Source organism: Phoca vitulina, unplaced genomic scaffold (genome assembly GCF_004348235.1).
Source record: "Phoca vitulina isolate PV1807 unplaced genomic scaffold, GSC_HSeal_1.0 scaffold40, whole genome shotgun sequence".
Taxonomy (NCBI): domain Eukaryota; kingdom Metazoa; phylum Chordata; class Mammalia; order Carnivora; family Phocidae; genus Phoca; species Phoca vitulina.
In genome coordinates, this window is record NW_022589743.1 from 20,577,224 (window position 1) to 20,648,009 (window position 70,786).

The 70,786-nt window shown below is 49.4% G+C and overlaps 1 protein-coding gene across 2 annotated transcripts; it reads right to left on the minus strand.

Moving 5' to 3' along the window:
* Positions 1–1,026: 1,026 nt before the first annotated feature.
* NOS2 (nitric oxide synthase 2) lies at positions 1,027–37,220 on the minus strand. Of its 2 annotated transcripts, none has more exons than XM_032428797.1 (26): positions 37,111–37,220; positions 29,991–30,075; positions 29,117–29,239; positions 27,694–27,842; positions 24,192–24,354; positions 23,327–23,418; positions 22,234–22,375; positions 22,002–22,141; positions 20,489–20,663; positions 20,294–20,395; positions 16,889–17,083; positions 15,800–15,882; positions 15,275–15,419; positions 14,300–14,404; positions 13,330–13,379; positions 12,758–12,932; positions 11,598–11,730; positions 10,529–10,607; positions 9,543–9,724; positions 7,268–7,431; positions 6,136–6,343; positions 4,287–4,374; positions 3,738–3,859; positions 3,323–3,471; positions 2,218–2,412; positions 1,027–1,623 (listed from the first exon to the last, which is right to left on the minus strand). In XM_032428797.1, exons 1-26 carry the CDS (start codon positions 37,218–37,220, stop codon positions 1,504–1,506), a joined length of 3,474 nt encoding a protein of 1,157 aa, XP_032284688.1. In that variant the 3' UTR covers positions 1,027–1,503. The 2 variants fall into 2 exon arrangements, with proteins under 2 accessions (XP_032284688.1, XP_032284689.1); XM_032428798.1 differs by lacking the exon at positions 37,111–37,220 and adding an exon at positions 32,709–32,842 and having other exon boundaries at positions 1,387–1,623.
* Between the last annotated feature and the right edge of the window lie 33,566 nt (positions 37,221–70,786).

The following is a 70,786-nucleotide window of genomic DNA, read 5'->3' on the forward strand; positions in this document are numbered from 1 at the left end:
CGTGTGAGGTGAGTTCTGTGTGAGGTGCGCCCCCCATGAGGTGTACCCCCTGTGATGTGAGCCGCGTGTGAGGTGCGCCCTGGTGAGGTGAACCCCGTGTGAGGCGACCCCCCCGTGAGGTGTACCCCCGGTGAGGTGGGCACCGTGTGAGGTGAGCCCCGTGTGAGGTGCGCCCCGTATGAGGTGCGTCCCCTGTGAGGTGAGCCCCGGGTGAGTTGCGGCCACCGTGAGGTGCGTCCCCCGTGAGGTGAGCCCCGTGTGAGGTGAGCCCCGTGTGAGGTGCGCCCTGTGTGAGGTGCGCCCCGTGTGAGGTGCGCCCCGTGTGAGGTGCGCCCCATGTGAGGTGAGCCCCGTGTGAGGTGATGAGGCCCCGGTGAGGTGTGCTTCGTGTGAGCCGAGACCCGTGTAAGCTCTGTCCCGGCTGAGGTGAGCCCCGTGTGAAGTTAACCCCGTGTGAGGTGCGCCCCCAGTGAGGTGAGCCCCATGTGAGGTGAGCCCCCAGTGAGGTGATCCCCCGGTGAGGTGTGCTCCGTGTGAGCTGAGACCTGTGTAAGCTGTGTCCTGGGTGAGGTGAGCCCCGTGTGAAGTGAACCCCGTGTGAGGTGTGCCCCGTGTGAGGTGAGCCCCGTGTGAGGTGAGCCCCATGTGAGGTGAATCCCCAGTGAGGTGCGCCCTGTGTGAGGTGAGCCCCATGCGAGGTGAGCCCCGTGTGCGTTGAGCCCCCTGTGAGGTGAGCCCCATGTGAGGTGAACCCCCGGCGAGGTGCGCCCTGTGTGAGGTGCGCCCGTGTAAGACACAGCCAAGGCCCCACAGGCAAGCCTAGCTTCCTCACCCCCCATTACAGGTCTCCAGGTGTGCACAAAATTCCACAGGCCGCCCATACCTGGTGGCCATTTCAAGAAGCAGCATGGCCAAGCTAGTATATCCCTCTGTGGGGGATTTGGGTCCAGGTTGCACCACCCACCAGTCCCCAACTCTGTAGAACAGAGTTGCTTTCCCTACAAACACCCCTGCACACATACAATATGGTTAAAATAAAATGCATTTCATATAAATATCTCCATCAAGGAGTCATACGGGGAAGGCCCAATTGGCCCTTGAGAAAAGACTGGGGTTTGTTTTTTTTTTAAATACAGAGTTATAAATAACTGTACACAGGGCAGCTAAATACAGGGTAGCACGACAGCGCCTCCTCCTGGTCACTCAGAGTGGTGCAGTCAGAAGAATGTTCCATCCTTTTCACCCACCAGCTGGGCCTGGCACTGCCGATTAAGTCTTCAAGGGACCTGGGAAGGCCCAACTTTCCATTATCCGGGAAGGGTGGGCTCACAGGAGACAAGAGGTTCCACTCAGTCCAGGCTGCTACTCGTAGCAGGTCAAGTATCGGGTTTGGTGGGGAAGGAGACATGAGGCTTGGGGATATAATTTCCTTCCATCTCCCCAGGCCCTGTGACCTCAGATAATCGAGAGTTGGCTCCATCAGTAAGTTCTGTGGCAGCAACTTTAACTTCTCCCGTGGGCTGCTGGAACTCTGGGATCGCTGGGCTGCCTTGCTGCCCCATCTTTTTTCACCTCATAGGGAAACACAGAGCCAAAGATATCCTCATGATAGCGCTTCTGGCTCTTTAAGGGAAAACAGAACCAGGGTGTCAGCTCTGCTGATCCAGCCACCTCTCATTCATCAGGTCCAGGCCAGGACGAGCCCTGGGGCTCCCCCAGCTTCCTTATCCCACCTACACTCATGAGCCATCTGCCTTCACAACTGTCATGCTTAGAGTTTAATTGAATCCCACTAGACTAACTCCCATCAGCACCTGCGCTGCCGTGAACTGCCCGAACAGCTCCCCAAGCCTGCCTCGTACCTTTCCCCCAAGATGCTCCAGGAAATGGGGGCTCTGAGATAAATACGTTTGGAAAATGCTGCATACTTTCTCCCAGTCTTGAGGAGTCACGATGCACGGTAGCATGTTAGAGGCTCTGAGGAGTCTTGTCACCAAGCAACGTGTTGCCTTTGTTTAACTGAACAACCAGACCAGGAGAGATGGGCAGGCCTTCTAAGAGCCCATCTAGCTCGGACCTCCGGCCACCTCTAGGCTTCCCTTGAGGTTCAGGCCTATCCTGAGCCTGACTCCCCTAGGCCTGACTTTCCTGGTCCTGGCTCCCCCGCTCTCCTGTGGCCTTGAGCTGCATCCCTAGCCCGCACACCAGCTGCCATACCTTAAGCTGGAAAAAATAGTCCTCCACCTGCTCCTCACTCAGGCTCAGCTTGGCAGCCACCAGAAGCTTCAGGGTATGGGCCACATCCCGGGCCATACGCACGTCCCCACAGACATAAAGGTGGCCATGCTCCTCATGGAGCACGCGGAGCACCTCGCTGGCCAGCCGCTGCTGCAGGATGTCTTGAACATAGACCTGAAACCAGAGGAGATGGTGGGTCCAGGCCCCTGCTGCCGGGGGTGAAGCCTGCAGTCAGGTCTGCTGGCCAGGAGGAGGCAGCGAGGGGCATGATGGGCTGCCCGGCGAGGAACCTCCCAGCCAGAACCTTCTCCCGGGATCAGGCTCAGGATGAAGGGCACTGGCATCCTGCCCAGCTCAGGCCCGGGCTGGGGCTCGAGAGATGAACGTTGGCCACCGCCCCGCCCTCAGGAAGCTGACCATTCAGTGAGGCTCCTGCATTGACTTCGAATTCATCATGCCTCAAAGAGGCATCTGTCAACTCACTTCCCCTGCCCAGGCTCTGAGGCCCACCTGCGTACACCCCAGAACCGGAGCCTCTCCGTGCAGACCGTTCGTGGAACCCCCAGGGTAATTCAGAGCAGGGCACAGAGCGCTGGGCTCCCCAATTACACAGAAGTCTAGGAGCCTCTGCTCTTGTTCCCCACAAGATGCCCAGCAACCCCAGCACTGGACACAAAACACTGGGTCTGGGAGGAGCCCAGATAGAACAAATTCCCAAGGCCTGAGGCGAGCGTCTATCCTGACTCCCCACGTTCATGGGGCTAAGTGCCCCCGAGGGCAGCAGGGACCATCAGCGGGGCGTGGTGGTGCCCGGGCCACGTCGTCCCAGGCAGGTGTGTATCCCAGGCGAGGGCTTTCAGCCAGCTGGGCGCTGGGACTAACCCACCGTGTGACCCTGTTTAGTCCTCAATGTCTCAGGGCCCGTCTCTTCTCCTGGCAGAGTGAATGCATTCCCGTGACGGGTGTGGAACTGTTTTAGAGCTCAGATGCAGGCTCGGAGAGCAAGGGGCTTGTGGGGAGCGGGAGCGCCCACCAGTCTGGGCTTATAATGCTCCCCCACTGCACAGGCAGCTGCCGTATTTACCTTGGGCTGGCCAGGCAGGCGAGAATAGGCTGTGTGCACCTCATGCAGCACCCCATTCTGGGCCATCTCCAACATCTCCTCCCGATACAGGTGGTCCTCATCTGGGCGGCGGCACCCGAACACCAGGGTCACGCGGCCGGCCTGGAGCCCTGCAAGACCCAGTGGGCTGCAGTTACCAGGGTGGCCACCAGAGGGCAAGCTATGGGTCAAGGCCTGCCCTGCCGGACAGACAGCCGACTTGAATTCTCATTTCCTGCCCGCAAATCTAGTATTGTCCCCCCCTTTACAGATGAGGAAACTGAGGCCCAGGGCATTCAGATCATTTGTCCACACAGGCTGAGGCAAATGAGAGAGTGGGCGGTGGCACAATGCCCGGGAGGCCCCAGGGAGATGCCAGGGAACGTCCTAACCGTACCTTTGTGCTTGGTGTCATGGAGCCGCTGCTGCCAGAAACCACGGAAGGGGGCAATGCCTGTGCCAGGCCCGATGAGGATGCAAGGATGGGAGGGGTCCTCGGGGAGCTGGAAATTGCCGGCACTGAAGGGGACAGAGGGAGAGGCTCAGTCCTCAGACACCCTGGGATGGATGCACACGCTGGACAGGGCTGGGGAGCTGGGGGTGCAGTGGGGCGGGGGGGTAGTGCGGTGGGGGTGGAGAAGACAACGAGCTCAAATGTGATTTCCCAAGTCCTGGAGGCTGCTTCATTCCCCTTGTCCAGGCACACCCTCACCTCGTCGTGGGCTCCTTTTGGAAAAAGGCTGAACCTCATTGTACTCTGGGGCCCCCCCATCACTGTCCTCTCTGTCCCTACTGGAGACCTGGCCATGCTCTATTGCCAGGGGATAGAATGGAGAGGCCCAGTGTGACCCCAGCACCTTCTTCAAGGGCCCAGATCCCTCCCTTTCAAACCAGAACTCCCAGGGGCCAGTGGTGCCACAATGGACAGAGTGGAGAGGGTGCTTACCTTCTCAGGAAGCAGGGTACTGGGTCTTGGGGCTTCAGGCTGCTGAGCCATGTGCTACAGACACCATGGTGCGAGGGACCTTGGCCATCTGCAAGGACAACACAGACTTGACCAACATCATCCCCCACCCTCCCCATCCCAGAGGGTGAATTGTCCCAGAGGCTCCCCCCAGACCAATGAGACTCCTGGGAGTGTCCACTCAGGCTCCCTGTGGGCTTTAGGGAGGGGGCAATTCTTCTCCCTGTTCTGCGGTCCACCCTCTATGCAGCCAGAGCTGGGGAAAGCTGAAAGGTGTGTCGAGAGTGGGCCAGCTTCTCCTTCTGCCACTCCAGAAACAGTCTCAGAGAAGGAATGTGTACAAGGTCACTCAGGTAGCAGTAAAATCAGATGACAGCTCAGCTTCCCTGACTCCTACTCTAATGCTCCTTCCAAGAGTTTCCCCAGGGACCCTCCCAGCCCACCACTCAGCTCCGATGGCAGTCAGTGCGCCACCGTCTTCATGAGGTAAAGCCCTTGCTGGTAGGAACTCTGAGTGATGGACAGCCTCCTGAGCACTATGGTCTGCTCTGACACCCTTCCTCCCTGGGGGCCCCTCCTGGGCCTGTGGAAACCCCCACTTGCTCCAGGTTACATTCCCTTCCCAAAGCCCAGCATTTAAAGCTATCCCAACCAACCTGAGAAGTCCCTTTTTCCCTCTGAATGGGATCTGGCTCTCACAAGATGTACCCACCTCCCCTCTCGCTGTCTGAGCACTGAGACTTGACCTGGGAAGATGTTCTCCAGCAGAGCAGGCAGAGTCTGCCCATCGTCTAAAAACTGAATGACCATGCTGTGCATCCAGCTTTGCCAACCCAGGCAATGCTCAGTTACAGAGGGCAGGACAAGGGCACGGTTCATTCAGTGCAGTAGCCAAGTCCAAGTAGACAAGGTTTTGGATCTCCCAGTCTGTGTTAGCCCATCCCCTAACCTCTGCCCTCATAGCACCCCGTGCTTCTTAGCACCCACATCATGACAACTGTCTATTTCGATGAGTCTCTCTTCACTACCCCCTCTAGACGAGAAGCTCCACGAGGTCAGAAGCTACATGTGCCGTGTTTCCATGCCCACCATCGTGGCAAGCATAGAGAGATATGAAAAAACCCATCGCTGAGTGAGTGAGCAATCAAGGCCTCATCAACCCTGCACCCAGGCTAGACTATCAGGTATACTAAGAATCACTGGGCTCCCACTAAGTATTAGGTGCTTTCTCCATGTGATCTCATTACATTGTCCCAGCGGTAGTAGGACCACAGAGTGAAGCAGGATGGACCCAGCAGTCAGACTGCGTGGGTTTGAATCCCAGGTCTCTACTTGCTCACAGTGCAACTCTGGGGCTTAACCTCTTTGTGCCTTAGCTTCCTCACCTGTAAAATGCAAACAGTCCCCATCTCATGGGGTTACCGCTAATACATATATACAGAGGGTTTGCTTGGAACCTGGTTCATAGTAATCTCTGCCACACACCTGCTACTGCTATTAACACTCTGGGAGGTGGGTTTTTTTTTTTTTAAGATTTTATTTATTTATTTATTTGACAGAGAGAGACACAGGGAGAGAGGGAACGCAAGCAGGGGGAGTGGGAGAGGGAGAAGCAGGCTTCCCGCTGAGCAGGGAGCCCGATGCAGCGTTCGATCCCAGGACCCTGGGATCATGACCTGAGCGGAAGGCAGACACTTAACGACTGAGCCACCCAGGCGCCCCTGGGAGGTGGGTTTTTAACTGACAAGGAGACCACAGCTCAGAGATGTTGAACTGCTGCCCAGTAAGTAGCACTGTTGGACTCTGCTCCAAAGCCTCTGCCAAGCCTTACCTCGGGTGCGGTACGTGAGCACAGCCACCGTGAGGTGGACCTCCGTGGGTGTGTGGTCCCTGGAGGAGCTGATGGAGTAGTACCGGGGTTTCAGAATAGGGAGCTGGGAGAGTAGGAAGCCAGCAGACACCCGCAGGGATGGGAACTCCTCTAGCACCTCCAGGAATGTGGGGCTGTTGGTGAACTTCCACTTGTTGTATTCTGAGGGCTGAAAGCCAAGAGCAGTGTGAGTGACTCAGGGCACGTGCTCACACGGAGGCAGGAGGCTGTCACAATCCAGCATTCATTCATTCATTCACACGTTGGTTCCAACCAACACGTCCAAGAGCCAGGCGCTGTCCAGGGTGCTGGAGAGAAAAGGGTGCCTTTCCTGGAAGCACTCAGGCCCGTGAGTAGCATTTATCTAATTCGTGTGCTCAGAACTCCACCGTCAGCCACTGGTGGGCAGGAGTCAAATCTTTATTATAATCTAATTTTGGACAGGGCTTTGGAATTATACAGACCTGGGTTCGAATCTTGACTGGGTGCCCTTACTAGCTGTGGGATCTTGTCCCAATCCCTTAACATTTGTGACGTGAGGACAGCGTCACCTCCCTCATGGGAACATCATGAGAATGAAATGAGAGCATGTGTGCAGAGTTACTACACTGCAGCCACAGGATAACGGCTGGAATCAAGATAATTACTGAGAAAGATGATGGCAATGATGCCACCCAGTGCCTTTTGCAAAAGCACGGGTCTAGAAAGTTGCCGGTGAGTTAATGCATCCTCTCGTGTCCACGTCTCCATTCATCCTCACCATCCATCCTCCAGCACTTCCTAAGTTCCATGCTTATGCCAGGTCTGGGGAATACACAAAGACAAGACACAGTGGCTCTCCTTTTCTAGGTAATTTCTAACAAAGTATGCTTTGGTAGCATCCTGCAGACACTCAGAAAAGTTCAGTTCACTCAACACAACTGTGTCCTAGAGATGGTATGGGAGAGGACACTGACTTCCCACCAGCTTTGACAAGTCTCGCTTTGAGAAGCTGGGTCGGATTCCCCCTTGGAGGTTAAAGACCAGCTCTGGGTTCTGGCTCCCCCTGACTCTGGGACCCTGCCCTTCCTTCACCCACTGGCCCAAACTTCACCTGGCACAGGATCTTCAGCCTCTGCCTCTCGGCCTCTTCCGTGGCCAGGTGTGCCAGCCTTTGGAGCAGCACCTGGGTAGGGGGGGTGGTGATGTCCAGGAAGTAGGTGAGGGCCTGGCTGAGTGAGCATGGGGGCAGCCGCTTGTCTCTGACCCAGTAGCTTCCTGGACAGGGAAAAAAAGGAGTCAGAATGACAAAAAGGCCCTATTTCAGTTTCCTGAAGGGTAATGAGGCCTCTGGGGAAGACACCCTCCACCCTACAGCTGCAGGGGAGAGACACTGACTTTCTAGCTCCAGGAATTGTGAAAGTGTTCATGTGCCCAGAGGTAGGGCTGCCAGGGAGGGCCGATCAACAGCCCTCCAAAGGGCACCCAAGTTGACATGATCCTGGAAAATCAACTATGCACAAGAGTTCAGTCCCCCTCTGGTTCAGACCTGAACTATAGCAAAACACCCATAGGTGAACTACAGACTCACACTGACTAAATTCACCAAAGACTGATATACACCCCAGAGGCCAGTTATTCATTTAGAGAAAAGCCCATGACTACAGTCCCCTGGGGCTATACCAACAGGTACTGGGTGAGCAGCAGATCAGCCCGAAGTGTCAAGTCCCAGGGAGTCCCAAGAGTCAGTATGCAGGGTGGTCACAGTGTGGACCCTGGAGCCAGCAGACATGGGTTTGAACTCTGGTTCCTCACTTAATAGCTAGGTGATTAAACCCTCTGAGCCTTGGGTTCTATCTCTGTAAAACGGATGTGATAACAAAACCTGTCTCCCTGGGTTTGTATGAGCATTGAACAGAATGGTGTATATATAATAGTACAGTGTCTGGTACACACATGCTCAATAAACATTGGGTAAAAATATTACTATTACGTTATTTCATCCAGACCCAAGGCCTGAATGAACCACATCTGTCTTCCTACAGTCACAAGGCCATCTCTGTCTCCTCGCTCACATTTCTCCTGGACAGTGGGAGACAATGCTGTACTTTGCTTCTCTGATGCCCACTTTCCTAATGTGGCCACTCTCTTTAGGGGTACACATTCTTTGGAGGCAAGATTATCACTAAGGCCAGAGAGCTATTCCTATGGGCTGGGAGGCTCATGATGGTTGATTTCGTTAGCTTATCTCTCCTAGTACCTATCGCCACTGTGCTGTGCTCCCCACATAGATTGGGCCTCACCATAGCACGGGAAGGGGGTGCTCCAGGCCCCCACTAGGACAGCGTCTTTTCCCAGGTGAGGATGGCCAGGAGTCGTCTCACTCTCCTGGTCACCCACAGTCTGCCCCTGCCCACTGGCCAAGTGAGGTGGGGATAAATAAGACCCTCAGTGGGTGAGGTTAGAATGCCTTGAACATGCAAGGGGGTTATGCACTTTGGAATCCAAGGAGACTCCCCCTTCTCTGAGCTTCTGGACAAATGTTCATTAGCCTGTAGGAAATGGACATTCCTCCATTCCTGCATTTATTTGGTGCCAGGAATTGTGGTGATGGTTGCATGTGCATCTACTCATTTGATCTTTACTACAACCTTATGAGGAAGGCTCTCTTATCTCCATTTTAGAGACAAAGAAATAAGGCCTCGAGAGGTTGACTTATAGGCCCAAGGTCACGCAGCTAGTAATGCTAGTCCTTGATGGCTCAGGGACTCCAACCTTCAAAGCTCAGCATTTTTACACTGTTCCCACATCTCTCCATTATGTCATCAGGCAAAGTGCACACACATGTTTATTGTGGGGCCTGAAGAGACAAAGCCTATAAAATGCTGGCATCTAGTAATTACCCAATGAATACCAGTTGCTACTGTGATGATGATGATGATGATGAAGAAGAAGAAGAAGAAGAAGAAGAAGAATACTCTTGCCTATCTGCCTCCTGTACTAGGTAGTGAGCTTTCTGAGTGTGGACACTGAGTCTCATTCATTTTTGTAGCCCAGAGCCTGCCTAGTATATAGATGCGACGAATTGGTTAAAATTCTGATGCAAAAATAAATGAATCCATCCATTAACAAAAAAGTGGCTGGGTAAGCAAAAGAATGAAGGGAAAGAGACTCCCCAGCCTCTGGGGTTGGGTAGAGAGCCCCAAAGAAGCATCCCTTCTGTTGGCCAAATCACATCAGCGTGGGCTTGGGTGGTCCACCCACTCAGCAGGAAGGACAGGGTTAGGTGCCCACAGCACAGGCATGGGACCAGCCCATCAGCGGAGTTGGGGGCTGCCGGGGTGGGGAGAGGGGGGTGGGATGCTAGGGCCACCGTGCAGAGGTCTTACCACTCTCACTGAGCGTCTCCAGGTGCACAGGCTGGTGGGGTGCAGGGCCATCTACCACTCGCTCCAAGATGCCTTGCACCAGGGCTGGCTGGTTGCCCGGGCAAACCCCGAGGTGCTCTCCGGGCATGTAGCTCAGCCCGCAGCTGTCCTCACAGGAAAGCTCCACCAGGAGGGTGGTGCGGCTGGAGAAGGGAAAAAGAAGCCTCTGGTGACGCCACCAGGATTTCCTCCCGAGCTCCCTGATGGGCGGGCCGACTTCCCCAGGAAATGTGCCCTCTTTTCATTTTCCTTCTCAGTTCGGTGAGCACGGGTCGGGTCGGGTTGCTGGCATCCCCTGGAGCTAGGGTGCTCAAGAGGGCCTGGTGCCCACTGGGCCTGGGGTTTGTCTGTGGGGAGAGGGTGGGCAGCCCCCTCCCTGGGCAGTACTCCCGAGCCCACCTGGGCTTGACCACACCCTCCACCTAAAGAGAGCATCCCCCTTGGAGATCTGTGGGCATTAGAACAAACACTTCCTTGTCCCCAGCACAAATCTGGCTCTTATTGGAACAAAGCCCAGTTTTCCTAATGAATGGGGGAGGACAGCACAGACAAACAAAACCAACAGGGAATTCCTAACACTCGTTTCTCCTGATGGGGAAATATCCTTCCCTGCCAAAAATTTTCTTGGAAGTTCTTAAGAAAGAGCCAAATGGTTTGAGTTTCTCTTTGCCCGCCCTCCACCTTTGGTGAAAGGGTTTAGTGACAAAGGACGGGTAGTAAAGCAGGTGCCTAGTTCTTAAGCTGGAAAACTGGCCCACGGTTAATGGAGACCAGACCTAAAGGCACCAGAGGTCACAGGGGTTACCGGCCAAGTCGGTCCTACCCATGACATCATGGCTAATGCCAGTGCACACTTCTCTCCTTTCAAAGACTGACTTGCTCTGGTCTTTCCTTCATTATATTAAACCTGTGGAACATCACCCAAGCAGCCCCGCAGTCTCCCCTACCTGGATTGGGGACTCTGTAGATTCCGTTGTGATTTGAGCCTCAGGGTGAACACGTTCTTGGCGTGCATACTGCTGAGGGCTGTGGGGGACAGAGAGGATGAAGTGGCAGAGTGGCTCTTAAGCATTGGCGGGGGTCAGCCTCCCCGAGTCTGAGTCAGTTATGCCTGGACACTACCCCTGGGGTGTCCCGCTATGATGGTGGGATAGAGTTTTCTTTTGCTGTTTCCCTGCCATGTTTCTGAATCACAAATAAAGACACTTGGTCTAACAGGGGTGTTTGTGCTGCTGCTAGGTGGGGAGGGGGAATGCATTAGGTGCCCAAAGAGGGGCATTTCTAGGCCATCCCCATGGCCTGGCATCTGTGGGAGAGCATAGTTGAACTTGGAGGTATCCTAAACACGCAGAAAGCTACACAACTCCTGTACTCATGGTACAAGAAAAGAGGAATCATGGAGGCCCAGCGTCCAGCAGCCACCGTCGAGCAGCCTGGGATTGCCTCCACAAGATGTTTTTTACAATACTTGGCTGCTGTCAGAGCTGGACAGCTGGGGCTCAAATCCCAGCCTGGCCACATGCTAGCAACCTGCTTCACCTCCCCAAGCTTTCGTTTCTTTGTGCCCCCCCTTTTTTAAGTAATCTTTGCACCCAACATGGGACTCAAACTCACGACCCAGAGATCAAGAGTAGGACGCCCCCACCAGCTGAGCCAGCCAGGCGCCCAGGTCCTTGGGCCCTTCTTGCAAGATGAATGTCAGGGCTCGCTTAGAGTGGGCGGGCGAGGAGCGCAGCCCAGTGCCTGGCACACAGGAGGCCGTCAGTGGGTGCTGGCTCCCCTTTCTTCTACCACCCGCCCGGGGCTTCCTCCTGAAACAGCCTCCCTCAGAGATGAAGCAAGCTCTCCTGCCTCGCACCCCAGCAGGCTCTCGGATCCAACAAGAGAGAGAGCCTGGCAGCCCTAGGCCAGCTGCCTCTGTTCAGAGGGTCCTAGTGGTCTCCTCGACCACAGACTCCGGGCGCAGAGACCTCCACCCCGGCAGGAAGGGCCCGTGCAGCGCGGCGCATAAGGTACCTTTGTTGAGGTCCAGAGGCTGCGAGTCCTGCACGAGCCTGTAGTGCTGTGGGTCCCAGGTCACACTGCAGGTGTAGAGCTTGGGGATCTGAATGCTGTGTTTGCCTCGCACATCGAACACCTCACAGGCCGCCTAGAAGAAGAGGGAGCAGACCAGTGTTAACCACGGTCACTGTCATCCTCAACGACGTCATCCTCATCAATGGGGCCACCATTTTGTAGGTCCTTACAAATCGGTGAAGTGCTTCCTATAATTACTAAGCACGTGGGTCAGACTGGGCCGCTGTGAGGACTCAAAGAGGTGGCCGGGCTCGGCACACAGTTGCTACTACTATTCACATGGATGTTAATATTGACAGTATCTCACTTTACGCACATGCCCACCCCCTGAGGTTGGATAACTCCCACGCTCCTGGTGTGGAGTCACATGCAGGCAGTGTGGGCCTGGGAACCAGGTCTGCCCCGACTCAAGCTGGTGCTTTAATACCGCTGCTGGGTGAAATGCTCTGCTTACACGAGGAGTTTGTTTGTTTGTTTTTAAGATTTTATTTATTTGAGAGAGAGAGAGAGCGAGTGCAGGGAGGGGCAGAGGGAGAGAGAGAATCCCAAGCAGATGCCCTGCTGAGCACAGAGCCCGAAATGGGGCTCAATCCCATGACCCCGAGATCATGACCTGAGCTGAAATCCAGAGTTGGACACCTAACTGACTGAGCGACCCAGGTGCCCCAATAAGGAGTTCTTTAAATCAGGGGCGTCAGGCCACAGGCAGCGAAGCCCTACTGAGATTCTGACACAGGTCCAAAGACTCCACTGCATGGTCCTGTCCCCAGGCTCTCTGTGGCTGGGAGACTGAAACAAGGCAAAGTCATCGAGGGGTGACCTGGGTAATCAGAGGGGGAAAGGTCTTAAACCAAAGTTCCTGGAGGATGGGAGGTGTCTCAGCCCTCTTCTCCTACCCAGGGATGCATGCTTCAAGTGGAGTTCTGGGGGAGCTGAGGGAGAGCAGCAGTGACCTGAGCCCTCAGGCTACACCTAGGACCGTGCCTGTAGGACCAGGCGGGGGTCAGGCTACCCAGGATGCCCGGCACAGAAGTCCTGGACAGGAATGGGCTGTGGCCTCCCTGTCCCTGCTGAGGGGGCAGCTCCAGCTAAGAACTGACCTTGAAGGTTTGCACGGCCCAGCTGCGGAAGGCTTCCTCCTGTCCACTGAGCTCGTCCCCTTCCCCTGTTGGGGCAAGCTGAGAGGCCCCCAGATGGGACAGCTTCTGGTCGATGTCATGAGCAAAGGCACAGAACTGAGGGTACATGCTGGAGCCGAGGCCGAACACAGCATACCTGCCCGAGGAGGACACACACATGGAGACTGGAGTGAGCTCACCCCTGCAAGCATCACATAGCACGACCGGCCTGTAAGCCAGCCTCAGACACCCCCACTCCAGCTGGGCACAGGACCGGTCAGTGCATGCCATCTTCAGGTCCTCTCCAGCTCCCAAGCCACAATTGTCACCAACTCCCGTGACCAATCCTATGCTCAGCTTGCAGACCTATGAGAGGGACTTAGTTTCCCCGGTTTGACCCTTGACACACTCTGAGGATAGGCTCTCATTGTGCCTGGACATCTTGGACGAGACCCCCTTTACACACAACCAGTTCCCTCCCTGGAACCCAGGTCCCGGAACCCTTAGGTCCATAAGGCAGGGCTTGGACAAGTGCGAGTGGGGAAAAGCCTTACCTGAACTTGTTGGTAAGCTCTTTCAGCATGAAGAGAGATTTTTTCAGTTTCTAGAAAGAGAGAGAACCACTGAGTTCTCAGGACAAGATTCATAAAAGCACTGCTTTTACTTTTCTTCTGGTGGCCCACTTCAAAACTGGCCACATCTGGCAGAAGAAAGTTCAGGATCCACAAACGGAAGTCAGTTTATGTGTGGGGCCAACTGGCTGGGGCTCAAGGCCCAGTTCAGCCTTAGAAACTCTGGGCCTGTAGCCCCGAATAGCCCAGCCCCACCCAGCTCTGGTAGAGAGAGGGCCCGGCATCTCCAGGGGCTCTCCTAATGGAGCATAAGCCTCTTTTCCTGTTTGGAACCTGGTAAGAATCACAACTGGTCCCGTACTCTCTAAGATAATCCTGATTTCCAAGGAACTCAAGATAATTTTAGGTGAAATATGAAATAGTGTCAAATCATATGGTAAGACAGTATTCTCTTTTCTGTAATTTTTTTTTAGTTATTCCTGTTTCTATTATTATTATCATCTTTACGAAAACTAGGGAGAGTCTCAGCTTGGAGCTACTGGAGCCCGAAGACCTCTAATACTTGGCCATTGCTCATTTTAAAAAACAAAGCAAGCCATGCTCAGGCAACAGTGTCTAGCAAAAATTCAAGAACTGTGGCTTTCATTGGATTTATTTTTTGTCGGCTTTCCATCTGCGGGGATGATACAAAGTTTCCCTTACACATTAATTTTTGATTTTAAAAAAGGTGGGTCAACTTACTTAAAAATATAAAGTATGTCCTAGGAAAGGGGTCACATACATATGGTGATAATTACAAAGAAGGCAGCCAAATGCTGGGGCTAGGGCAGCCCAGAGTGATCTGAGCACTCACTTCCAAATGTCCTCCGTAGGACATGCTGAATCGCCCAGATCCTTTCCTTGGCCCCCTCGGGCCCTGGCACCCCCGACCACTGGGACCCAGGCCACTCACCTCTCCATTGCCGGGGGAGCCTCCGTTCCCAAACGTGCTGGTCACCACTAGAAGCAGCTGCTCCTCCTCCAGATGACTCAGCTTGTACTTGTCCATGCAGAGGACCTGCAGGGCCCCAAAGGAGGACATCAGCCCTCCACGCCGTCCCCAGACACCCTGTGCTTCCCTTCCCCCACCCAGGCCAGAAGCCCCCCTCATCATCTGTCTCCCCCAGGCCCCGCCCACGCCCAGCACAAGCGTGGCACAGAGGTGGGTGCTCCATGAATCCCCGTCAAATAAACCCACGTGAACACCTCGCTCCCCATCCTCCGGCCCCACCACCAGCACATCCACAAGCCAGGAAGGGCTCGCCTCCGAAACCCTGCAGGCCCCCAGTCAAAACAGTCCCACTGCTATTTTGAATTCTGAAGTGTGTGGACGTGTTTTCCACAAAAATGAGATGAGCGCGTTACAAAAATGACGATCCTTTAATGCCTTGGGGATCCGAATGCTTCGCCTGAAGCTAATCTCAGGTGACACGTGTCACTGCTTCCCTGTTCGACGCACGCCCACGTGATGTGGGAGGTCTCCAAGAAGGATAAAATCCAACACTGACAGAATGAATGAGTCACCCTCTGGGGTTCTGTTTTATTTCCTATTCATCCTTTGCCCCCTTCACGTTTTGCACTGTGCCCTGTAGGGAAGGTGTTGAGTAAATAGGAATAAAATCCATCTACAGGAGCTCACGGATATTGCAACTTGGGTTAGGAGAGCATTTCTCAAACTGTGTTCCCTGGAACACCATGGAAAAGTTGTGTGCTATGTAAATTTGGGAATCCCTGGACACACACCTATCCTTCTGTCACAAATTTACAATGTACGATCAGCACATCCAAGGCTCTGGGACATTCAGGAGCAGAACAACCATTTTAACTTTTGCCAACTTGTCTGTACGCAGGCAGAGAAAAAAGGCCCATGTCCAGCTGAGCCGGCTACCTTGGGGTTGAAGGCACAGCTGAACAAGGCTCCCAGGTCCCGGGCCAGCGTTTCAGACTTTCCTGTCTCCGTCGCAAAGAGGATTGTGGCCCTGACTCGGGATGCCATGGTCCTGCGCATCAGCATGGAGGCGAAGAGCACAGCTCTGTGTGGACAGACAGACAGACACTGTGCTGACTCAGCCTTCCAGAGGAACATGGGGGCCCCAGGAGAACAGGAGAGGGACAGTGTTTAAAGTGTGGCAGGATGAGGGAAAGGAATGCACGTTTCTTACCAGCTACTGACCCTGACCCGTGGCCCTTCGCCTCCCTTCACCTGCTCAACCCACTACTTGGCCCCTGGGGAGAATGGAGGACAGGGAAGGTTGGGCCAATGGTGGCAGGTGATCCCCCTTGGCATCTGGACCCCTGTGAGCCATCCTCCCTAAAGATCTCCATGTCTCTTGGTTCCCTGCCCGTCGAGGCCGAGAAGGGCAGCGCCTGGAACGCTGACGTTCAGGCCTCAGCACCAGCCGCTCCCACTTACTTAACCAAGACTTTGAACGGAATCTTTCTTCTCCGGGGTCTCCGCTTCTCGTCCTGCCAGGTGTGGGTTTTCCAGGCCTCCACCTTCAGACAGGAAGGCACACGTATGTGAGGGCAGGTGGGCCCTGGTTCGGCTCTGGTGTGGGGATGCGAGGAAGAAAGAGGACCCTTCGTGCCCTCTGTGAGGCGGGGCTCCCTGAATGCCCCACTGGGGAGGACTGGGGCTCTGTCTCCCTCGGAGCTACAGCCCCAGTGGCCAGCTTAGAGCCTGCCCACACCGGGGGTCTGCTGGCTTATTCTCCATTAGTGTCCCCCCAGAAGGAAGAGGCCCCACTTCGCTTCCAGTTTTAGTGTCTAATTACTAGGCAGGTCATATGATGTAGAGTCCAAACTGGGTTCCTCCTTTGAGAGGAAAAGGAGGTGCTACCATAGCGGGTACAAACTGTCCCCAGCAAACAGTCACCCTGATCTGCTACTTAGCATCTTAAAGTAAGGAAGCTCTTCCCCAAATCAAACCAAAGTCCTTTTTTGACAAAAAATGAACTGGTTTCAACAGGTAACGGTGATAGAGTGCGTTCTAGGTTGGGCATCCACCAGTTTGTGGGATCCTCCTATCGTGGAGCTAATAATGCTCATGGCTTTTAGAGATGAGAACAGCAGGGCTCACGTGGGTGAAAAGACCCACCCAAGATCCTACAGCTAGGAAGTGGCAGAGTCGCCTGCAGGTGTCTCTGACCCAGGAGCCAAGCTCTTCACCATGATGGGCTCTGACTCTCTACAGGTGGGGGTAATGGTGGTCAGCCTCAGAAGTGTAAGCCCCAGCAAAGCAATGGGCCCCTGAAGGTAGAATAAAAGGTCTTTCCTGAAGTCCCACTCTCTGTGGGAACAAACGCTGCTCAGCATCCATGACTACAGCCTGAAAAGCAGAGGGCTCTGTGTCCCCGACCCTTCCCCGTGGGTCCTGCACGAGTGAGCATACACATGCGTGCATTTGTGCACACGCACACTCATGCACGCGCACACACCTACAAACACACTCTCTCCACCCCTGAGCTCCCAAGACAGACAGGAGAGGAAAGCCCTGCCTTACCTGGTAGTAGTAGAAAGGGGACAGGACATAGTTTAACATCTCCTGGTGGAACACAGGAGTGATGCTCCCAGAAATCGGGGGGACCAGCCAAATCCAGTCGGCCGGGCAGCCCCCTCGGGAGCGGTACTCGTTCTGCATGTACTTCATGAAGGACTCTGCAGCTGAGTGGTGGTCCATGATGGTCACATTCTGCTTCTGAATTAGAAGGAGGCAAAGAGTGGGGGTTGAGGCAAGGGATGGGGGAGTCAGGAGCACGGTCGGTCTGCTGCAGGGCTCCCAAGATGGAAAGGCCGGGCACTCAGTAAAATGGGACAGCCATTGCCCCTGGCTACCTCCTTGCTGCTAAAAATAAATACCCAAGTGGAAGACACTTTCGGAGCCTCCTAAGGAGCTCCAGAAATCACCATAGCCATGGTGGGCCCACAGGTCACATGGTGGCCCCCCCTCGGCCCTCTAGGGACAGTGTCAGTTCTCAGGCCACACCTATAAGTCTCCCCCAACTCCCAACAAATGGCTCCCTCTGGATGCTGATAAATACAACCACGGAGTCTTCTTGCCACTTGTTAGTAGAGAGTTCCAGGAGTCACTTCTCTGAGAATATGGCTCTCTCAGCCAAGAAGGAACTAGACATCTCTGGAGAGGACTGAGTGTTGGGGGGAACCATAGTGTACGGAAGACAAATCACCACAATGTCCCACATCCTAAAATTAAAAGCCAAGGGGTCTGAGCCTTCCTGGAATGATCTAACAGAGGCAGCCACACCCCTCACTGTCTGGGGCAACTCATCGAGTCAAGAGACATTTGTTTAATGTCATGATTCAAACCTTGGCCTCTTATTGGCCGTGTGACCTTGAGCTATTAGCTGCTGGACCTCACTAAGCCTTGAAAGTACAGGACATGCGCAGTAAGCGTTAGCTGCCATCCTTACTTCTGTCTGCTGGGGCAGTGCGTCAGGCACAGTATTACACAGGTGAACGCAAGGCCCCTTTTCCGCATTAGATTATATTCTAAGGAGGGGAGGCAGTGGAAGTTGGCTGTCCGTGTGGTCTGCTATGAGATATAACGGAGGAGAGTGCAGGTGCTGCTGGGGGACGGAGGGGGTTGAGCTCAGACACAGGCCTGGGGGAGAAGGAGGGGATTCCAGAAGCTACTTCTAAGTGGAGGCAAGTCTTTTTTTTTTTTTTTTAAGATTTTATTTATTTATTTGACAGAGAGAGAGAGAGAGAGAGAACACAAGCAGGGGGAGCGGCAGAGGGAGAGGAAGACGCAGGCTCCCGCTGAGCAGGGAGCCCAACATGGGGCTCGATCGCAGGACCCCGAGATCATGACCTGAGCCCAAGGAAGATGCTTAACTGACTGAGCCACCCAGGCGTCCCATAAGCAGAAGTAAGTCCTACGAGATGGGCAGAGTTAGGCAGGGCGTGGGCATTCCTGGAGGTGGACACTGCCCCAGCCAAGGCGGGAGGCCCAAGAGCAGCCTGCTGATGGAGGGCTCATCGGGTCTTTCTCAATCTTACACATCTACAAGCAGGTGCCAGACCAACTGTAAGCTCAGAAGCTGATGACGGTAATAATAAATAATAAGAACAGTAAGACTAAGGCCTACTGAGTGTCCGCTAGGGACCAGGGAGCACAGCTCAGTGTTGTGCATACATTTTCATTTAATTCTTGCAATAACCTAGTGAGGAAGGTCCTACTATTTATTTCCATTTTTACAGATGAGGAAGTTTATCCTAAAAGAGGGTAATGAGGAAGTCCTGGAGACTCTCTAGCAGTGGAGGGATGTGGTCAGCAATGATCAGAGACAGTTGAGGATCAGCAGATTTTCTGGGACATATCTGCATCCTGCAGTGACAGGGCTGGTGCACAGAGCCCCCAGGAGTCAGGATGTGTGGTCCACGGGCAGCAGGGTCCTTCTGAGCTGGGCCATCCCCAGGGGGCTCTTCCTGTTCTGCCTCAGACCCCCGCGCAACAATCAATCACAAGCTTCACCTGCCTATGGGGTGACCAGCCCTGGGAAGCTGTGCAATTGTAAATATTCACCAATGTTTGTTTAATGTCAACTCCCCACTCCACTCCACAAGGAAAGGGTGTTTGTCTATTTTGTTCACCACTCACATCCTTGGCCAAGCCTAGTGCCCGGCACATGCAAAATGTTCAATACGTTTTGCAGAATGAATAAAGGACTGTCTTCCTAGTGGTCTGGCTTTCAGGGCATCTGCCAGCTTTGAGGAGACGGTTTCAGCCTCTACGGTACTATCTTCACACATCCTCTGCCTCCTTCCCAACAGGAAGGGGAGCATTCATATGAGTAAGAGCACCAGACAGACCAGAAGGCTCAGTCCCACACAAGTACTAACCCGTGTGCGGGCCCATGGGGTGCGTACCGTCGCTCAGCAGAACAAGGGCAGCCCCTGCTCGTGTGGACACGGGCTCTCATTCATTCAATACATATTTCTTCCCGTATCTACAATGGCCAGACATTCTTCTACGCTCTAGAGACAGAATAGTGGATAAAAGCAACAAGGCCCAGCCCTAAGAAAGGCATGAAGTAGATGTACTATGTGATGTCAGGAGCTAGTTAAGAATTATGAAGAAAAATAAAGACAGAGTTGAAGAAGAGAGAGGGATGAGATGGAGGTGGGGTAAGGGTGCCGTCTTCCATGGTGTGGTCAGGAAGAGCAACTCTAAGGAGGCGACCATAGAGACCTGGATGAAGGGAAGGAGGGGGTCATGGGATGATCTGTGGGAAGGGTGTTCTAGGCAGAGGGAAAAGCAAGTGCAAAGGCCCTGAGGTGGGAACCATCTTGGTGAGTTTGGAAAACAGCAAGAATTCCAGAGTGACCAGAAGAGCGGTAGAGGACAGAAGTCTGACTGGAGTGGCTGGAGGACGAGGATGTGGAGTGAGATCTTTCAGTGGGTTAGCTGTAAAAGGAAGCAGGAAAACAAGGTAGTAGCTGGGGGACTTATTTGGTTAGCTGGTCATTTCTTTCTTGGAGATGGGACCTGTTACAGCCTATTGGTCACTGCTGAAAATGATCCAGCAGAGAGGAAGACACTGATGAGACAGAAGAAGGGGGGCAGAATTTTTAGGAGTAAAGTCCTTGAGAAATGGAGAGGGAATAGGATTCAGTGCTCAAGCTCGGGGACGGACAAGTCTTGAAAGGTAAGGAGTTGCCTGTTGCTAGAAGCATTCAAGTTTACACTAGAAGACCCAGTGTGAGTAGGAGGGCTTATCTGTCTGCATCCCCAGCGCCTAGCACAAACTAGGTGCTCAATACTAGTGTGATGCATAGTTCATGCAAAATGGACAATGCTGTCAGGGGAGAACCAAGCATGAGATGAGCGGTTGGACCAGATAACCTTCTGACCAGAAAGTCTCTAGACTCACAGAACACGACGTACCTGGAAGCTGTGGAGCACAGCAACATTGATCTCAATGACAGCCCGGTCCTTCCAGAGTGAGGCCAGCTTGTGCGTTTCCAGGCCCATCCTTCTGCCCACTTCCTGCAGATGCAGAGTGATGGGGTGAGTTGGTCCTCACGAACCCCCTGGACGGACCCACATCTGCAGCTGGCCCCGCCCGCCGGGCCCTGTTACCTCCAGAATATTGTAGCGCTGAACGTCACAGAAGTCCCGGACCCCGATCTCCGTGCCCATGTACCAGCCGTTGAAGGGGCACCCTGGGAACTCGAGGCCACCCACCTCGAGCAGCATGTTGGCCACTGCAGGCAGGGCGTACCACTTCAGCTGCAGCTCACGGAACCACTCATACCTGGCAGGGAGGCAGGGCCAGTGGTCACTGGGGCCTGCGTTATTGCCCACCCTCTCCCTCCACCCCCACCGACAAAAACGGCTTCAGAAAAAGAGTCAAGCAAGAAAACTCCTTCCCAACTCCAACCTGGAGAGGGGAACAGGGCACAGTAGGTATCATTCATTAATTATGCATTCATTTACCCGCTCGTTCATGCAAAGATATGTTAAGCAACAAGCATGTGACAGGCACCATGCTAAATGCGGAGAACCCAACATAACACAGCGGTTAAGGACTCTAGTGTCAGAAAGCCCAGGTTCAAGTTCTTCTTTACCGCTTATCAGCTGTGTGACCTTGGGATGTGAGTTAGCCTCTCTGAGCCTCAGTAACCCCACCAGTAAAATAGAGATACTAGCACCAAACTCATGGGTTTACTATAAAGATAATGGTATCACTCGTTTGTAAATTCATTTATTCCAGAAATATTTGTAATCGAGCACCTACTATGTGCCAGGTACCCTTCAGGTGTTAGGGATATATAGCTGAACAAGAAAGGCAGGATCCCTATTCTCAAGGAGCTTACAGACTAGAGTCTAGACTATAAACAAGTGAACAGATGAATAGAAAAATAATAGCAAGGTGATGTGGTAGACAGAAGGTGAGAGTATCTGCTCTAGATTGAGTGTTCAGGATAGGCTTCTCAGAGGGGGTGACATTCAGGAAATACTTCATTGTCAAGAAGAAATGAATCCTTTAAATTTCCGAGGAAAAGGCATGTCAGGCAGAGGGAACAGCGAATGCAAAGGCCCTGAGGTGGGATTGAGTTCAGCGTACGCAAGGGACAAAAAGAAGAGTCCAGCTCAGTGCCTGCTACACAGTGAGTCTCAATATAAGGAATATAAGGAGTTTTTGTGATGATGATTGCTGCCCAGAGCAGAGGCTGAACCAGATGAGCTCCAGAAGTCACTATGGCCCTATAGTTTCACCACAGTACGAAGAGGGGTAGCTGAGAGAGTTGGCAGGAAGACAAGAGGCCTGGGCTGCTCAGTGTGAGAATGATAGAGCCTTTTGAGGGTTCCTCTCCCAAGGTCACTGCTTTCCAAGTTCCTAGGGCCCCATCTGTCTAAGCCTCTGCTTCCCCCTCATCATCAACATATCCTCCTAAGTCTGAGGCCCAAGACCCAAGTCCGGGGTTGCTGTGCAAGCGTCGACAAGGCAAGCCTTGAGAGCCAGCCCCTTTGCACACCGCCTGCTGCTGGCTGGGCTTTGCGGGCAGGGAGGGGCCTGAGGACCGAGATCTCCCCCAGGAAGGATGGAGCATGCACGCTGACACACAGCCCAGCACCCCCGCCTGCTTACTTGGGATGTTCCATGGGCACCTCGAGCACAAGGTCAGGCGGAATTTCGAAGAACTCGGGGTCCTGGCCATCCGCCTGTAGCACCAGGGGCACCACGTCGAAGCGGCCGTACTTGGGCTTCCAGCCCAGGTCGATGCACAGCTGCGGGCAAGACGGGCCCAGATGAGTCCACTGACCCAGGCCCCTGACCCCTCTGGCTCCACTCTGTCAGCCACCAAGGCTGGATCCCGTACCTGAGTGAACTCCACGCTGGCAGGGTCCCCCAGGATGGTGCCGTCCGGCATCTGGTAGCCGGCATACCGGATGAGCTGAGCATTCCAGACCCGGAAGTCATGCTTCCCATCGCTCCGCTGGGGGAACACAGTGATGGCCGACCTTCCCAAGACAAGGACAGTGCCATTTACTCCTCGGCTTCGGTAGGGGCTCCCAGCAGCCTCCCCAGGTCCCCCTCTGCCCCCTGTCTTCCCGCTCCCCATCCCCCTGCACCTGAGCTAACTGAACCAAACTCCTACAGCAACACAACATGCCAGGCTCTCACTGGCCTCAGTGTAACCTTGCCTCCCTTCCTGACATACCCTCTCTCTCTCCTTCTCCTTCTGGCGCCTCCTCTTCCTTTGAGACCAATACAGGGACCATCCCTTCCAGGAACATTCCCCATCCCTCGGGCGGGGTTAGCTGTCCCAGCCTTTTCCCTCGCTGCACCTTTCTCTCATGCAGTCCAGTTAGCGGGATGCTTGTCTAGAGCCAGGCATAGGTTCACAGTGGGCTGGAGCAGGGTCCTAGGTCTTAGTCACCTCTGTACTGGCCCCACCCCACTGCCATGCCAATCATGGGTTGGGTCCCCATTATATGGGCGCTCTTTGCTGAACAGAAAAATGAATGAATGACAGAATGGGTTGTTCAGTCCTATCAGCCTTGACCTCTTTGGTTGGGGGTAGAAGAAGGTAAGGTTTGGGGCGGGGGTGGGTACTGATGAGCAGTGACTCTCCCAGTTCTAAGAAAAATGACACATTGGAGCCTTGAGCTGCAAAACTAACCTCTCATCCCTTCTAAAAAGCGGGGAGCCTGACCTTGAGCAATGAAGATGTTGCTTCTTAAAGATCCCCCATCCCCTCCAAATGGTTCCAAGTCAGAAGGAAACCAAGGACATGGGCTAGGAAGAGGGGCTAAGCTCATGGAAGCTTGCCAAAGAAGCTTGTTTCTTTCTCCTTTCTCTTTCTCCCTGGCTTCTCCTGGGGAAGCCTCCCCTAAACCCATCTGCGTCCTTTGGCTCAGACTCCGGGGCAGGGTGGGCCCCAGCGGCAGCCCCGGGAAAGGTGCACTCACCTGATGTTGCCGTTGTTGGTGGCATAACGCAGGTGTCTGCAGATGTGCTCGAACATTTCCTTGGCAGTGGAACAGCTCCGGGCATCAAAGACCTGCACACAGCCCACCCAGCCCAGACCATCAAGGACCGTGAGGACAGAGGTCCCAGGGTTGATCAGAAGCTAAGTTATGAGGGACCGGGGGAGTGGCCTGAACGTCGCCCACCACCCAAACTCCAAGCAGAGGAGAGCGTTCTTTTCTCTTCTCTGCATCGACACCTCCCGTCTCAGGTCTCCCCCGTCCAGCCTTTCTCCTGCTGTCCTGCGGGAGCCCAGGCAACCCCTCTTGGAAAGCCCTATCAAAACCCAAATCCCAAGAAAACCTGACTTTCGAGCATGTGAGTGGGGATTCCCACAGCCCTAACCTAGTGTCTCTACAACATCAGCACATTTTACACCAGGCTCCCGGCACGTTTTCTTTCAGCCCATGTTGGTTTCACTGGCATTTCTCATCAACTTCCCTGTCCCAGCGATTTCCATATTATCCAGCAATGAATGATCCCCCAAGGTAAAGCTGCCTAGAAGGCTAGGATAAAGACAGTGTTTCCTAGGAGCCAAGGATTCAAACAGTCCTCTCTTGAGGCACCAGGGTCTCAACAGGTTCGGTTTTATGTCTGTGTTTAATGTGAGACAAAAGACCTGCTAGAAATCCTGTGCTGAAATCAGATTCTAGACTTCCTGGGGGAGCCCTACGAATCCCCATCTCATGGTCACGAACGTGAAGAGAAAACCGGGGAGTCCCTCCCGACTGCTCAGAGCCACCTGCTCAGGGCCTGCCCGCCCCCCCCCCCCCCCTTCCTTCCCTGCCCGGGTCTAAGGAAGGCCACCTGCAGGTTGGACCACTGGATCCTCCCGATGCAGCGGGGGGCGTTGCGCCAGGCCTGCTTGGTAGCAAAGATGAGCTCATCCGCCGTCAGCAGATAGGTTCCTGTTGTTTCTATCTCCTTTGTTACCGCTTCCACCCTGGCCAGATGTTCCTCTATTTTTGCCCTGGGGGACAGGAAGACAGCAGGAAGATCAACAATGAGATGGCCTTAGATGGGGATTCATTCAGTGCACAGAAGCAGGAACTGAGCTCCGCTACCAGGAGGGCAAGATGTCCCTGATAGAGAACCAGACCCCTCTGGGGCCGGCCTCACAGGTGTGGGACCCCAGCCCCAAACTCAGAAGGGCTCCAGGCTTAGCTTAATGCTCTCCTGTCCCTGTCTTGAAATTCTTGAAATTCTTCATCATTTTTGAACAGGGAGCCCACATTTTCATCTCTCCACTGACTCCTGCCAGTTACCTAGCCGGTCCTGATCCTGTTGGCACCCTTGTTTCCAGGTGCTTTTTCTCCAATCCTATTCATCTCAGCTTGGCAAGCATCTGCAAGGAGTGCAATCCTCAGACACTTGAAAGACTAGAGAAAGACCCATCAAGTCAAGTCACAGCCATGTGCTGCCTTCTGGCCACCATCCCATGGTCCAGAGATGAGCAGTCCCTCCCATGCCAGCTCCCGTGTACTGAGTACCCATTCTGAGCCAGGTACTGGGCGACGTCACTCACAGTCAGGGTCTCACTGAGTCTGTGAGGGCGGCGCTTTTGTGTCCATTTTATAGTCTGGGGTATGAAGGCTCTGGTAGGTTAAGTACTGGCCCAGGAACATAAGTGTGATAAAGAGCAGGTAGGACTCAGAGTCACGGTGCCCCGATGCCAAGCCCAGCTCTTAACCTTCCACCCTCCACCCTAGGGGGGATTGCAAGCACAGAGATGTTGAGGGCCTGCCCACGCCTCTCTGAACTGGGATGGGCGTTCAGGACCCAGCCTGCAGGGCCCCAGGGCCTACTCAGGAAGGAGCCCTCCACAGCATGGTCCAACCTCGCAGACCCCTCTTGAGCGTGCTTTTTCTCAACCTCTGCCCTGCTCAGCCAGCACTCCCAGGGGAGATTTCTAAACTCTTCCTCCTCACCCCTCCCAGGCTGCAAAAATATCCCCCAGGGAGGGATTCAGTCAGAGAGGCTTTGAAACACACACACACACACACACACACACACACACAGAGCAACCCTGAAATTTCCAATCAACATCAAAGACAATTTGAAATGGCAACAAACAACACTATGTAAGGAATGAATTCCTGATTAAGGAGAGTGGACAACTCCGAACAGAATGGCCTTTCTATGGATGAAGAGTGTCTTGACAGCTCTTCCTTGATTAAAGAAAAAAGCTCAGGGGCGCCTGGGTGGCTCAGTCGTTAAGCGTCTGCCTTTGGCTCAGATCATGGTCCCAGGGTCCTGGGATCAAGCCCTGCATCAGGCTCCCTGCTTGGCGGGAAGCCTGCTTCTTCCTCTCCCACTCCCCCTGCTTGTGTTCCCTCTCTCGCTGTCTCTTTCTGTCAAATAAATAAATAGATAATCTTTAAAAAAGAAAAGAAAAGAAAAGAAAAAAGCTCAGAGACCAAACATTTGGGGCTCTTTATCTGCAAGGACACTCCTGGCATAAGGACCTGCTGGGTGAGGTTGTGGCTGCCACACTGGGAGCCCTCCCCCCACCCCACAAACTTCTAGCAAGACTCCCCAGTCTGAGTCCGAGCACGGACACCGTAGTAATCACCAGAACACGGATACCTTGAGCCCACTCCCTGGTGTTAATACGTGACTATGTAGGAAAGGGTTCTTCTTCACATTTCCCCCCAATTTTCCTTTAGAGTTTTATATTTTACCACTATTTTCATAGAGTCGCACTTCCGAGGCACTACAGATGCTATAATGCCTATGAGTTCTGGAAAAAGAGTGTAGCTTTTGGCATCAGTGAACGGATCTGAACAGAACATTCAGCAAGTTACAGTTTCTAACTATACACTCCTTCTTTCGCTAAAGACCGAACCCGCCAGCCGTCTGCAACTCTGTGTGATCGTGGGGATGGACGGCCATTTGTCACTCACACCCCCCAGGACCTCTTGACAGGTTCAAGGTTTGGACTTGGGACTGAGAAACGGGCCTTCCATCTGTGAGAAACAAGTGGGTTTGAACACCACCAAGAGCAAGCCGGTGGCTTCCCCGGGCCAACACCCACCCAGTGCCTTCCAAATGCCAGCAGGACCTCCCAGGTCCAGCTTGAAGTTGGAACCTTCAAGGTCAAAAAGCTGGATGCTAGAACACAGGTTAAAAGCAGGGGCTCTGGTGCCGAACTGCCTGGGTTCAAATCCCAGCTGTGGGACTCCCAAACTTCTGACTTCAAGCAAATTACTTCATCCGTGGGCTTCAGTTCCTATAAAACGGGGGAGTTCCTACAGGTGTCTGTAAAATGGGGAGGATCCTAATGATATTCTTTCATAGAGTTGTGGTGAGCATTGCTCGCAAAGCACTTATGCAGGGCCCAGAACATGCTTAGTGCCCAGTGAATGTCAGTATTGATCCCGTGGCCCAGTGAGGCCCATCCGGAGAATTCCCAGACCCTGAAAGGCTCATTAGTCATTGACAGAGCTGACAGCCCAAGGATCTTGAACCTCCTAGCCACAAAGCACTCCTACAGAGGTTGTGGTTACATAGCACGTAGGGCAGCCAAGTCCCAACAGGTTACTCAACCCAGCTCTATATTAGAGTCGCCAGAGGAGATTTTAGGGAACACAGAGCCCTGCCCCCTCCACACTTCTTGAGATCCTGATGCCCTTGGCCCAGGGTACCCTGGCATCAGCATTTTGCAAAGTCCTCAAGTGACTCTATGCACAGCCAGGGTTGAAATCAGTGGCACCCATGCCATTAATAATCATATATTTTATGAAACCCAGGAATATAGAACCCCACAGAGTTCAGTGCAAAGAGCATGACCTGCCCTCTCCAAGTCAGACGGCATGGATTCTAGCTGGGACTGGGCTTCCCTATTCACCCTTGATGGAGGAGGGTTTGACCAGGTGGTCCCCGAAGTCCTTTCTCTTTCAAACATTTCATAATGAAAGGGTACGTATCAGCTCATTGTCAAGGTTACTCAGTGCTAAGACGCTGTTCTAAGCCAGGTTCTATTCTCACTCCATTTTTACAGATGAGGAAGTTGAGGTGCAGAGAGGGTGAGCAGATTCCCCAAGGATACAGAGCTGGTTACTGGTGCAGCCAGGATTCAAAGTCAAACAGCTACACTCCTGGCCCACACTTTTAACCACTATTGCTATGCCTCTTTTTCTTACGATTATGAGAACTGACTCTGGGGTCTTTCCCCTTGGAAAACTGTGCTTGAGCCCTGGCTCCATTGTGAATCTGGGAAGAGAAAGGGCCTGGGGTCAGAGAGAAATGACGGGACACTGAAGAGCTTGGGGAAAGGGGGCCGTAGAGATCCAGCCCAAGTGAGACTTACTCTTTGAAGGAGCTGTAATAGTGGTTGACAAATTCAATAGCTTGAGGTAGGAGCTCGTCTGGGGGGGTAGGCTTGTCCCTGGGTCCTCTGGTCAAACTTTTGGGGTTCATGATGGCTCCCAGACAAGACTTGGACTTGCAAGCAAGATACTGGGAAGAGAGAGACAGGAGGTGAGGGGGCTGCTGGACCCCTCAGGAAGGTGTTGACGGGGGTCCTCCTTCTGGGCCAGCTCTCCTAGCCACCTCCTTCCACTCCAGCTGTTCCAGCTCCCTGCTGCCCCTCTCCACCCCTGTGGCACCTCCTCCTTGGGGTCCACCAAGCTTTCTCACCATGCACATCTCCTTTCCTCTACTGGCTGCCCCAAGTGGGTATGAGCCAGGGTTATTCCCACCACCTTGGGCTCAGTCTCTGACTCTGCTCCCCGACCAGACTCAGACACAGGGCCAAGTCAACAGCTTGATCTCTGGGAATATCTCAACTACCTTCTCATTTAAAGAGGCTGATGTGGCTCCTGGGAACACACTTTTGGTATTCAGCCAAAATGAACCGAAAGGAGAGGATACAAATCCTAAAGTCAGAGGATGGCACAGAAAAAATGCTGGAAGGAAGTACACCCAAATGTTAACTGTGGTAATTTTTAGAAAGTATGGGAAATCCTTCCGCTTTCAAGGTCTTGAAATTTTCAATTCCTTTCTACTTTACAATCCGAATGCTTTCTATAGTTAGAATAAGACACTTAGGAGAAGGAGCCTTGAAGGACACTTACTCCTACTACTCACTAGCTGCTTGAACTCCTCTCCAATTTCCCTATCAAATAGCACTTGAATCCTTCTAGTGACAAGGAGTTCGCTATCTCCTGATGTAGCTCAGTCCAGCTTTGGGCAGTTCTGTTAGAAAATTCTCCCTGGGGGCGCCTGGGTGGCTCAGTCGGTTAAGCATCTGCCTTCGGCTCAGGTCATGATCCCAGAGTCCTGGGATCAAGCTCCGCATCGGGCTCCCTGCTCAGTGGGGAGCCTACTTCTCTCTCTCCCTCTGCTGCTCCCCCTGCTTGTGCATGCATGCTCTCTCTCTCTAATAAATATATAAAATCTTTAAAAAAAAAAAAGAAGAAGAAAGAAAGAAAAAGAAAAAAAAATTCTCCCTGTTACTATGCGGTCTCTCTAAAAAAGACTGAATTTCTTCCTGTGATCCTTTATCCCATCTCCTGGACTATCCAGCAACCATCAGGGGACTACCAGGGGGCTGACATCATCTACATCCTTCTGTTATTTGTGTGGACCACTGGCCTCTGTTCCCAGCACCCTGTGCCCAAGCAGATCACTGTCTGGTTTGCCCAGGGCGACATCATTTGATCTACTAAAGGCCCGAATGGCTTCCCCAGCGTGGGACAAAGGTGGTTCTCCCTGAGCCACAGACTTCTCACCCCTTTGGCCTTGTGGTGAAGTGTGTCTTGGAAGGTCATCCCGCTGCCCCAGTTTTTGATCCTCACATGTCGCGGGCAGGCCGATGGGGGCACATCCAGCTTGATCAGGGATTCTGGAGACGTCTAAGAGGGGGAAAACACGAAGGATTTACAAATGCCTCCACCCTGGGGCCCCACAGGTCTGCCCTGGGCCCTATTTTGGCTTGGGGTGGGGGGCTATGGGCGGGGACCCAGGTCAGGATGTGGCTCTGTGTCCCTCCTCCTTTCCCGGCAGCCTGGACACCTGGGCTTGGGCCTGCTAAGAGCTCCAGGTGCCTGGGCCGCGGGCCAGGCTTCTCTCCTCACCCAAGACCCTGCCAAATGCTCCCTCAGTAGAATTGCAACAGGAGGGACTGAGGTTAGACGCAAGGGGGACTATCGTCACAGCCAGTACTACAGAGAACAGAAATCAGGACAAGGAAGAAGATACCACTGCTTTCCCTGGAGTTATTTAAGAATATGGAAACCATCTTCTATCCCACCTCCCACCCATTTCTCTGTCCACTTCTCTGGAACGCTAAGGTCCAAAGCTCTTAGGAAAGATGGAACCTGGGGGCTAGAGGCTGGGGGCTGGGACTGGGGCTCAGCTGCTGAGTCCAGGATTACGTTGGGGTGTCCCACCCCGGCTCCATGAATGGCCGGCCCACACCGGCAAGCGATCCAGGGGCCGCAGCACCACGGGGGCCACTATTCCTGCTCACCATGGATCATCCCACTCTCCCGAGGCCCTTCCTCACCCCTACCTGTGCCCCTGGGGGTCCCCACCAGGCTGCTCAGCCTACATCTGCCTGGGCGAGGGAGGAAGGGGCTTCCCACACCCGTGTGACTCACTGACCTTGACCGTCCCTGTGAGGGACTGGGGGGACTCATTCCGGTGCTTGCCGAGGCCATGACACTTGGGGTCATCCTGTGTCACTAGACTGTAAAAGGAAACAACCAGCATGAGTTAGAGTATCTAAGGGCAGAGAGGGATCTTGGAGCCCCGCCTGCCAAGCCCCCATATGATGGGTGGGGGAACTGAGGCTCAGAGGGTGGGAGTGAATTTCTCAGCTGTTAGTCAGGAGGATGTGTGTATGTGGTGGGGGATGCAGCCAGTCAGACCCAATCTCCCCACCATCATCACCCTCCCTCCTCCTCCTCTTCTCTTGCCTTCCCCCTACAAAGCGGGGAACTAAGCCAGAGCTAGCTGCCCAAACGGTGATCCACAGAAGCTCTGGGAAGATGCCCCCCTCAAATACAAATGTGGGAAGAGACTGGGTGCACAGAGAATGGATCCTTCAACCCTGCCCTCCCAGGCCAGCAGCACTGCCCACTACCCACTTGTCTGGGGGGACTTGGGCTTTTTATGTAAAGCGCCTGATTTATCTTGGTTTATTTATTTATTCTAAATTGTTATTATTTACAGTAAATGTTAAGCATACACGAGTAGAAAGAATGCTGTAATAAATCCCCATGGGCCCTTCACTCAGATTCAACCCCACCTAATTGCCAATCTCATTTGAACTCTACTCTCCCAGCGTCTGCTATCATTTCAAAGCAAATCTGAAACATCATGTCATTCAAAAATATCTCAGTAAGGATATCTGGAAGTCAAGGACTCTTTTAAAAAATATGTTGCTTATATTTATTTTATTTTTAAAATATTTTATTTATTTATTTGACAGAGAGAGAGAGAACGAGCGGGGGGGGGGGGAGTGGGAGAAGGAGAAGCAGGCCCCCTGCCGAGCAGGGAGCCCGATGTGGGGCTCGATCCCAGGACCCTGGGATCATGACCTGAGCCGAAGGCAGATGCTTAACCGACTGAGCCACCCGGGCGCCCTCTCATTTTCCACTTTATACATATTTGTAATGTGTTAGAATGTGAAGAATGAGCATGTATTACTTTAATTATTGGGAAAAGTAATGACTATATATTTAAATTAACATTATATAATTAACTACATACTTTAATAGCACTACATGATTTATAACTATAAAGAGATAGTGTCTCTTGAAGAGAATGTAAATATGTATCAGAAAGCAACGTCTATCCGAACGGAGGGATTCAACAGCCTTGTGAAGGACCTTCCGTGTGACCATCTGCCATCACCCCGCTGGTCCGAACTGGGGGCCCCGCCAGAAAAAAGCCAAAATAGGGGCGTCTGCACAGTCAGAACAGGTACATCATGGCTGAGCGATCGTCACGGCGCTCCTTAAATCGGAAGATGCTTTGAGGCTGGGGTCCTCAGTGAGGCAGTGCCTCGCTGCTCTTGATCTTTTGCCTTCACCCCTCACCCCCACATCCACAATGCTTGTTCTTGCTTCCTTTTACTTACTGTGGCCACAGGACTGGAGAATTTGAGAAGCGTACTGGTACACAGTAACGTTTAGATGGAGAAACACTGTCTGCACACTTCACATAACTACTGCCCGCAAATATTAAAAAGCTACCTGAAAATCCACTCTACAGAGGGTCCACAGTCCGCCTGAACCCATTGCCTATGGCTGCATATTTAGGTTGTGTCCAGTTTCTCCACTATTATAAATAATGCCTCAAACTGTGTACATGGTCTGATGCCGTGTGTGTGCGTGCACGCGCGTGTGCAAGCATAGAAAAACACCTGGGGGAGATGCCAGTAAATATTAACAGTGACCAGCATTAAATGATGACAGCATGGGCGATCTGAATTCTCCTTTATAGGTTTCTGCATTTTCCAACTTTAACTATGACCATGCATTCCTTCATTATTAGGAATCTTTTTTTTTTTTTTTTTAATTTGAAAAGCGAATAAACAAAGCTATGCACAGTCCCCTTCTCCCCCAGGTAGCTAATTTCTTTGGGCTAGCTGCTGAGAGACGGGGGAGCTGGAAGACAGGTGAGCATACTAAGGATCTGGATACTTGTCGCCCAATTACTGCCATTTGGCTAAACCCACAGCTATGCTCAGCCCTGTGTGGTCCTTCGTGGGAGCAGTGGACCCTTAAGAACCTTCCATCAGAAAGAGTGCTGGAGTGTGGTGCTTAGACCCAGCAACTATCCACAAGCCTCGGAGTGACTGAGGATGGCTGAGGTCGGAGCTGCGGTCTGTGGCTTGTTTGTGGTAACGGGGGTCCTGACTTCCCTTGCAGTTCCCACTCCTGACCACCGCCACTGCATACACGGGGAGGGGGGCGCTCTGGGAAATGGGTCTAATTCGTAAAACAAGAACCTCTCTGCTCTCTTAATCCTATCTGTCCTAAAGCGTGCAGCGGCCCCAGTGCTGAAACATCCAGAAAGTTCCCAAATGCTGAAACATCCCCGATTCCTACTCCTGCCCGCATAGACGCCTCTCCTGGGAGCACGCGGGCCTTCCCTGGGTCGTTTGTGGCTACTGAACTGAGACCTCTGATGCGTTCTAAACGAGGAAAACACTTGATTTAAGTAAATCCGCATCGGAATCCTCCCATCCCTCATACTTTGACGGAAACCCGAGACTGGCAGCGGGTCAGTGCCGCGCGCCCGGGGGTTCGAGCCCGGTCCCGGCGCGGAGCCGCCCGCCACCCTCCCAGGGCGGCCCCGGCCCGGCGGGAGTACCTGGCTCGGCGGGCGCCGCAGACGGGCTGCGGCCGCAGGATCCTGCGCAGGAGCCGGCAGAACCGGGGCCGGACGGCCTCGCACGCAGCGCCCAGCCCCTCGCGCATGGCCCCGGCGCGGGCGCAGCTCCCAGGGCGCCCCTCCCCGCGCCGCCCCGGCCCCTTTATCGCCGCGGGACCCCGCAGCCCCCGCCCCGGGGCGGAGCGAAGCGGGGGAGCGGCCCCACCCCGGGCTTCACCCTGCGCCTGGCCCCGGGGCCCGACGGTCGCCCCGCGCCTCCGCTTTCCGGGCTGCGTCCCCCGGCCCTCTACACCCGTCGGCGTCCGCAGGGAGGTCGGCCTTTGGGGCGTCCCTGGACCATCTCCGGGCCAAGATCACCGGCCTCCGCGGCCGGCCTCGGCTTTGTTTATCCTCGTGAAATAACAGCAAGGTTTATAATGATTCCCACTATACTTCGAGTTTAGAAAGCCAACTTTCCTGTTATTTCATCCACCCCTTGCTAAACCCAGTCCAAAAGGCGGTTCTGTATTGTTTCCTCGTGACTGAGAAGGCAGCTGGGGACCCAGAGAAGTTAAGGATCTTGCCCCAGACCACACGGCAGCCCCCCAGGCCACAGCTCAAGCTCTCTTATCTCACAGGGCTGCCCCAAGGCGTGCTATTTTTCTTCTGCATCTTCTGTGTGGTTCCAGGTAGGAAGCCAAAGGAAGCGCAGGGCTGGGGGTGAGGTTTAGTGGGAGACATGGTGGGATCCGGGGTCCTGGCCCTTGCTACTCGAAAGGCACGGTGCCTCCCGACTTTGCTCCATCTGTGAGTTGCTCCCAACATTGGAAGCAGGATAACTTCTAGGGTCCAGGCAGGGACAGAATAGTAGCCCTCAACCTCAGAGTACAGGCGGCCCTCCTGCATGTACTCCACTATATTTAATCCCAAACCCAAATTAAAGTGGAATGAAAGAGGGTACCTATTTATTCTGAGCCAACTGCAGCCTGGCTAGCAACACTCAGCTCAACCTTGTTCAGAATGCCATGTATCTTCACCTGGGTGTTCCCACAGTTGCCTTTGTCTCTAAAACACACACGCACGCACGCACACACGCACGCACGCACACACGCACACACGCACACACCCCATGCTCACTTTCTAATCATTTGTTTACATAAAATAGAGAACCATGAGTCACATATAATAGGTTCTTGGTCTTATTACATCTGAACATATTTGAAAATTCCTTTTTAAAATCAAAATATATTAATTGGCTCCATTGCCTTCAGGATAAAATCCCCTTTGTACTGCTACTTCCTTTTCCAGGAACGTCCTCCCCCCCCCCCTCACTGTATGATAGCAGTCCAGCTGGGCCTCCCTCCTCCCCAAGGCCTTCTCCCGCTCCACTCCTCCCCACACTACCACCAGGCCAGGCCCCCTGTGGTCTCGGCAGAAGAGATTCTGGTGCACCCATGTTGTCTTCTAACCTCATGTCTATCTCTCTGCCTGCCCCACCTCTGCACCCCTATAGAAAGCTCTTTTAACATCCCATTCTGCCTGTACGCCTGCCGAAGCAGAGGAAGGCACCGATTCCCCCATCCATTCCCTCCCTGACAGCAGGAACTCTGTCTCTTTTCTTGGTCCCTTTCTCAGCCCATAGTAGGCCCTCAGGGAGAGCCCGCTGAGTGTAGAGGTTACTATTTTGGACTTGGTTCAAACCTCAACTCTACCACTTCCCAGGTGCCGAGCTTGAGTAAGTAAGTCCCTCAACCTTGTAAAGTAAGGGAAGTAATAGTTCCTCTGCCTCAACACTGACACCATAATAAGGACTTTATAAGCCTTGTTATTTTTAGCTGCTGTGTATGCAGCTAGTAAATGACTCAACTTATTGTTTGTTTAATTGCTAAACAGAAGGGCTTCACCGCCATCTCTAAAACCCCCAGCACCATGCCAGGTAAGTAGCCCTCGGCAAATAATTGTTCATGGGCTGAGACATGCCCAGGACCATGAAGTGGCAGCTTGGTGTGGTAGTTATAAGCCAGACTGCTGGGTTTGGCTCCTGGCTCTGTCACTTTGCCAACTGTGAGATCTTAAAAATTACTTAAATCTTCTAGGCTCCAGTGTCCTCATGGCTATGGTAAGAGAATAACAAAAACTCCTTCCTCATGAACTGTTAGGAGAGATAAATGAATTAAGGCGCGATGCTTTCTCTCCAGTGCCTCTAATACCTGTGTGAGTCCTCCCACCAGCTCACCCCAGCTTAAGAAGATGAGTCAGCTAGTTTGCCTCAAGTCAACCTACAGCTCAGGTTTCCTGAATGGTCCAAAACCACAAGTCAGGAATAACTGTCAGTGCTGGTGGAAGGTGTGGGATTCAGGGCTCAAGGCTGTAGGCCAGGGGGATTCAGGGTGATCTCAAAAGATGGGGGGTGGGGTGGGCCGAGTGGTTCTGGATGAGTGGAGGGAGGAATGTGCTATGTATGGGCACTGGGGAAATGGGCAGGTGGGATGCCCCCCTTCCCATCTGGGAGGGGTGATCATACAGAATGCCACAGTCAAGTCTCAATGTGGTGACAGGCCATGGGGAGCCACTGCATACTCTAGAGCAGGAGCATGGCTTGCTAGAAGTCAAGGTGGAGTAAGAGAGGTCAGAGCCAGTGTGAGGGGCTGCAGCTGGGAAGTGAAGAGAAGGAAAGGACGCATGATTTGGTGACCTCCTGAGACCGTGGGAGGAGTAAGGAAGTCTGCCCCGTTCGCCTGAAGCACCAGGAGGACACCTAGAGGCTCTCCAGCCCTGCGCTCTCACCTCTCGGTCTCGTGGCCGCCACAGCTCAGACTGCCTGGTTTCCAGAATGCCCTCCTCCAGGTCCAGCCACACCCACACGGGGACTGCCTTGCTCAAGAATCTGCAGTGGCTCCCTGCCTCGCCTCTCCTATGGGGGCCCCCCAAGCACAGTCATGCTTGCTTCTGTCTCTGAGGGTTTGCCACCCCCCCCCGCCCCCTTCCTGGAATGTCTTTGCTACTTGTCTTCATCCCTCTGCCCCACATTCTACCCTCTCTTCAGGCCCACCGAGCCCACCTCACTTCTGGGAAGCCCTGGAGGGGAACCTGTTTAACATTGCTCAGCCTCGTCCTCGCTGACCTCAGCAAGAGCAGTGACAGCTGCTGCCGATGCCATTTATGGAGCATTTCCTCTCTGCCAGGCACGGGGTGAAGTTGTTTACATGTGAAAACTCATTGAATTTTTACCATGACCCCAGGAAATAGGCCTTCCTGCCCCCTTCTTGCAGATGAGGAAACCGAGGCTCGGCGGCTAGGGGACTTGCCAAAGGCCACAGGACTAATAAGTGGCAAAGCCACCTGCTTATCTCCAAGCCCCTGCTCTTAAACTTGCTGCTTTTCTGCAGCCTCTGGCAGGTGCGCTCAGGGTGGCCCTGCTGCCCACCGGAGTCCACGGGAAAGCTTTCTGGGGCTGTGGGGCTCGGGGGCAGTCCTGTGCAGACTGGGGCTTTGTTCTGATTTATAGGATCGTGTTATTGCAGATTGACTGGGGGCGGGTGGGGGCGTGCGTGAGGAAATCAATGACCAGTCATGTGACCTTGGGGAAGTCACTCCCCTCTTAGGGCTTCTATTTCCTCATCTGTAAAATGAGACAATAACTCACACTTCACAGAGCCGCTGTGGGGATCAGGTGAGATGCAATGCAGGTGAAGTGCCCCATATAATCTTGGCACGGAGTTACTCAGTAACTCGGGGCGCCCGGTCAATGATAATGACCCTAACATTAATTGATTTATGCTATGTATGGGCAACTCTGCTAAGTACTCTCTATGCACAGTCTCGTTTCATCCTCAACATACTATGGGGCGGGTCCCATGGGTGTCCTCATACTATGTCTGAGCATCAGGGAGGTTAAGTTGCCCTAGGTCACACAGCTGGTGAGAGACAGCCCAGGGCCAGCTCGTGCAGCCTGGCACAAGACTTGCCTAACATCCTGGTACTCTACACCAGGTTGATACTCAAAATATCGAACGATTCATGAGGCATACACACCAGTGAATCCGAACGAACATCAGCCAGGAGGCTGCCCTGGTTCTAACCACTGAGACCCACTGCCTCCCATTCTCAGGTCAGATATTCCGTATTCCCTTCCTGTCTTCTTCCCCCAGAGACTCCAGAATCCTCGAGGGGCAGGACTCCGCCATGTCCCTTCCTTCTTCACATAGTATCAGGCGCAACGAGGTGTCCACAAAACAGTGGCTGCGCTAAATTCCAACAGGGACATCCAAGAAGCCACTGGCGAGAACAGATCTCCAGTGAGAAGCCAGAGTCAGGGAGAGGAATTCTGAGCTGGCGGCGCAGAGCAGGGAAGGGGAGCCCGGGGGAGATGAGCGGTTGGTGGCGGCAGGCCAAAGCTTACCTGGAGGGGACCTGGCTGGCTTTCCCCACATTGTTGTTGATGTCTGTTTCCTTGGTCAAGTCGAACCGGTAGGATCTGGCCTTGAACAAGAACTGCCAGGGACAGGCCATCTCTACGGCTTTGCAGAGCTGGTCACTTGTCTGGATTTAAACTCCAAGGTTCTTCACTGTGGGGCTGACGAAGGGGAAGGAGATGGTGTCAGGTTGGGAAGAGTTTGCAGAACCAAGCCTCCTCGATATGGTTAGTTTATTACAGAATCAGTACAAGAGCTGACATAAACAGTCTTAAACACGCACTTCATCCCTGCTTGCAACCTCTGTTCCTATTTTGAGATTGGATTTGGGAATCCATGGACATGGGTTTTAATTCGACAAAGCCACATAACAATCTAAAGGAAAGACACTGAACCCCATAGCTCAACGAGGACAAAGCACGTACCCTTTGAGCCTCCTTAATGGGATCTGCTGGCCCCCCTAGCCTCGGGCAAGGTGGGGAGGAGCCCACTTTCGTTGAAACGTGGATGCCTGGTTCTGCAAGGTCATTCCCAGCAGTCTAATTAGCAACTGTCATGTTACACCTGTCATTGGAGAGCGCACTCAAGTTGTAGCTGCCTTTAAGATTTTGCAACTGTTGTCAACCTTACCGTCTGCTCCTTTTTTATGGGGGGCGGGGAGTGATATTTGTTTGAGACTGTTTGTGGAATTGTTTGTGAAAAAATGTACTCAACTCTCAACATTTGAGACCACCTTCTTTAAAAAAGGTGAAAAAGGGACAGCAAAGTTGGGGCACCTGGGTGGCTCAGTCGGTTAAGCGTCTGCCTTCGGCTCAGGTCATGATCCCAGGGTCCTGGGATCAAGCCCCATATTGGGCTCCCTGCTCGGCGGGAAGCCTGCTTCTCCCTCTCCCACTCCCCCTGCTTGTGTTTCCTCTCTCACTGTGTCTCTATCAAAAAAAAAAAAAAAAGGGACAGCAAAGTAGAGGCCCAGGTCGGGTCTGGGCTTGCCCCCAGCATGCCTTCTCAATGGCAAAACCCTCCACCCTGGGAGGCAGTGTGTGATGTGGCCCATGGAAGAATCTTAGAGGCCCCCAAACCTGGGTTCAAGTCCTGGCTCTACTAGTTACATGACCTGGATCAATTTATTTACCCGAGACTCATTTCTTCATCTGTAAAATGGATTTAATAATATTCATCTTCCAGGAGAGAGGTGCCCCTTATAAGGACTGGACAGGATAATCTGGGTAAAAATTCTTAGTGGATTCCTCCCCGCTCTCCAATCTGAATTTTCCAAAAATGGTTTCCCTTGAAATGTAGCAAATTTTGCAGGAAAAATATCTGAGCGAGATGCCCTTTTCAAATGGCCCAACCTCCTGTGGGCATTTCTTAGATTTTCCACCAGTTTATCTCTGTAGGCAGAAAATTCCCACAGTTTTCAGGGCCTTCCCAGACAGGAAGAAGCAAAACCCTCTCGAAACAGTTGCTTCCCCAGAAATGAAGACAACTCACCTCGCAGCTGGTTGCCCTGCGTCTGCAGAGGATGGACAAACACACAGGGAGACTTGCACCTTGACGCCTCAGAACCACCTCTAACCCAGTGCTCTTGCCAACGGTGGCTGAGAGTTCCAGAACAGCGACGCCAAGTTCTCTGGGGCCAGACAGTCTCAGGCTCAACTGACTGCACAGAGGTATAAGTGCACCGGCAGCTAAGATGTATTTATACCCACCCCGTGTTATCCAGAGAGCCTTTTTTGCATAAAGGTCTTTTTTGTTGTTTCCAAAGGGAGTGTCCCTGGCTGGGTGTACAGTTAGCTAATTTATGACTGGGGCTCCTGGCCTGTGGGTGACCTGACCCTGCTGTTACATCACTCTGTGCAGAGCATCCTCAGTAAACCCACTGCTTCCTGGTCCCAGGTCCGTGGCAGCAGCTTGTCAGTGGGGGTGGGGTGGGGAGTGGGGGGGTGGTCTGATAAAGGAGTCATCGTGGAGCCGGGTTTTATTTAGCTAAGCCACATTCGTCTGGCTTTCAGCATCTGGGTCCTTTTTTCCCTCAGCAGGGAGCTCTCTGGTTAATTCCTGTCCGGCCTCTTAGTTTTCCAGTCTGTGGCGGGAGTCCAGGAAGCTGGGGAGTATTGACAGCATGGAACACGCTGGAAAATGCCCAGGTTACAGAAGTCCGGTGATGCTAGATGATGCCAGTGTTCCAAACGGGTCACTGAAATACTCAGCTTGAGGTTTGGGGAGGGGAAGGAGAGCCGCGGGCACAGGGAGACCGCTCAGATGTGGGGACGCTGATGTCTCACCCTTCAGCTCTAAGTAAGCTATGGTAGGACGGCAGGTAGAATTATTTTCTACAGGGGAAAAAATTCCTGTCTTATAACAGAAATTCTTTTATAACTTATTCTATGGAAAATTATCATTTCTTATGATTCCATTTATTATAGTACTTCAAATACAGTATTCCTGCGTGGTATGAATTGTTCACCATGATCTCACCATCCTAACATATCACTGTCGCCATCCATCCATCTCCTTCCTGCCCATCCCAAATTAAACGCAGCATTATAATGGATTGAATTTGTGTAAGATAAACTGAGTCACAAAAAAGACATGAAGAGAAGCTCAAAGATCTTTGTTGAATGAATGAATGAATGAAAAATAGGGGTAGACCGCAATGAGTTTCAGCATATCAAAGCCATCCTTCTTTCAGGCTTTAGCCAGTTCAGTTCAGGGAAACCAATCTGCTTGAGGAAAGACCTGAGTCCTTGGGCTCAAGGAGTGCAAAGCTTAGAGAAAAAAATGATGGAAAATTCTGGTACAGTGTGATGCTTGCAGTGATAGAGGGATGCCATGGTTGAAGTAGCTGAATCTACATTGTTCAGAGAAGGTTCGCAGGGGAGAGGACACCAGGACAGGGTTTTGAGGGATGATTAGGAGTTTGCCTCACTCTAACTCCTATTCCCTCTAACTCTTTCCACATATTCTGGCTATTCTTGCAGCAAATACATATATCAATTCCTTTAACTCCTCCAGCAATCTTTTGAGATGGGTACTATTATTTGCCATTCATGGAATCCTCTAGAATCCCATCGAGCTGGCATCAGAGCAGCTGGTTGGTTTTGGTTAGGAAATGCAGTTATTCAGCTATTCGATCTGTCAAGCATCTGACAGTTGGGCTTTGCATGCATGGGCCGAGAACCCCCAGGACGTGTGTGCATTGCCCTTCACTTGAGGGGGGTGACCTGGCTCCATCTCAGATGCTCTCATTCTCAGATGAAGAGGACCCCTCCCAAATGCAGCTCCTGGGAGTGTCTCTGTGTCCTCATTGTCTTGCTGTCAGCTGGCCTATGCAAGAGGCCCCCCTTTACGGGACCCCCTGAAGTGCGTAGTGCTTATAACTGCCCAGCCTCCCATGTGTGTCTGTTGCTGCCTGCGATTCCTCCCCTCTGGACAGGCAGGGAAACTGAGGCACCTGGACTCTCAGGGGCATCTGTGGCAGATTCAGGACGGAACCCAGATCCCCTGTCTCCCCACGAAGTCATGAGCCCTTGGGTGTAGGGCCCAGGCTGTCCTCATCACCCACTATCCCAAACACCTACTGATCGGCGCGGAGTGGGCACTCAGGAAGCGCTAGCTGAGTGCTGAGTGGTGCTGAGCAAAGGGCCTCTGGAGGGGCCTGGGGCAGGGGGAGAGCGGGAGCCATTTGTCCCCTTGTTCCTTTGCATTCTGCTCCCATTAGCAGCCTGAGTGTCGAGGCTGCCACGACTGAGTGGCTGTGTGACCCCAGAAAAGCCACCTCCCCTCTCTAGGCCTGACTTCTCACGCCACCAGTGGTGGCCAAGATTAAAGTGAGGGGATGAGAACCAAGAAAATGTTTCGTGCTATGGAGCAAAAAAGGCAGCCAAGCGAGAATCTGTGGGTCAGAGAGTAACAATTTGCCTGTTGACAAAGAGCAAGCGGGTGACCTGAGCTCTCCTCCAGAGTGCCCTTCCTCGGAGGGTCAGCACCCACCCCCCACATAAATCCCCAACTCTCTTTCTCTCTCTGTAACATTGCGTTCATTTATTTTTTTATTGGGATAAAACTCACCCTGGGGGGAAAAATATCACCATTTCCACTATTTTCAAGTGTACATGTCAGCGGTGTGTAGTATATTCATAATGCTTCATATATTCACAATCACCACTATCCCCATACTCTCTTAGTCCAACAGCGAGGAGGGGAGTCAAAATAGCAGTAAGGTTGGTGACACACAGAGAGGTTGAGAGATTCACCAGGGTCACACAGCGGGGAGCCTCTGAGCTGGAACACAGGGTGGGCCCTGGATGCCCTCCCCAGAGCTCCCGTCTGCACGCGGGGTCCAGGGCTGGCCCCATCCTGGAGGTGTCATGGATTTCCCTCTCTGATATCTGGTGGCTTTCTGGGCCTGAACTTGGCCCCACTTACCCAACAGGCCGCATTCCTGGGCCTCTTCTGATGATGGACGACGCAGGTGAATGCTGCCGAGGAGAAATCAAAGAGCACCTGAAGGGCAGGTGGGGCCAGGTGGGCCCCCGAGGAGTGTGGGGGTGGAGTCCTGAGGCCTCTCTGGAGAAACACCCGCCTCCCCTCATTACCAGCACATCTCGGGCACCGAGCTGACAGCAGGCAGCACTGCAATGTCTCAGCCTCATCATCTTGGGACTGAGTTCCCATCAACTAAAGTCAATCTGGTCCTGCGCCAGGTTATGGAGATGGTTCAGCTTCAGCTGGGCCTTGGGAGACAGCCACCTTGAAGCTCTTTCTACAAAAATAACGTTCAGAGAGCACACTTCCTAAGCAAGGCGCTTACATGCATCAACCGTTTAATTCACAGCACAGCCGGTGAGGTGGCTGTTATGACTTGCCCCATTTTACAGATGGGCAAATTGAGGCTCAGCGAAGTTGAGTGATCACACAGTTAGGCAAGTGGTGAGGTTAAAACCCTGGAGTTCCAGCTCGCAGGCCGAGGTCCCCTCTGCACCTCTGTACCTCCTCCGACTGTCAGCCCCTGTGAAGGGCAGAACCAGGACAGACAGTGCTCCAGGGGACTCCCCACCAAACTGGACAGCCAGAAATGCAGTCCTGGGTCCTCCCTGTGCTGAAGCCAGGGAGCCGTCCCCTGGGGGACACTGTGCTGACCCCAGTGCTGCTCGGATGCTGAGGGCACGGGGCCTCCAGGGGCAGTGGGGACTCAACGGGGCTGTGATCCTTCAGGCAGGAGAGCCCTGGAAGGACAGAAAGACTGAGATGGGGTGAGGGGACAGAGGAGGGCGTCCCAGGCCAGAGGAGAAGCCTCAACTTCCATTGCTTCTAAGTGAGAGCGATGATGTCTGTTCTCCCAGTGGAGATGCTGTACCTCTCTGAACCCACGGGATTCCCACCGTGTCCAGGAAGCTCCAGCTCACTGGGACACCAGTAGGAATAAAGCAAGTAGCAGGGTGTCAGCATGTGGTTGTCATGGTGAGCAGAGTGCTTGAAAGGGAGGTCGTGTCACCTGCTGTCCCGGTGGCCAGGACGATTCAGCGGGGCCAGGCCGTCTCAGGCAAGTGCTGTCGTGGCTGATGGCCGGGTGATGGCCTTTCTGCAGGGCCCTGCGACAACCGGGCTTCCGGTCCCCGTGCTGTGCGCACGTGGCTGTGAGGCCAGACTGGACTCTGTTCCACTCCCAGCTCAGCCAGGTGAACTTGGCGAAGCCTCCAGCCTCAGGTTCTTTGGCTGTAGCGAGAGCTTCTTTGTGTGGTTTTCCTGAGGATTAAATGAGATCCTGTCTTCAAAGTGCCAGGCACCCAAGAGACACTTGGAGTTCCCTTCCTAGCAGATGGGGAAGCTGAGGCCAAGAGTATCTCATGCCCGAGTCTCACAGCTATTCGTCCTGGCTCGCCCCTTCTTCCAGTCCAGAAGGCCCCCAACCTCCCTTGTGCTCTTCTGGGCCCTCCTCCTCATCCTCCTCCTCCCCAGGTTCACTGGTACCACCCCCCTTTCAGATGGTGACGCGGCTCCCTTGAGTGTCTTATACCTTCAGCACTCTGTACACAGTAGGCGCTCAGTAGCTGTCCTTACTGATGATGCTAAAGGCAAGGTCCACATCTGGATAAACCAGGGTCAAATGACAGGTGTCCCAAAGTGTGGTCAAGGTACCTAAGGCAATCCAGAGGATGTTTGGGGTGGTACCTGGAATAACGCTTTTTTTCTGTTAACAGTTTTTATTGATGTGATTACCGTCTGCGACCATTGACTGGTTTTTCACTTGTGGAATATGATAAAAATTTATTTTAGAAATATATTTTTTTAGGTTAAAAAGGGAGTCGTTTTAAGAAAAAATATTTAAGCAAAGAATAGTGTAGGTGGTATGCAGGTATGACAAGAATGATGAAGGTGGAATACAACTACAAGGAAAATATACAAGAAGGCATGCAAGTTTGACTTCTCAGCAATTGTGTGTGTGTGTGTGTGTGTGTGTGTGTGTGTGTATGTTGCACGCATGCGTGCGCAAGCGGGATAGACTCATGGCAAGTCACGTGTCCTAGCAAGGCTTCCCTCCCCTCACCTTGATACCCTAAGGCATCAAGTCTCAAACAGACCCTCAGCCCCAGAGCCCCATGCCATTTGTCGACTGACCACTGGAGGGCGTGAGTCACACAAATTCCAGCGATCTGGGTAGACCAGGGCTCCGTGGCTGTGTACCACCACCACCTTGACTTGGAGGTGACAGAAGCAGAGGGATTTTTGTTGGGAATGCCCAGGTGGTCACCTGGGGTGAGCAGATCTAACGTGGCCCAGATGATGGAGGACTTTGCTCGCTGAGTCCCTGGAGTGTGACTCATGCTGGCTGGCTGGGCTGGCACAGTGGGTCAGGACCTGACCAGCTTGCGGGGGTGTTCCAGCCAGGAATTTTCTTTAAGAGATTCCTTGCTGGGCGCCTGGGTGGCTCAGTTGGTTAAGCGACTGCCTTCGGCTCAGGTCATGATCCTGGAGTCCCAGGATCGAGTCCCGCATCGGGCTCCCTGCTTGGCAGGGAGTCTGCTTCTCCCTCTGACCCTCCTCCCTCTCATGCTCTCTGTCTCTCATTCTCTCTCTCTCAAATAAATAAATAAAATCTTTAAAAAAAAAAAAAAGAGATTCCTTGCTGACGCTCCCCAAAACATTCATTCTTCTCTGCCCTTCCATGCTGCTTCCTGGGTGGAGGATTAATACATACAGTGACATCCAGGCAGCCTCTGAGGTATGGTACTTTGAGAGGCAAGGATTTGCTTGCAAAGTAGTAGATTTGGAAGGTGCAAGGGACATCAGTAGTCAAATGGGGAAGGGCAGGGCGCCTGGGTGGCTCAGTCGGTTAAGCGGCTGCCTTCGGCTCAGGTCATGATCCCAGAGTCCTGGGATCGAGTCCCACATCGGGCTCCCTGCTAGGTAGGGAGCCTGCTTCTCCCTCTCCCTCTGCCTGCCTCTCTGCCTACTTGTGCTCTCTATCTCTGTCAAATAAATAAATAAAAATCTTAAAAAAAAAAAAAAATGGGGAAGGGCAGGCAGCCATCAAGCGCGCACTATTAAGCCAGTTACCACAATGGGCAACTGGAGTTTAACCCCACAGGGAAACAGAGGATGCAACGTAGAGCCCAGAGCAGTCCCATCTGAGGGGCCAGGCCGCTAGCTCTTTGCCCAGCAATTCCAGAGCATCACTGCCTGAGGGAGGGATCCCTGCTCCCAGGGGGGATTTAACTCCCCAAGGCCTGCTGTGGGCAGAGTGGCCTTCCTCGGTTCTGGAAAAGCCCTTAGGCCCAGAGATGCAGATGCTGACAGCTGGAATTCACAGGGTGCCCTGGAATGAGAGATGCAGGGCAGACCATAGGCTGTGTGCTGCAGGTGGGGGAGGGTTAGGCCAAATGGGGGAGGAAGAGAAGTGTCTGGTCACTTTCTCCCCAACTTCAGCCTCTGAGGATGTCGCATGCTTATCCAAGAAGAAATTCTAAATGCCTTCCAACCAGCTAAACACAGCCTTCTTGGATCCTTCCCTGAAAAGCTGTCCATTTTTTGGTTGGGCCATGTGGGCCCTCTGGGCCTCTGTCTTTTCAATGGTGATTCTTGGGAGCCTTTAAAGCTCTGATAGCTGGGCTTCTGGGGTCTCCCCCACTTCGTGGAGTTCTTGTCTCTGGTGCTCTTGGGAAAGTCCCCTTCCTGACCACAGCGCCCACCAAAAAGCAGGACAATAACCTCCCACTCCACACTCTGGCCACAAACATGTTCAGAGCATCACTGCATATAAGATGGTCATCATTGAAGAAAGGCATGCTGGTCCAGCTTCAGCATCCAGCTTTAGGGTGGACAATAATACAGTCAAAGAAATGAAGCATATTAAGAATTTTTTTATGACAAGGAATGATGCTTATGGTATTGATAGAAAAACATCAGATGATAGTGCACAATGATCACCACATCAAATAAAAGCACCGGGGAAAAAAAAACTGTGAGGAAAAAAATACACTGATATACTGTGCCTGGCATATAGTAGGTACACAATAAAATTCTTTTATTAAGATATAATTCACATGCCATAAAAGTCACCTTTTAAAATTGTACAATTCAGTGGTTTTTAGTATATTCACAGGGTTGTGCAACCATCACCACTATCCCATTCCAGAACATTTCCATCACCCCAAAAAGAAAGCCCATAAGCCATTAGCAGTCACTGCCTATTTTCTCCTGTCCCCAGCCCTAGGCAACCACTAATCTGCCTTTTGTCTCAATGGATTCACTTATTCTGGACATTGCATATAAATGGAATCGTGCAATATGCAGTCTTTAGTGTCCGGCTTATTTCACTAAGCCTAACGTTGTCAAGGTTTATTCATCTTATAGGATGTATATTCCATTGTATGGACAAAACAATTTTTTTTATCCATTCATCAGTTGATGGCCATTTGGGTTACTTCTACCGTGTGGATATTATGAGTAATGCTGCTATGAACATTTGCGTACAGGTTTTTGTGGGAACAGATGTTTTCAGTCCTCTTGGGCATATACCTGGGAGTGGGATTGCTGGGTCCTAGGGTAAGTTTATGTTTAGCTTTTTTTTTTTAAATATTTAACTTTTTGAGGACCTGCCAGACTGTTTTCCAAAGCAGCTCCTCCGTTGTATATTCCCACCAGCAGTGTGTGAGCGTTCTGATTTCTCCACATCCTCACCAACATTTGTTTTTGCCTGTCTTTTTTATTATAGCTTCCAAGTGGGTGTGCAGTCTTTTTTATTATAGCTTCCAATGGCCTTTGGATGGACAAATGGACAGATGGATGGATGGATGGATGGACAGGTAGAAGTGAATGCCATTCTCTGAGCCATGAGCTCTGGTTCTGGTAGGAGAGGCTGCTCCCCAATCACTGGGGCCTGCACTGAGTAGAGACACAGCAATCCGCAGCCTGCCCTACACTGTGGTTCCAGACATCCACTCTACCTCAGTTCTGGGTGGTTCCAAGCATGCAGGGGGCTTGGACTCCCTGAGACCCAGGGACTGGCTCTGGATGGGGCAAACTCTGGCACACCTCTAGGCCTCAGTTTCCTCTTCTGTGAAGTGGAAATAATGAGCCCGGCTGGTGGGGATGTGCATAAATGGCCCGCACAGGGTGCAGCACATGATGGGTGTTTCCTCTTTCCAGGCTGTTTTTGCAGAGTTCTGTCCAATATGTGCATCGATGTTGCTTCATTCAGTAACTACTGGAAAAGAGCTGGAGAAGAGGGGGCAGTGGAAGCGGGGGAGGGAGAAAGCCAGCTGAGAGGGTGACCTAGGGCCGGAAGCTGCAGCAGGGGCCAGCTGGGTCACTGAGGGGGTGGGAGGGGCAGACATTCCTGGGAGGATTAGCACTGGCCTCAGGAGGGGATTTCTTCCCAGCCACTTGTAACCTCAAGCACTCCTGTTTTCCGGATCCCTGAGCCTCCTGTTTAGGGCCTCCCTCGGAGGGAGTGGGGAGATGGGGTGGGGTGGGGGGAACACCTGAGAAATGCTGGATCGAACTCAACCGAGGCTCCACGGGCAAACCTCACAGAAGAGTTTTCCAGATTCCAGGCCCAACCTTAATAGACAAGTAATGGCTACTCAGAGCCCCGCAGTGTGGAGGATTTTAAGGAAAAAGTAGCTGCAGCCCCCCGGGGCTCAGGAGTGGGGCGTTATAAGAGCAATGACCTATATTTACTGTTGTAGCCCACTCTAAGGCCAACTCTCTGTGGATGGTTTCTGGGTCACCTACGTAACTTGTTGGTTGGGGCAGTTAAAAGGTCAGGAGAGAAAGAGAAGGATAAAATAAATTGTTGAAACGACTCTGGGGGGAGTGGCAGCCATGGCTCTGTCTGCCCCCCGGGAGCTCTAGAATTATGGAGGGCCCCGCAGAGGCCACTGTGTAAGTGGCCAGATGATCTCAGGGACACTCCTCACGAAGGGAAAGGTGTGTGAATGGGTGGAGGGAGATCACACACTCTCTGTTTTACCGGAAGGGAAATGGGAGCGTGCAGTGGATTGAGAGAAGTGGAGAAAATGAAGAGAAACATGGGCAACTTTGTGATTGTCACTTTGTTCTGGGCCCTTGTGTTGTCTACAATTCCATATTAATTGTTTTGTCCTGAATACTTCACTCCTAGCTGGAGAGACCCCTTCTAGAAGCATCAGGATATCTGCCCTGGCGCGGCCACTTCTGCGAGGTTTTCTGGGCCTGGGTCTCCCTGCTGGGTATCATGTGACCCAGCCCAGTTGGCTGGACACCGTGGGCCCCTCTCCCTGGGGCAGCCGGTGGCCCTGGAGGCAGTGTGCTGGGCCCTCCGCCTCAGAGGGTTTGAACGGGAGACTGAGGAGCAGTGGTTGATAGTAGGGTGGATGTCCAAAAGACCCCAAAGAGAGAAGAGAGGGCAGGGGGGCCAAGGGCCGAAGGCACAGTGAGCAGCACTCTGTATGCGGGAGTGGGGGGCGCATTGCCCCAGCCGGGCAGTGTGGAGAGAGCCCAGGCCTGGGGCAGACCAAGCTTGGGGTGTGGAATTCTCCCCAGGCTGCACGTCGCCAGGCCGTGCAGTCCCGCCGCCCAGCTTCCTTATTGCCCAGATAATTCTACAGTAAACTCTTATTCCCGGAACCTGTGGGAGGGGCTCGCCCTCTTCGGGGTCACCAACAGAGCCCGCTGGGATACTGCTGCTGTTTTATTGAGGAAGTCTCCTGCTCCATGGTAAAAACGAGGGTAACCCTTTCACCTGCAAATGAGGAAGAAGGAGAGCTAGACTTACGATAAGGTGTCCCAGCAGAAAGTACCCTGACACTGCATTTTCCCCGGGCGCCAAGGAAGTAGAACTCGGTGGAAATTCCTGTTGAAGGATGGGGAGTAAGGAGGACACTTGTCTCCGCCGTGAGCACTGGGTGTTGGATGTAAGTGATGAATCACTGAGCTGTACTCCTGAAACCGATATTGCTCTGGACGGGGGCCCCTGGGTGGCTCAGTCGGTTAAGCGTCTGCCTTCAGCTCAGGTCATGATCTCCAGGTCCCGGAATCGAGCCCCGCATCGGGCTCCCTGCTCGGCAGGAAGCCTGCTTCTCCCTCTGCGCCACCCCCCCCAACTTGTGGTCTTTCTCTCTCTCTCTCTCAAATGAATAAATAAAAATCTTTAAAAAAAATATTGCACATTAACTACCTAGAATTTAAATAAAAATGTGAAAAGATAAATAAATAAAACGTATAATATTATTCAGTTTTTCTTGGTTTATAGAAACATCTATGCTACTGTGAAAATAAGTAATTTAGAATTAGGATTAAGGTGAGCATTTGCTTATTAAAAAAAAAAAAAGAAAGAAAAAGAAAAGGCAATCCACCTTTCACAGCCTCTCAGGGACTGGAGCAAACGGCCTGTTTTCTGGTGCACCCATCTGTCCCATGGGGAACTCAGAGACTCGAGCTTTCTCACCCCTGCAGTTGGAAAGGTCACATGTCCTTGAAATTACAGGGCATTTACCACCTGACCTGCTGGAAGCATCAGCAACTTTCTCCACTTCCGCTCCATTTTCTGCACGGTAGGCTGTGTGAAAACTCTCTTCCTGTCTGTGGTCCCTCGGAGTGAAGAGTCTGGGTGTCAGGAGGGTGGGACAGGATTCCCAGGGGAGGTAATTCCCCACAACGGTTGGATTTTGTTTTACTTTTTAGATTAGCATTGACTTCTTTTTCTTTGCGGGTACAGGTCTATGAGTTTCAAAGCTTGTGTAGATCCCCATAACCATCACCACCATAACCCCCCTGTAACCAATGATATGTTCTCTGTCCCTATAGTTTTGCTTTTTCTAAACTGTCATATAAATGGAATCGTGCTCTGTGTAACATTTTGGGACTGATTTCTTTCACCCAGGAAAATGCCTTTGAGAACCATCCGTGTTGTTAGGTATAGATAGTTTGTTCTGTTTTGTTGCTAAAGAGTAATCCATTATGTGGATGAATCACAGTCTATTCACCCACCGAAAGACATTTGAGTGGGTTCCAGTCTTTGACAATTATGAGAAGGGCTGCTTTAAACATTTGTGTGCAGGTTTTTGGGTGAACATAAGTTTAATTTCTCTGGGTTGAATAGCTAGGAGTAAAATTGCTAGGTCACGTGATAAGTATATGAGAAACCTCTAAACTGTTTTCCAGAATGGGTGTAGTAGATCACATTTCCACCAACAACGTGTGAGCGCTGTGGTTACTCCACATACTGGCTAGCACTCGGGATTGTCAGGTTTTTGTTTGTTTAGCCATTCTAACAGCTGCGTGGAGGTATCTCATCGTGGTTTTGCATATCGCCTATTGACTCATGATGCTGAGTATCTTTCCATGCATTGATTTGCCATCTGTACATCTTTGGTGAAGTGTCTGTTCAAGTCTTTGGCTCATTTTTTAAATTTGTCATTTGTTTTCTTACTGTTGAGTTTGTGGATTCTTTATACGCCCTGGGTATGAATCCTTTGTCTGATACGTGATTTGCAAGTATGTTCTCTCAGTCTTTTCAGCCTCTTAAAAGTGCCTCTTGCAAAGTGTCAGATTTTAATGTTACTGTTAACTAACACTGTTTAGTGTTAGATTTTTTTGGTAAGTTTTGATTTATTTATTTGAGAGAAGAGAGAGAAAGAGACCATGAGTGGGAGGAGGAGCAGGAGAAAAGGGAGAAGCAGACTCCCCGCTGAGCAGGGAACCCGATGCAGGGCTCGATCCCAGGACCCTGGGATCATGACCTGAGCCGAAGGCAGACGCTTAACAACTGAGCCACCCAGGCGCTCCTCAGTTTTGATTAACTTAATCAGTTTTGTTTTTTATGGGTTTTGAAGAACATATTCATTGAGCTGACGGGGAGAAAGGAAGTTCAAGGCAAAGGGCATAGCATGTGCAAAGATATAGAGGCCTGAAAAGTCAGGCTGGGGCTGGAATTCTAAGAAGTTCAGTATTGCTGAAGAGGAGCTTGGTGGGCAGGGGGTGGGGAGGAGTGACTGGACCTTACAAGGAACCAGATCACAAGGCTCTTGGGTGCTCTGCTGAGGAATGTGAACCCCTCATCATGTAGTTGTAAAGGAACGACCAAATGATATGATAATACTTACTGTGATTTTGGTTAACTTTTTCTTTTACTGTAAGAATTATATAGAATTTACTGTAGAAAAATATAGAGCAACAAAAACACAATGAAAATCCTCTGTAATCCTACCACCTAGAGGGTAGTTATACTATTAATATTTGGTAACACATACCCACACACATAATTTGTTTACAAAAATGAGATCATGGCAAACATTCTGTTTTGTAACATGCTTTTTGTTTTTGTTTCACAATAATACATATGAATGAACACTCTTCCCATATCATTATTCTTTTCCATATCACGTCCAGAACAGGGTCCTGCTATCCCAGAACCCTGCTGGGAATGGGGCGCATTACTCAGCATTAAGGGCAGGGGGCAGGTTGAGGGAGACGGAGGGATGGGGAGGGACGGGGAGAAACGGGGAGGTTTCAACCCTCCTTCTCAGGAGACAAAGGGCTCTTCATGATTTAATTAAAATGCCCATCAAAGGCTTCAAGAGATAGGGATTAGTTGGGATGAAATAAAAATAGTTGGAGTGAACATATTAAAATTTAATTTCATTCTGGGGGCATCTATGAGGTTCTATTAGAGAGACAATCCATCACTAAATTCCCATGTGTCCTGTGATATTGGGGGCATTTCTGAAGATGCCCAAGTCCTGTTTTGAGAGGCCTGGAGGGCTCTCAGAAGCTGAACACATCTATCCTTTGTTTCTCAGTGAGAGGAGACCTATAGGAGCTGGGGAAGAAGGAAGGAAGGGAGGAACGATGGAGGAAAAGAGGTAGGGAAGGAGGAAGCTTTGGATTTAGAATTTGCCTAACCTAGGGGCAAGCTAAAGCCTTGCATGGACAACTTTTCCTCCAGAGAACCCCATGACTCATTTCTTCTCCTCCTTGAAGACTTTGAGGCCAACCCTATCACCCTTACTTAAAATTACAGCCCTTCCTTCCCCTGGCCCTCCTGATCCCCCTTATCCTGCCAGAATTATTGTCTCTTTTGTTCATGGATGTACACCCACTGTCTAGCATAGTGCCTGCCTCAATAAAAATTTGTTGAGCGAATGTTTTGATTAATATGCAGAGAATAACTTATTTGTTAATTGCAATTGTTATCACTTTCCACTACCACTTTCCAAAGAATGGACCTCAAGGATGGTCCTGGGTGAGTGAGCACCTGAAGGTGCTTTATCCCCAGGCACAGCTGCCCCTGCAGACTCCCGGTACTCAGAAATAAACCACAAGTCAGGGAATGAAATACTCTTCTAGCATCAATTCAAAAGCCAGGCCCTCATCCCTGTGTCCACTCCCCGGCTCCATGCCTACCAGCCAAGTCCAAACGCCACATACTCCAGAAATGGTGAGAAATAAGAAGCACCCTTCTCCCCCATCCTTAGAGTATCAAAGCAATGTATATAAAAGTGGCTTTCTTGGGATGCCTGGGTGGCTCAATCAGTTAAGCACCTGCGTTCGGCTCAGGTCGTGATCTCGGGGTCCTGGGATTGAGCCCTGCATCGGGCTCCCTGTTCAGTGGGGGAGCCTGCTTCTCCCTCGCTCTCTGCCCCTCCTCATGCCCCACTTAATGCTCTCTCTTTCTCTCAAATAAGTAAATAAATAAATAAAATCTTTTTAAAAATTAAATAAATAAGCAAATAAAAGTGGCTTTCTTGTCCCTTACTGCTGCCTGGGTTCACGAAGCCGAAGAGCAGGTCCTGGGGAGTGGTCAGGAAAGATCTGGACAGCAGTCATCTGTCTGGAACGTATGAGTCCACAGTCTGATGTCTGCAGAACCTGAGCCTGGGACACTCTTTCTCTTTCACTTACAGAAATAGTTTGAAGTCTCAAAATATTCAGGAGTTTCCCTGATTACTGCTGCTGTCGGTACTAACTTACTTAGTCATTCATAGTTTGAAGCCTGTTTTCTCCCAGAAGCAATGATTTGGCCCGGGCAATATGTACAGTAGTGAAAACATTTAAACATGCAAAACCGGGTTCTTTTTTTTCCAAGGGTAGTTTCTTGGAAATCTCACTTTTCCAGCAATAGCTGAAAATTGGCCTAGTGTGGCATCCTTCTAAGCACTATGGAGACAAGGAATTTCACATATAGCGAGAAGCAACCTCCTTTACCTTTATGCCTTACCCATCTTAGAGTTGCCCAGAGCATCTAACCTCCCCGGTCTTTCATCTCTTCCTCCTGGGGCATAGTCTAGAGCCCCTCCTCAGCTCTGAACACACTACAGGTGTCCAGAACCCTTTTAAACACTAGAGCCCAACCTTAAAAGGAGGCCTGCTATGGTCTTCACTAAATGGTGCTGGAAAAGTGGATTTCCTTATGGAATATTATGAATGTTGACCTCTACCTCACATCAAACTCAAAAAAAATTAATCCAAAATGGATCACAGACCTAGCTGGGAAAGGTAAAAGCAACAAAGTTTCTAGAAGAAAAGGTAAGAGAATATCTTCATGACCTTGGGGCAGGCAGAGATTGCTTAAACATAACACAAAAAAGCACTAACCAGAAAAGAAAAAAAGTTGATAAGTTGGACCTCATTAAAATTAAGACCTTCTGTTCATCAAAAGACATTGTTAAGAAAGTAAAAGGGCAAGCCATAAACTGAAAGAAGATATCTCCCATGCTTCTATCTAACAAAGGATTTGTCTTCAAAATATATAATGAACTTCCACAAACCAACAAGAAAAAGACAAACAATCCAATTTTTAGGAATTGTAGACAATTTTTACTTCACAAAAGAAAATATCCAAGTGGCCAAAAAGCATTTGAGAAGGTGCTCAACATCATGAGTCATCAAGGAAATGCGAGTTAAAATCCACAACACACCTATGCGAATGGCTGTAACTAAAAAAACTGGCAATACCAAGTGTTATCAAGGATGGGAAGAAACTTTACTGGTGAGTGCAAATTGGTACAACCACATTGGAATACTGTTTGGCAGTATCTCCTAAAGCTATACGTGTGCCGATCTTATGATCTAACAATTCACTCCTCCCAAGCCACAGAATGAGTCCCTGTGTTCACCAAAACACGTGGCTGCACGAATCATTGTATCCAAGAGTGGATCACCCAAGTGCCCATAACAGGAGGATGGATAACTAAATATATTGTGATATATTCACATAACGAAATTTTACACAGCTGGGGTCAACACACGTTGTCCCCCTATTTTGCGCATGTGTATCCCCCATGGCTGCGTTTGAGCTACAATGGCGGAGCTGAGTAGTTACAGCAGAGAACATATGGTCTGCATAGCTGAAAATCTTTTATCTGGCCCTTTACAGAAACAGTTTACTGACTCCTTGCACATAGCACTGAAAAAGACTGAATCTCTACTACACACAAAAACATGGAGAAATCTCACAGACAAAATGCTGAGCAAAAGAAGCCAAACACAGAGTACACCCTGTATGATTCAATTTTAGGCAAAGTTCAAAAACAGGCAAAATTCATTTATGGTGATGGAAGTCAAAATAGTGGTTACTTCTGGGCAGGGAGGTAAGAGAAAGGGGGCACGAGGGAGCCCATGCTCTATCTCTTGATGGGGGTGGTGTTCCACAGGTGTGTAATTATGCAAAAACCCATCGAGCTGCTCAATTAGATTTTGTGCACTTTACTGTGTATACCTTCTACCTCAATTTTTATTTTTATTTTATTTTTTTAGAGAGAGAGAGTGCACGTGTTTGAGCAGGGGTCGGGGAGGGGCCGAGGGAGAGAGATTTTTTTAAAGATTTTATTTATTTATTTGAGAGAGAGAGAGAGCGTGAGAGAGCACACAAGAAGTGGGGAGGGGTAGGGGGAGAGAGAGAAACGGACTCCCTGCTGGCTCTATTCCAGGACCCCAAGATCATGACCTGAGCTGAAATCATGAGTCGGAGGCTCAACCAACTGAGCCACCCAGCCGCCCCTGTACCTCAATTTTTAAAAGGGAAGACATGCTGGCCTCCAAATAGGATCTGCCACGGGCAAAGCACAGTGGGGGTATTTCTTCTTTCATCCCAGAGATAGGAGTTGGCCATGGAGCGGCCACACCATGGTCCCTTTCTGAATGGGGCATGCCAAGAAGAGAGCATTTTTCCCCACAGGCCGCCATGCTTAGTACAACTTGCTCCCATCAACCTGGCTCCAAATACCTGGATCCAACTGATGGTCCCAAAGGCAGCCTCCACACCTGGCCTCAAATTTCAGTACACCTATGAATCACCTGGGAGCTTGCTAGTGATGCCGATTCCTGACCGCTCCTCCCCCAATTTCTAGTTCTTCTGGGTCCTGCAAGGCATTGTCAACAAGCCCTGCTGGCGAATCCGATGCAGAAGACCTAGAGACCACACTCTAAGAGATGGATGAGAGGGTGCGGAAGGGAAGGCAAGAGAGCTAAATGGCTCCGGCCGAGACAGGGAAGGAGAGCCTGAGAGGAGGATGTAGCCAAAGAGGCAGTGAATGAGGTTGAGGGAGCAGGGAGATGAGGCGGTGAGCATGGGAAAGGGGGCCTGGGGGTTTTTGTGAAGTTAGGCTATGGTGGTGTGTAATGGAAAGCCTCTTCCCCATCTCTCCACCAATGTGGTGTAAAGTGTCCCTTTCTTCGTAATAAATATGCTGTGATGTGTGTTCAAGTGTTGAGCTCACCTTTCCAGGATGAGAAAAGAGGCTGTCCACAGAGACTCAGTCACATCAGGTTTGATAACCATACAGGAAAATGTTTATCGCCCTCCTTCCAGCACTAGGGTCAGTCATTCTCGTTAGACTCTGGTTTCCTTCATAAAGTCCAGGATTAAAGCTGCTTCTCCCCACATCAGGTAGGTGTCTGCGCAGGCGTGTATGATAGTCGACCTGACTGTCACGGGCAAGACCAGACGCTATGGCCAGAAGAGTCAGCATTAAATAGAGGACATGACATGAACTGATGGAAGTCCTCTGTAGCTGTTACAGAGAACTAAACAGGTCTTCATATACTGACATGTAATAACCTCCAAGGTAGATTTTTAAGGGTAAAAAGCAAGATGTAATAGGATCACATGACTTGTGAGAAGCAATGGGGGAGTGATACATCTGTATATGCTTTTATGCGTGAAATATCTCAGGAAGAACTACAGGAAACTGGCACAATAGTTGCTCCTGGGAGGGTCACCTGGTGTGGGAGACAAGCAAGGTTGAGAGGGAGACCATTTTTATTCTAGACTCTTCGGTACAGTTTGATTTTTTTTTTAACCCGGGATAAATTTTATTCATTAAAAATTTTGAAATTAAGAAAGGAAAGAAGGAAGAAAGACAGAGGGAGGGAAGGGAGGAAAGAACAGTGTTTTACTAGGCAGACATTGGTTCTCGAAAAGCCAGAGTTCAGAGCTATCCCAGAGCAAGAAGCAAGCACAGGCCCTAGAGGGTTCCTGCTGGCTACACCATGATGCCCGCAGGCAACAAGCCAAGTCTGTTCATCATCCTTGGGGCTGCCTCCTCCACTGCTTCACTCACAGGCTGTGGTAAGAACGAGTTGTCTTGAGGTCGTGCCCACACCCTGGGTGGAAACACCGTGCTGTGCAAACATGGAATTTCCAGCAGCTCCTCCAGCACAGTGTAGCAGCTCAGGGGACTCGAAGGCAGAAGCAGGAAGGCTGGAGAGCAGAAGGAGCGGAAGCTCGGCAAACACACTAAGGGCTGTAAAAGGGCCTCCTGGTCACTGTCAGAGAGGAAGAGCTCAGAGGCAGGATGGAGCAGTGTTTACAGCTAGAGACCCAGGCTATCTGGGATCAAATCCTGGCTTTTCCACTTAGAGACTTTGAGACTCTCCGAAGCATCATTTCTCACATGTACAAGACAGAATCTACCATCTAGGGTATAGTGAGAATTAAATGAATCGATGCATATAGTATTTAAGTGATGCTTGCCACAGAACAAATACCCAGCAGATGTTAGTTATTATGGCTCTTGTATCTTATTTGAATTCTAATAGTACTCTGTAAGGCAGGAAGAGATTATTGGCCTAGTTAACGTTGATACACCAAAATTTAGACAAATAGATTTCATAAGGGTTAGACAGTGGAGTCACTGATACCAACCTATGCGCCCATCGCTCAGATCAAGATATAATACTTCCAGCTCCCCACAAGGCTTCTTCATGCCCCTTTCTTGTCAATCTCCTGCTTCAGAAACCACTATTCTGATTAGTTTTGCTGTTCTTGAGCTTCATGTAAGTGGAATGATATGGAATGAATTCTTTCATTTCTGACTTTCTTAGTTCATTGTTGTATCTATGAGATTCACTGTATTGTTGAATGTAGCAATAATTCATTCTTTTTCATTGCTATGTGAATTTATTTGATGGAATTTTGGGTTTTGTGGGTATTTTGTTGATACTCTTTGTTATAATATCAACAAAAGTACTTACTGTTAATATCCAAGTCAATGGTAAAATATTGAACACTTTTCTTCTGAGTTTGAGAACAAGACAAAAATGTCTGCTATCCCCACTTATATTCAACACTTTACCAGAAGTGCTAGCCAATGCAATAAGTCAAGAAAAAGAAACAAAAGAAGATTGGAAAAACAGCTGTAAAGCTCTCATTTTTTGCAGATTGCATGAGTACGTATGACAAGCCAAAAAATCCATTACTGGAATTAACAAGTGAATTTAGCAAAGTTGCCAGCTACAAAGTAAATATAAAACATCAATTTTATTTCTGTATATTAGCAGCATTGAAAAATAAGATTTTAAAAATATCACTTACCAACAATATGTGGGTGTGTGTGTGTCTATACATATATCTGTGTGTATATGAGAGAGGAGGGGGAATGATAAAGCAAATGTAATAAAAATGTTACCATTTAGGGACTCTGGAAAAAGAGTACATAGGATTCTTTATGCTAACTTTGCAAAATTTCTTTAGGTCTGAAATGATTTTAAAATAAAAAGTCTCAAAATGCATTTACAATAGTATCAAAAAACATCAGATACCTAGGAATAAATCTATTAAAAGACACACAAGAGCTACACTAACACCATAAAACATTGCTGAGAGAAATTAAAGAAGACATAAGTAACTGGAGAGAGATACCATATTCATGCATTGGAAAACTCAATACCGCAAGATAGCATTGACCTAAAAATTCAATACAATCTCAGTTAAAATCATTTTTAAAATACAGATATACAAAGAACTTAGAATAGCTAAGACTGGGGGTTGGGAAACTCTGTAAAGGGCCAGATAGTAAATATTTCAGACTTATAGACCATTCAATCTTTGTCACAACTACTCATTTTTATGTTTGTAACACAAAAGCAACCATAGACAATACACAGACAAATGGGTATGGCTGTGTTCCAATAAAGATTTATTTACAAAGGGGTGCCTGGGTGGCTCAGTCGTTAAGCGTCTGCCTTCGGCTCAGGTCATGATCCCAGGGTCCTGGGATCGAGCCCCGCATCGGGCTCCCTGCTCTGCGGGGAAGCTTGCTTCTCCCTCTCCCACTCCCCCTGCTTGTGTTTCCTCTCTCACTGTGTCTCTCTCTGTCAAATAAATAAAATCTTAAAAAAAAAAAAAAAGATTCATTTACAAAAACAGGCAGTGGGCCAAATTTGTCTTGTGAGTCATAGTTTGCTGACCTCTGGCCAAGACAATCGTGAAGAACAAGAAAAGAAAGTTGGAAACTGACTTTACTGGATATCAAAACTTACTAACTATAAAGCTAAATGTGGTCTATGACTAAAGTGGACTTTGGCTCCAGTCAGACTCAGTTTGTGTGATATAATCTCTCTTAATTTCAGTTTCTAAAGTGTCAAGAATATAATAGTAATAAAATGTAACCTCTCTTCCCCCTAAGTGGTTAACATCAACAGACAGAAAGTTCTCTCTAATGGGAAACTACCCAGCTCTGTGTATGACCTTGCCCTCTTCAATATTTTTAGTAAAGACTCCAGTAAAGACATAACACCTGCTTATATTGACCCAAACCTGAGAAGAATGTCTAATATGTTAGGAAAGAAAATTGAGGTTCATAGAGACTTTGATAAGGATGAAAGAATCAAGTAAAACCAACCAAAAACAAGTTGAATGTTGGAAAAAGTACAATCTGGTGGATAAATTGTGAAGCCCAACTTCGATTCAGAGAGATTAAAAGAGAGTTATACACCAAAGTGTGCCTAATGCTATTATTTATAACAGTGAAGACAACTGAAATGTCCAACAATAGCAAAATGGTTCAATAAATCATAAAATGGAATATTAAGGTACAATAAACTCTAAATGAAGGAATTTTATATAGCCATTATGATCCTATATAGTCTCTTTATGAAGTGAGGGTTTGAAGAATATGTAATGTCATAAAATATATGATTTGGGGACACGTGGGTGGCTCAGTTGGTTAACTGTCTGACTGTTGATCTCAGCTCAGGTCTTGATCTTAGAGTCATGAATTTAAGCCCCACATTGGGCTCTATGCTGGGCATGGAGCCTACTTAAAAAAAATATATATATATATATATATATTTTTTTTTTTTAAATCTGAATTTTGTTTTGTTTTGTTTTTTAAAGATTTCCTTTATTTGACAGAGAGAGAGCACAAGCAGGAGAAGCAGCAGATGGAGCGGGAGAAGCGGAGTCCCAAAGGGAGCCCGACTTGGGGCTCGATCCCAGGATGCTGGGATCATGACCTAAGCTGAAGACAGCCGCTTAACTGACTGAGTCACCCAGGCGCCCCAAACTGAATTTTGTTTTAAAAAGGTTAAAAGAGGGGCACCTGGGTGGCTTAGTCATTAAGCATCTGCCTTTGGCTTGGGTCATGATCCCAGGGTCCTGGGATTGAACCCCTCAGCGAGCTTCCTGCTCCTCGGGAAGCCTGCCTCTCCCTCTCTCACTCCCCCTGCTTGTGTTCCCTCTCGCTGTCACTCTCTCTGTCAAATAAATAAATAAATAAAAATCTAAAATAAAAAGTTAAAATATACAAATAGACAAGAAGGTAGACTGAACACTAAACATTTTAATGGTTGATTTGTTTTCTTTTTACCTTTCTACATTTCCCCAAATCTCTCTCTTTTATAATCAAGTTGGGGAAATGGCAATAAACACTCTTTTAACAGATCTTTGGATATTTTTGCGACTCCTAAGCCCAGGATGAGTCAACAGTGAGACAGACACATCTGCCAAAAAAACTAACACAACTCTCAGCTACGTGAAGAGAGCAGAGTGTCTTGTAAGTAAGAGGTGACAACTTTCGGTCTGCAGATGGCTCATCCTCATATGGAGCCTGTGTCCAGGTCAGGAAACCACCTTTTTTAAGAACATTGGGACACTTGGGCATGTCCCAAGAAGAATGACCAAGGTCATGAGGAAGATTTATACCATGTATATTTATTCACTTATAAGTTCATCAATTCAACCTCCTAGGCACTGTGGGTGAAATGGAAGAGTTGTATCAAAAGATGGTTGATGAATCTAAGGATCCTTATGGGGACCATGATGGCTGTGTACAATATTTAAAGACCTGTTGTGTAGAAAAGGTACCCAGAGATATCAAGACATCCCAGGAAGGCATAAATAGTCAAATGATTTTCTACAACGATGCCAAGACCATTCAATGGGGAAAGGATAGTCTCTTCAACACATGGTGTTGGTAAAACTGAATATTCCTATGCAAAAAATTGAAGCTGGGCTCTTACTTTACACCATATTTAAAAATTGACTAAAAATGGACCAAAGAACTGAAACTATAAAATTCTTAGAAGAAAAGATAGGGGGTTAGCTCCATGACATTGCCTTTGACAATAATTTTTGTTTTGTTTTTTGGTTTTTTTAAAGATTTTATTTATTTATTTGACACACAGAGAGAGAGAGCATGAGCAGGAACACAAGCAGGGGGAGCGGGAGAGGGAGAAGCAGGTCTCCTTCAGAGCAGGGACCCTAATGCAGGGCTCGATCCCAGGACCTTGGGATCATGACCTGAACTGAAGGCAGATGTTTAACCAACTGAGCCACCTAGGTGCCCCCACACAACCCAATTTTAAAGACTTTATTTATTTATTTTATTTTGAAGAAAGAGAGAAAGAGAGAGCAGGAGCAGGGGGAGAGGGAGAGAATCCTCAAGCAGACTCCCTGCTGAGCGCAGAGCCCAACACAGGGCCCAAGGCGGGACTCAATCTCACGGCCCTGAGATCATGACCTGAGCTGAAACCAAGAGTTGGAAGCTCAACCGACTGAGCTGCCCAGGCGCCCCCACACAATCCACTTGTAAAGCAAAGGACTTGAATTTACATTTCTCCAAAGAAGATATACAATGGCCAATAAGCACATGAAAATATGCTCAATATCATGAATCATTAGAGAAATGCAAATCAAAACCACAAAGAAATACCATTACACACCCGTTAGGATGGTGGGTATTACAAACAAACGAACAGAAAATATTAAGTGTTGGTGAGGATGTGGAGAAATGAGAACCTTTGCATATTGCTGGTGGGAATGTAGAACAGTGCAGCCACTGTGGAAAAGAACATGACAGTGTCTCGAAAAGTTAAACGTAGAATTCCCAGATGGGGCGCCTGGGTGGCTCAGTCATTAAGCGTCTGCCTTCGGCTCAGGTTATGATCTCAGGGTCCTGGGATCGAGCCCCGATTTGGGCCCCCTGCTCGGCGGGAAGCCTGCTTCTCCCTCTCCCACTCCCCCTGCTTGTGTTCCCTCTCTCGCTGTCTCTCTCTCTGTCAAATAAATAAATAAATAAATCTTAAAAAAAAAAAAAGAATTCCCAGATGATCCAGCAAGTCTACTTCTGGGTATATACCCAAAAACATTGAAAGCAGAGTTGAACTTATTTACAAGTACATATGGACCGATGAATAGATAAAATGTGGCATATACTTATAATGGACTATTATTCAATCTTTAAAAGGAAGGAAACTCTGGGGCGCCTGGGTGGCTCAGTCATTAAGCGTCTGCCTTCGGCTCCGGTCATGATCCCAGGGTCCTGGGATCAAGCCCCGCATCGGGCTCCCTGCTCAGTGGGAAGCCTACTTCTACCTCTCCCACTCCCCCTGCTTGTGTTCCGTCTCTCACTGTGTCTCTCTCTGTCAAATAAATAAATAAAATCTTAAAAAAAATAAATAAATAAAAATAAATAAAAGGAAGGAAATTCTGACTCGTGCTTACAACATGGATGAACCTCGAAGACATTAGGCTAACTGCAATAAACCAGTAGCAAAAGGACAAATATTGTATGATTTCACTTATATGGGGTACTTAGAGTAGTCAAATTCATAGAGACAGATAGTAGAGTAGTGGTTGCTGGGGCAAGGGGGAGGAGGAATCAGGGTGCTGTTTAATGGGCACAGAGTTTCAGTTTGGGAAAATGAAAAGTTCTGAAGATGTATGTTGGTGATGATTGCACAGCACTATGTATGTACTTAATGCCACTGAAATGTACACTTAGTCATGGTTTTTAAAATGGTAAATTTGTTATGTATAGGTTACCATAATTTCAAAAACAAAATTTAAATTAAAAAAAATCATAGAGACAGATAGTAGAATAGTGATTATCAGAAGCAAGGAGAAGAGAGGGATGGGCAGTTATTATTTAGTGGGTACAGAGCTTCAGTTTGAGATGGTGAAAAAATTCTTTTTTTATTTTTAAAGATTTTATTTATTTATTTCACAGAGAGATAGTGAGAACAGGAACACAAGCATGGGGAGTGGGAGAGGGAGAAGCAGGCTTCCCGCCGAGCAGGGAGCCCGATGTGGGGGCTCAATCCCAGGACCCTGGGATCATGACCTGAGCCGAAGGCAGACGCTTAACGACTGAGCCACCCAGGTGCCCCCAAGATGATGAAAAAAATTCTAGAGAGGGTTAGTGGTGATGGTTACATAACAGTAAAATATACTTCATGCCACTGAATTGTATACTTAAAAATGGCTAAAATGGTAAATTTTATGTTGTGTACATTTTATCCCAATAAAAAAGTTTTTAGGCAACTGATGGATCACTGAATTCTACCTCTGAAACTAATAATACAGTATGTGTTAATTAAATTGAATTTAAATTAAAAAATTAAAAAAAATTTTTTTTTTAGAGGAGGGGCAGTGGGCATGAGTGGAGAGGCGAGGGGCAGAGGGAGAGGGAGAGAGAGAATCCTAAGCAGGCTCCACACCCAGCATGGAGCCTCACACTGGGCTCGATCTCACAACCCTGAGATCATGACCTGAGCCAAAACCAAGAGTCAGACACTTAACTGACTGAGCCACCCGGGCGCCCTACAATAAAAATTTTATTTTATTTTATTTTATTTTTTATTTTTTTTTAAAGATTTTATTTATTTATTTGAGAGAGAGAATGAGAGAGAGAGAGAGCATGAGAGGGGGGAGGGTCAGAGGGAGAAGCAGACTCCCTGCCGAGCAGGGAGCCCGATGCGGGACTCGATCCTGGGACTCCAGGATCATGACCTGAGCTGAAGGCAGTCGCTTAACCAACTGAGCCACCCAGGCGCCCCACAATAAAAATTTTTAATGTGATACTATTTCTAATCTATTATATTGGCAGATATTTATTTAAAATATATTACAGAACCCATTGTAAGTGACAGCAGAAAAGCCCCATTCTCACATGCCACTTGTGGGTAGGTAAAACCGTACAACTTTCCTGGAGAGCAATTTGGTAGTATGTATCAAATGCCTTAAAAATGTCCATATACCGGTGCTTGGGTGGCTCAGTCAGTTAAGTGTCTGACTTTTGATTTCGGCTCAGGTCATGATCTCAGGGTTGTGGGATTGAGTCCTGCATCAGGCTCTGCACTCAGTGAGGAGTCTGCTTAAGATTCTTTCTCTCCCTCTTTCTCTGCTCCTCCCCCCACCAACTGGCTCATGCACACGAGCACGCTCTCTCTCTCTAAAAAACAAGCAAGCAAACAAAAAATGTCCATACACTTAGAGCTAACTTGAAGGTATTCTCATTGGCCAAAGATGGGACAATTTGAGCATCAAAAAGAACTATTGCAATGAATTTAAACTCTTTCCATATTTTTTATAAATCCTTAAGTGGATAATGATACTTAAAAAAAATTCATTCATTATGTTAGAGGTTGAAGCAACAACAATAATGAGCAACAACTCATTATTCTGCTAATTGATCAAGATTATCAAGCACTTATCTTGCTTTTCTGGTAGGAAATGTATACAGGACAACCAAATAACTTATAAGGAAGAATACAAATAATCAGAGATAATAAATGCAAAAGGAATGTTATAATTAGAAAATCATCATTTTGTAACTCCAATGAAATAATGGATCTAAGCAATAATCATCAATCTCCATTAAAATCATCAAGTGTAAGGTTGATGAAAAACTTGATAGCAGATGAAACATGCTGATATCACCTGAATCCAATGATCTCTCTTAACATAAATTAAAGTGAGGCCATAGACATTATGTTCTTTCTGATTTGATGCAACAGGTAATAGGAAGAACTGCCTCTGAAGTATTCTTGAAAAAAAGAAAATTTAATATAATCAAGTCTCTAGAGATGATCATTAGTTTAAGGGAAATACTGGGGATAAAGGAAACATATTAAATGCTACCACAAAGAACAATTAGCTAAATCCAGATTGTGGGAAGGTTTACGGGAGAAATGACCCAGATTCTTCAACAAATAAATGGCATGAAAATAAAGGAGTGTCACACCTGCCAGAATAGCTAAAACAAAAAAAGGACTGGGAATACCAAGTGTGAGCAAGGACATGGAACAACAGGTCCTCATACATTGCTCATGGGAATAAAAATTGGTACAACTTTGGGAAACTGCCTGGCAGTATCTCTAAGGCTAAAAATATGACCTAGAAATTCCTATATATTTACCCAAAGAAATGAGTTTGTGCGAGAACAAAAATGCACATACAAAAACGTTTATAGGAGATTTTATTCATAGTCAAACACTGAAACCAAGCCAAATGCCCATCAATAGGAAAATAAATAAATAAATTTGTACAATGGAATACGACACAGCATTAAAAAAATGACCTGCAGGTTTGCGAAACAACATAAATGAATCTCGCAGATATGTTGGATGAAAGAAATCAGACACAATAGAGTACATACTATATGATTCCATTTATATGAAGCTCAAGAACAGGCAAAACTCACTGATGACGTTAGAACTCAGAATAGTGGTTACCTCTGGAGGAGGGAACAGACAGGGAAAGGGCACAAAGGAATCTATGGGTAAGTCTTGTCATTCCTTGTGGAAATATTCCATGTGTTAATCTGGGTGTTGGCTACATAGCTGTGTCTATATATAAAAAAAATCATCATGCTGTACACTTAAAATTAGTGTACTTTATGCACTCTATTATTATGAATTTTTTTAAAACAGCATTTTTTAAAAGGAGGAGACATTTTAGAAATTTAGGATCCCATGGTGCATTCGGTTGTGATATCTCTTTGAGACTCTTCCAATCCAAAACAGTTTTTCTGTCTTTCATGACCTTGATACTTTGGAAGAAGACTGGTCAGTTCTTCAATTTTAGTTTGTCTGATGTTTTCTCATGATTAGATTGAGGTCATGCTATTTTGGGCAAGAATAGCACAGACATGCTGTTGTGTTCTCAGTGTCTCTTACTCTCTCCCATTTATAATTGTCTTAAATATTTCCTCTATGTACATTGAGAACCACATCATACTTAGTAATTTTGTATTCAACCATCAAACATAATTTGGAAAACTCAAAAGGAGAAGGAAACTATTGTATTTACCCATAGTTTTATTCCTTCCCTTGTTCTTTCTTCCCTTCTGATGTTCTGAGATTCTTTCTTTTACCATTTCCCTTTTTTTTCCCTAGAACTTCCTTTAGCCAGTTTTTAGGGTAGACAGATTCTGGAGGCAAATTCTCTTAGTTTTTCTTCCTCTGCAAATGTCTTGATTTGTTGTTCGTTCCTGAGAGATATTTTCTGTCACTGGTATAGAAATCTGGGTTGACAATTCTTTTCTTTTGGCCTTCGTGGCTTTTGCTGAGAAATATACGTCATTTGAAGTGCTTTCTTCCTATAGGTAAGGTGTCATTTCTCTCTTGCTACTTTCAAGATTTTTTTCCTCTGGCTTAACTTTTTAGAAGTGTGAATATAACGTATCTTGGCATGGATTTCTTTAGGATTATCTTGTTTGTTTTTTTTTTTCAGCTTCTTGAATCTATGTCTTTTGCCAAATTTAGGACATTTTTATCCGTCATTTCTTCAAATTCATTTTAAGCTTCACTCTCTCCTCTCCTGGGAGTCCAATGACACAAATGTGTCTTTTGTTATAGTTTCCTAGGTCCCTATGGCTCTGTTGTTTTGTTTTGTTTTTCCTTCAGTCTATTTCTCTCTGTTGCTCAGATTTGGGAATTTCTATTGTTCTAACTTCCAGTTCACTGATTCTTTCTTCCATAACCTCTATTCTTCTGTTAAGGCCATCAACTGAGTTTTAAATTTTTGGTTATTGTATTTTTCTGTTCTAAAATGTGTTTTATTCTTCTTTGATCTTCTGTTTCTTGGCCGAGATTTTATATTTTTTCATTTATTTCAAGCATGTTTGTCATTGCTTGTTCAAGCACTTTCATGATGGCTGCCCCAAAGTCCTTGTCAGGTAATTCTAATATCCGTGTCACCTTGGATTGGTGTCTGTTAACTGTCTTTTTTTTTTTTTTTTTTTAGAGAGGGAGAGAGAGCATGCAAACTGGGGGTAGGGACAGAGGGTGAGAGAGAGAAAGAGAATCTCAAGAGACTCCCCACTGAGCATGGTGCCCCAACATGGGGCTCAATCTTATGACTCTGAGGCCATGACCTGAGCCGAAATCAAGAGTCAGACACCTAACCAACTGAGCCACCCAAGCACCTCTCTGTTAACCATCTTTTCTCATTCAAGTTGAGATATTCCTGGTGCATGGTGTGATAAGTGAGTTACAGTTGAATTCCAGAATTTTGGATATTATATTATGAAATTCTGAATTTTATTTAAATCTGTTTTAGCAGGTCTTCTCTGAGATAGCATCAAGCAGGAAAAAGAGGACACTGCCTCATTGCTTCCAGGTGAGGGTAAAAATCCAGTTTCCTCACTTAGCTTCCGCTGACACTCTGGGAGGCAGAGACAAGAGTGCCTTTTACTGCTCACTGTGTGGTTTCCACTGACATCATGGTGGGGAAGTGTTGTTATCACCAGGTGGTAGTGAAAGCTTTGACTCTCCACTAGGCTTTCTCTGACACTACCTCAGTGGAGAGGGGGGAGGGATCCTCCCTACAGACAGCAAATGTGGGGCTCTAGACTCCCCATTCAGCCTTTGAAGATGGAGGTAGAAGTAGAGCCACAGTTCTTTCTGTGGTATTGCCTGGAGTAGAGCAGTTATTCTCTAAAAGTTTTCTGTTTTGCTAAGTTGTCCCTTTCCTTGTACTTTGGCTGGAGAGAGCAGACTTTCTTAGGCCTTTTTCCCCCCATGCTCAGTGGGTGTTTCTAGGCAGCTGAACCCAGGACACAGTCTGGGATATAGTAGGCAAAAAGAAAATCCTAGAGTCCAAAGGTCCTTAGCTGGTCAGCCTTCTTCTCTCTACCTCTATGAGTCTTGTTATGTTTATTTTATATATCAAGTCCAGGATATTTAGGTGTACTTAAAGTGGGAGGAATAGGGAAAAGTGTGTCTACTTCATCTTGTCTAGAAGTAGAAACCCAGCATCATAATAAAATTGTATAAATCTGTGTATTTCTAAGGGCGCCTGTGTGGCTCAGTCATTAAGCGTCTGCCTTCGGCTCAGGTCATGATCCCAGGGTCCTGGGATCATGCCCCACATCGGGCTCCCTGCTCTGCAGGAAGCCTGCTTCCCCCTCTCCTTCTGCCCCTGCTTGTGTTCCCTCTCTCGCTGTGTCTCTCTCTGTCAAATAAATAAATAAAATCTTTTAAAAAAAAAAATCTGTGTATTTCTAAAGCAACAAGAAGATGGATTTTGCTCCATAGATGATATTACCACTGAAGTAAATAAGAAAGGGCTTTATGGTTCCCAAGAATATTGTATTTAATAAAATATCTTGCTTTGAGGATATCTACTTTTAAGGACATTTCATTGGTCGGGAAAAATTAAGAGGTACATCAATTTTTAATTGAACTTTTAATTTTGAGATCATTGTAGATTCACGGGCAGAAATAATACAGAAAGATCCCAGGTACCCTCTACCAGTTTCACCCCATGGTAAAAATCTTACAAAACTATAGTACAATACCGTAACTAGGATAGTGACATTGACACAGTCAACATCAGATAGAACACTTAAATCACCACAGCGATCCTTCATGTTACCCTTTTATCAGCCATGTTCATGTTCCCTCCTACCCCCATTCCCCTGTCCTTAACCCCTGGCAACCATTCATCTGTTCTCCATTTCTATAATTTTGTCACGTCAAGAGACTGTATGAATGGAATCACACTGTATTTAACCCTTTAGGATTGGCTTTTTTCACTCAGAATTATTCTCTGGAGATATATTTCAGTTGTTGGGTGTATCCATAGTTCATTCCTTTTTATTGCTGAGTAGTGTTCCTCGGTGTGGATATACCACAGTTTGTTTGGTCCTTAACTCATTGAGGGACACCTGGATTGTTTCCAGTTTAGGCTATTACAAATAAAGCTGCAGTAAACATTTATGCATGGGTTTGTGTATGAATGTGAGTCTTCATTTACCTGGGACAAATACCCAAGGGTGCAATTGTTAGGTTTGGTAGCTGTATGTTTCATTTTTTAGGAAACTGCCAGACTGTTTCTCAGGGTGGCTGTACCATTTACATCCCCACATCAATGTGTGGGTGATCTAATTTCTCAGCATCCTTTCCAGCATTTGAAGTTGTAAACAATTTTTAATCTAGGCATTCTGATAGGCGTTTAGTGATATTGCACTGCAGATTTAATTTGCATTTTCCTAATGGCTAGTGATGTTGGACATTCTTTTTCATGTGCTCATTTGCCCAGTAAACCTTCAGGGACACGTCCCTTCACGTCTTTTGTTCATTTTTGAATTGGATTTTTCTTTTTTACGATTGAGTTTGAGAGTTCTTTTACATTCTAGATAGTCCTTTATCAGACACATCACTGGCAAATATTCTCTCCCAGTGTGTAGCTTGTCTTTTCGTCATTGTAAAAAAGTTTCGGGCGCCTGGGTGGCTCAGTCGTTAAGCGTCTGCCTTCGGCTCAGGTCATGATCCCAGGGTCCTGGGATCGAGTCCCACATCGGGCTCCCTGCTCCGCGGAAAGCCTGCTTCTCCCTCTCCCACTCCCCCTGCTTGTGTTCCTGCTCTCACTATGTCTCTTTCTGTCAAATAAGTAAATAAAATCTTTAAAAAAAAAAAAAAAAAAAAGTTTCAAAGCAAGATCAAAGCAAGTTTTTAATTTGATGAGATTCCATTTTTCCTCTTAGAGATTGTGCTCTTGGTATCTAGCTCTTTGCCTGGTGCTAGATCCCAAAGATTTTCTCCTCTGTCTTTTTTTTTTTTTTTTCTAAAGGGTTTAGAGTTTTACATTTTACATTTAAATCTGTGATTCATTTTGAGTTAAGTTTTGCATAAGATGCGAAGTTTAGAGGGAGGTTTATTTATTTATTTACTTTTCCTAAAGATGTCTAATTGCTCTAGTACCATTTGGTGAAAAGCTATCTTTCCTCCTTTTGCTCCTTGCTCCTTGCTTTTGCTCCTTTGTCAAAAGCCAGTTGGACTCATTTAAGCTTTTTATTTGCGTGCTCATCTATCCACCTGGTTTCACCAAGGTCTGAGGCGGCAGAGTCTTTTTCTTAAGGGGTTCTTTCTTAACTAAGTAACTTCAAGATCAGTATTTTACAAGGAGCCTGGGATCCTTTCATGATACATATGGCCTTCAAAGTTCCCTTGTCATAAAACGGATCAGGGAAGTCTCAGCAGGGAGCTGACCACGCTCTAGGTGGAGGGTCAGACTAGAACAAGGGATAGCAGCTCAAGGGGTCCTGCCAAGGAGCCAGGGTAAAAAAAAAATTGGGCCCAAATGCAGAAAGAGGCCGGAGCTGAAGGGAGGGAAGCCCAGAAGCTGCAGGGCAAGAAGACAGTCCAGATCAAAGCAAGTAGGGGAACTTTGGGAGCCAGAGAGGACCTGGGGGGCAGGGGGTGGTTGTTGTTTGTGCCCAGGCAGTAACTGAGCTAGGGAGCTCCTGTGTGCCAATCAGGAAGAGGTCACCCCTTCCTTGGGGTGCATGCAGCTGGCACCTGGGCTCGGCAGGTGAAACGAAGGTGAGGAAAGGGCCCTGGTGACTAAGACACTGGCTGTGCCGACCCCAGCCAGCACTGACCCCCTGTGAGAGCCAGCCTCTTGGTGATGACATTGTCACAGAGGTTCCTGACCGGGGGCCCGGGCCTGGGTTTAAGTGGACCTGGAATTTTATACAGCTATTGCATGGTGGCCTGAGATGCTGAGAAGATTTGTTTCTGTTTCCCCAAAACTGAGAACGGCGGGGACTAGTATACCACATAGAAAGGGCCATGAGCCACCGGCTTGGAAGGAAGCAGCCTTCCCACCAGGCCTGCCAAGAGATACCCTTGGAAGCACCAGAGCCGCACCCCCTTCTCCCCACCACCCCGCTCTATATAAAGCTGGAGGGTTGTGGGAGTCTGGAAATGTCTCCTGGGAGAGGAGAGTGTTTGGGAAAAGAAGTTATTCCATCCTTCCTCTGGGGGTGGAGGGGGAGAGTGGGACTTTTGACTAGTTTCAACAGGGACAAGGGTCAATAAAAATCTGAGGGTATCTGCACAATAGGGAGACTGACACCTCATTGTTTATTTGGATGTCTGCAGAGCCACCAGGCAGCCCTGAGGCTCCTGGAGTGGTAGGGTCAAGAAAAGGCAAGGATCACTCCCTCCAATCCCAGGTTCCTGCCCGGTTCTCTCTGCAGGCAGAGCTGGGGCTGTGGAGGGTAAGATGAGCTGGGAGGCTACAGGTCTGCTGGCGGCGAGGAGGCAAGCGGCGCTGGGCACAGAGGCATGAGCAACGGGCGCTTGGCCTGAAGATTCCAGATCTCAAGGGACAGTCAAGGCCTGCCAAAGTCCCTTGACCTCATGGCCCACCAAGGGTGTGTGGTCTGC

Excerpts from the sequence above, each read along its gene's own strand:
- NOS2 (XM_032428797.1), bottom strand. The coding sequence starts at position 37,220 with ATGGCCTGTCCCTGGCAGTTCTTGTTCAAGGCCAGATCCTACCGGTTC. Across the intron at positions 4,375-6,135 it reads GCTCACGTACCGCACCCGAG|ATGGCCAAGGTCCCTCGCAC; the intron begins GTAAGGCTTGGC and ends TTGTCCTTGCAG. Across the intron at positions 1,624-2,217 it reads ACTATTTTTTCCAGCTTAAG|AGCCAGAAGCGCTATCATGA; the intron begins GTATGGCAGCTG and ends TTTCCCTTAAAG.